Raw genomic sequence first — 72,089 nt, 5'->3', positions numbered from 1 at the left:
GCATTGAGGAGTATATCACCTCAGTCATCAGCTTCATCAATAAGTGCATCGATGACGTCATCCCCACAGTGACCGTACGTACATCTCCCAACCAGAAGCCATGGATTACAGGCAACAACAGCATCGAGCTAAAGGCTAGAGCTGCCCCTTTCAAGGAGCAGGACACTAATCCGGATGCCTATAAGAAATCCTGCTATTCCCTCAGACGAACCATCAAACAAGCAAAGCGTCAATACAGGACTAAGATTGAATCCTACTACACCGGATCTGACGCTCGTCGGATATGGGAGGGCTTGAAAACTATTACGGACTTACAAAGGGAAACCCAGACGCGAGCTGCCCAGTGACACAAGCCTACCAGATGAGCTAAATGCCTTTTATGTTTTCGTCGAGGCAAGCAACACTGAAGCATGTACGAGAGCACAAGCTGTTCTGGATGATTGTGTGATAACGCTCTGAGTAGCCGATGTGAGCAAGACCTTTAAACAAGTCAACATTCACAAAGCCGCAGGGCCAGATGGATTACCAGGACGTGTACTCAAAGCATGAGCGGACCAACTGGCAAGTGTCTTCACTGACATTTTCAACCTCTCCTGGTCTGGGTCTATAATACCTACATGTTTCAAGCTGACCACCATAATCCCTGTGCCCAAGGAAGCGATGGTAACCTGCCTAAATGATTACCGCCCCGTAACACTCAAGTGGGTAGCCATGAAGTGCTTTGAAAGGCTCACATCAACAGCATCCTCCCGGATACCCTAGACCCACTCCAATTTGCATACCACCCCAACAAATCCACAGATGATGCAATATCAATCGCACTCCACACTGCCCTTTCCCACCTGGACAAAAGGAACACCTATGTGAGAATGCTGTTCATTGACCACAGCTCAGCATTCAACACCATAGTGCCCACGAAGCTCATCACTAAGCTAAGGACCCTGGGACTAAACGCCTCCCTCTGCAACTGGATCCTGAACTTTCTGACGGGCCACCCCCAGGTGGTAAGGGTCGGCAACAACACGTCTGCCACGCTGATCCTCAACACTAGGGCCCATCAGGGGTGTGTACTTTGTCCCCTGCTGTACTCCCTGTTCACCCACGACTGCGTGGCCAAACACAACTCCAACACCATCATTAAGTTTTCTGACGACACAACAGTGCTAGGCCTGATCTCCGACAACGATGAGACAGCCTATAGGGAGGAGGTCAGAAAACTGGCAGTGTGGTGCCAGGACAATAACCTTTCCCTCGACGTGAGCAAGACAAAGGATCTGATCGTGGACTACAAGAAAAGGCTGGCCGAACAGGCCCCCATTAACACCAACTGGGCTGTAGTGGAAAGTTTCAAGTTCCTTGGTGTCCACATCATCAACGATCTTTCATGGTCCAAACACACCAAGACAGTCGTGAAGAGGGCACGACAACACCTTTCCCCCCTCAGGATACTGAAAAGATTTGGCATGGGTCCCCAGATCCTCAAAATGTTCTATAGCTGCACCATCGAGAGCATCCTGACCGGTTGCATCATCGCCTGTTATGGCAACAACTCGGCATCTGACTGTATGACGCTACAGAGGGTAGTGCGTATGGCCCAGTACATCACTGGGGACAAGCTTCCTGCCATCCAGGACCTATATAATAGGTGGTGTCAGAGGAAAGCCTATAAAATTGTCAGAGATTCCAGTCACCCAAGTCATAGACTGTTTTCTCTGCTCCCGCACGGCAACCGGTACCAGAGTGCCAAATCTAGGACCAAAAGGCTCCTTAACAGCTTCTACCCCCAAGCCATAAGACTGCTGAACAATTAATCAGATGGCCACCGGACTATTACATTGACCCCGCCCCCCATTTGTTTTGTGCACTGCTGCTACTCGCTGTTTATTATCTATGCATAGTCACTTCACTAGTCACCCTACCTACATGTACAAATTAACTCTAAACTGTACCCCCACACACTGACTCGGTACCGGTACCCCCTGTATATAGCCTCATTATTGTTATGTTACTTTTTATAATTTTTTACTTTAGTTAATTTGGTTAATATTGTCTTAACTCTTCTTGATCTGCACTGTTGGTTAAGGGCTTGTAAGTAAGCATTTCACGGTAAGGTCTACACTTGTTGTATTCGGCGCATGTGACAAATAAAGTTTGATTATATTTGAGTTAGCAAACCAGGCCAAAGACCCCTCAGAGACACCAATACTCCTTAGCCGGCCCACAAGAATAGAATGGTCTACTGTATCAAAAGCTTGGCAAGTCAATTACAGCACAACATTGCTTAGAACCAAGGGCAATGGTGACATAATTTAGGACCTTTAAGATTGCAGTGTCACATCCATAACCTGTGCGGAAACTAGATTGCATACCAGAGAGAATACTATAGACATCAAGAAAGCCAGTCAGTTGTTTATTGACAAGTTTTTCCAACACTTTTGATAAACAGGGCAAAATAGAAATAGGCCTATAACAGTTAGGATCAGCTTGATCTCCCCCTTTAAATAAAGGATGAACTGTGGCTGCCTTCCAATCAATGTGAACCTCCCCAGAGAGGAGAGACAGGTTAAAAAGATCAGAGATGATAGGGGCAGCAACCTTAAAGAAGAAAGGGTCTAAACCATCTGACCCAGATGGTTTTTCGGGGTCAAATTTATCTAGCTGCAGCTTGAGGTCACGTTACTGCAAAACACAACAGGCTATTCTTTGTGGCTTAAAGTTGAGTCTGCCTTTTATTCACAAATCCAACTCTTCCATGAAAAAAAATGATATATGCTGTGTTCAAAATACATATATTATCCAGATTTTTGTAGTTTCTCAGATATGAAATAGTCTGTTTGATTTGTAAAAGATACAGTATCTGCATGTGTTTCAATGCTCTCGAAGTGGCGCAGCAGTCTAAGGCACTGCCTCTCAGTGCTAGAGGCATCACTACAAACCCTGGTTCGATTCCAGGCTGTATCACAACCAGCTGTGATTGGGAGTCCGATTGGTTGGCGCACAATTGGCCCAGCGTCATCTGGGTTAGGGTTTGGCCGGAGGAGGCCGTCATCGTAATAAGAATTTGTACTTAACTGACTTGCATAGTTAAATAAAAGTTAAATAAAGGTTAAATCGCTCTGGATAAGAGCGTCTGCTAAATGACTTAAATGTAAATAAATTTAAAAAATAAGTGACCTATAGCATTCGGGGGTAGATTATACAGTAGGCTACAAGCAATCTTTGAAAGCCCATTCATGTCGCATACCCCTAGAGCATCGAGCCAGCGGGGTGGTGGCACTGGAATCCTCATCTCTCCCAAGTGGACATTCTCTCTTTCTCCCCTGACCCATCTGTCTATCTCCTCATTTGAATTCCATGCTGTCACAGTTACCAGCCCTTTCAAGCTTAACATCCTTATCATTTATCGCCCTCCAGGTTCCCTTGGAGAGTTCATCAATGAGCTTGACGCCTTGATAAGTTCCTTTCCTGAGGATGGCTCACCTCTCACAGTTCTGGGTGACTTTAACCTCCCCACGTCTACCTTTGACTCATTCCTCTCTGCCTCCTTCTTTCCACTCCTCTCCTCTTTTGACCTCACCCTCTCACCTTCCCCCCCTACTCACAAGGCAGGCAATACGCTTGACCTCATCTTTACTAGATGCTGTTCTTCCACTAATCTCATTGCAACTCCCCTCCAAATCTCCGACCACTACCTTGTATCCTTTTCCCTCTCGCTCTCATCCAACACTTCTCACTCTGCCCCTACTCGGATGGTATTGCGCCGTCCCAACCTTCGCTCTCTCTCTCCCGCTACTCTCTCCTCTTCCATCCTATCATCTCTTCCCTCTGCTCAAACCTTCTCCAACCTATCTCCTGATTCTGCCTCCTCAACCCTCCTCTGCTCCCTTTCTGCATCCTTTGATTTTCTCTGTCCCCTATCCTCCAGGCCGGCTCGGTCATCCCCTCCTGCTCCGTGGCTCGACGACTCACTACGAGCTCACAGAACAGGGCTCCGGGCAGCCGAGCGGAAATGGAGGAAAACTCGCCTACCTGCGGACCTGGCATCCTTTCACTCACTCCTCTCTACATTCTCCTCTTCTGTCTCTGCTGCTAAAGCCACTTTCTACCACTCTAAATTCCAAGCATCTGCCTCTAACCCTAGGAAGCTCTTTGCTACCTTCTCCTCCCTCCTGAATCCTCCTCCCCCTCCCCCCCCCCCCTCCTCCCTCTCTGCGGATGACTTCGTCAACCATTTTGAAAAGAAGGTTGACGATATCCGATCCTCGTTTGCTAAGTCAAACGACACCGCTGGTCCTGCTCACACTGCCCTACCCTGTGCTTTGACCTCTTTCTCCCCTCTCTCTCCAGATGAAATCTCGCGTCTTGTGACGGCCGGCCGCCCAACAACCTGCCCACTTGACCCTATCCCCTCCTCTCTTCTCCAGACCATTTCCGGAGACCTTCTCCTCTTCCTCACCTCGCTCATCAACTCATCCTTGACCGCTGGCTACGTCCCTTCCGTCTTCAAGAGAGCGAGAGTTGCACCCCTTCTGAAAAAACCTACACTCGATCCCTCCGATGTCAACAACTACAGACCAGTATCCCTTCTTTCTTTTCTCTCCAAAACTCTTGAACGTGCCGTCCTTGGCCAGCTCTCCTGCTATCTCTCTCAGAATGACCTTCTTGACCCTAATCAGTCAGGTTTCAAGACTGGGCATTCAACTGAGACTGCTCTTCTCTGTGTCACGGAGGCTCTCCGCACTGCTAAAGCTAACTCTCTCTCCTCTGCTCTCATACTTCTAGACCTATCTGCTGCCTTTGATACTGTGAACCATCAGATCCTCTTCTCCACCCTCTCCGAGTTGGGCATCTCCGGCGCGGCCCACGCCCGGATTGCGTCCTACCTGACAGGTCGCTCCTACCAGGTGGCGTGGCGAGAATCTGTCTCCGCACCATGCGCTCTCACCACTGGTGTCCCCCAGGGCTCTGTTCTAGGCCCTCTCCTATTCTCGCTATACACCAAGTCACTTGGCTCTGTCATATCCTCACATGGTCTCTCCTATCATTGCTATGCAGACGACACACAATTAATCTTCTCCTTTCCCCCTTCTGATAACCAGGCGGCGAATCGCATCTCTGCATGTCTGTCAGACATATCAGTGTGGATGACGGATCACCAGCTCAAGCTGAACCTCGGCAAGACGGAGCTGCTCTTCCTCCCGGGGAAGGACTGCCCATTCCATGATCTCGCCATCACGGTTGACAACTCCCTTGTGTCCTCCTCCCAGAGTGCTAAGAACCTTGGCGTGATCCTGGACAACACCCTGTCGTTCTCCACTAACATCAAGGCGGTGACCCGATCCTGTAGGTTCATGCTCTACAACATTCGCAGAGTACGACCCTGCCTCACACAGGAAGCGGCGCAGGTCCTAATCCAGGCACTTGTCATCTCCCGTCTGGATTACTGCAACTCGCTGTTGGCTGGGCTCCCTGCCTGTGCCATTAAACCCCTACAACTCATCCAGAACGCCGCAGCCCGTCTGGTGTTCAACCTTCCCAAGTTCTCTCACGTCACCCCGCTCCTCCGCTCTCTCCACTGGCTTCCAGTTGAAGCTCGCATCCGCTACAAGACCATGGTGATTGCCTACGGAGCTGTGAAGGGAACGGCACCTCCATACCTTCAGGCTCTGATCAGGCCCTACACCCAAACAAGGGCACTGCGTTCATCCACCACTGGCCTGCTGGCCCCCCTACCTCTGAGGAAGCACAGTTCCCGCTCAGCCCAGTCAAAACTGTTCGCTGCTCTGGCACCCCAATGGTGGAACAAGCTCCCTCACGACGCCAGGACAGCGGAGTCAATCACCACCTTCCGGAGACACCTGAAACCCCACCTCTTTAAGGAATACCTAGGATAGGATAAAGTAATCCTTCTAACCCCCCCCTTAAAATATTTAGATGCACTATTGTAAAGTGGTTGTTCCACTGGATATCATAAGGTGAATGCACCATTTTGTAAGTCGCTCTGGATAAGAGCGTCTGCTAAATGACTTAAATGTAAATGTAAATGTAATGTCACACCTTTACCACTACGTTCTAATAGTCACTTAATAGTCATAGGACATATCAATTTTGCAAAGGGCATCAACCTACATAACTCATCATGTGTAACAAGAATCGAAAGTGAGTAGCTGTAGACATAAAGTGTATACACATAAATAAAGTAGGCTAAGTATACAGATGCCAGCACATCCATTGTTTTTTTTTTGTAGAAAATGTTCTTAAAATGACTCTAAAATGAACTTGATGTTTCATGCACATGTATTGTAGCTGAATATCTAAGGTGCATTTGATAATCTATACATGGATAAAGGAAGTGTCTGCATGTTATGAATGGCTGGATGGCTAGTGTCAATGCTTAATTTATTTCCAGGGCTTTTTTCCTTTCCATGGAGATTTGCCACTTAAAAAAAAACAGACTACTTTTCAAATAGCTAGATTACCAAAGCAACCAGGTTTGATGGTTTTCAAAAATTGCAAATCAATGCCCTACTAACCATTTCCATAAATAACATAACAGTTCAAAAAGGAAGAACTTAGTTTTGTTCAGGAGAGTGGAGTGCAGCAAATGTAGCTATAAAATGTCTGTTAAATTTGGTAAATCAATGTGTAAAGTTGTTCAACTAAGATATCGAATGAACGTAAAAGACGCTACTGGTAACTTGGCAACACAAAAACCTCCCTGACCAATCAAGGGCTTCGCTCAGCGTATTAATATCATCAAATAGGAAGCCTAGCTAGTTAGTTGTTTTAAAAATCCAAGGCTGCCAATGCTGTGGTATTTGAAGCACGATTATTGGTAAATATTTTGTATTCTAATTTGTATTGATTCATCTGAAGCTAGCTAGGTTTCTGTGAATAGATAAGGTACATTGTAGTGCGACATTGTCGAGGGCTGTTCAGTCAATTGATCTTCCATTTATAAGAAGGCGTTTCTTTAGTTAATGCGTAGCTACAAGCGCTGAAATTTTAGTTTGACACACGAGGGGATTAATTGAAGTCTCCGCACGAATGCTCAGTTAACATCTTATTCTTGTGCAATTTGAATGCCTTGAGAAGATATTTATAACCGTATGTATATTTTTCATATTAGCTAATTCAGTGTTTGTGTGCTCCCTTTTGCTAGCTAAATCCTTGGTCATCTATATCCTTGCAAACCAAACTGTTTGACGTGCCTGTTTGTGAGATATAACGTTACATTTTAGGCTCGCGAGCAGTTAACTTATTACATGTTTAGTTTATACATTTTACAGGCTGTAGCTGCCTATCTTTTGTATGAAACTATTCTTTTTTTATTCTTTTTTTTTTTACATAGTTTGCTTTTGCTTGAAGTGCTTTTTACTAGATACTTTTACAGTTAGTTGTCTGCCAGGTATAGTATCTGGCTGGCTGGTATGTAGCACGAGCCAGTACTGTCGATTTTCAGATTCAACTACACTGACGCTTGTTGTAAAACAAAAATTAACTAGGCAGTCAATTTGTAATATTGAATTGTTGCTGTTATTCATGGATTCATTCTTTCCCCAAATGTAAATACTTCGCAGATGTATTAGAAATAATCCCACCACCCCGAAATTAAATGTACATTGTTACGTTAGGCTTAACATTGAAAGTATTTCATTGCTTTATTATTTAAAAAAATGGAAACACTATGTTCGCGACATCCAAAATATTGCTCTCGGGAGCACTTTTTCATTTTCCTCTACTACTTAGTTAGCTAGTTCTCGAATGAAAGCATGTTGTCTGACTGTTCTAGAAGTTCAGGGAGGTATTATTTTGTAGATTAACGTGAGTTGCACAATTTTTTACAATTATTTTTTATATGTATCGTGATCATTCTGCATTTCATTACTGCTATTTGTAATCAAGTGTGTCATGAATGACCACCATGCTCATGTCATAATTGGCACACACCATCTATTTGGTTTGACGTAACCGTAATTATTTATATTATTATAGCTAGCCTACATCAGTGATGTATCATGCCCAAGTCATCACAAAGGCAGGAATTCCAGTGCATTCTGTTTTGGCATCTCATCCCAGACAAATACATGTTCCGTGGGTTCAGAAACTACTGTAATTTTCTTGTATCTCAAACTAATTGTGCTTTTTCTTCACCTTTTCTGTCCTAGTTAATTTAAATACACTTAGGAGATGGCTAACAAGGCAGAGTCCACTATGAGCACTAGTGAGAGTGTGTCCCACAGCGTGCTGAGCTGGGACCAGGTGAGCCGTCTTAATGAGGTCCTGACAGAGGTGGTGCCCGTCCATGGCCGAGGGAACTTCCCCACTCTGGAGGTGCGGCTGAAGGACATTGTGCAGATGGTGCGCACCCGGCTGCAGCTAAGGGGGATTAAAGTGAAAGACGTCCGTCTGAACGGCTCTACGGCCAGCCACGTGCTGGTGCAGGACATTGGCTGGAGCTACAAGGACCTGGACGTCATCTTCAGGGTGGACCTGCCCCAGGAGTCAGGGTTCCAGCTGGTCAAAGATGTGGTGCTGGGCACCCTGCTGGACTTCCTCCCTGAGGGGGTGAACAAGGAGAAGATCACCCCCATGACTCTGAAGGAGGCCTATGTTCAGAAGCTGGTCAAGGTGTACACTGAGCAGGACCGCTGGAGCCTCATCTCCCTCTCCAACAACAATGGACGCAATGTGGAGCTCAAATTTGTGGACTCTATCCGCCGGCAGTTTGAGTTCAGCGTGGACTCGTTCCAGATCGTGCTGGACTCACTGCTCACCTACTACGACTTTTCGCCGGAGAACCCCATGTCTCGCCACTTCCACCCCACCGTGGTGGGCGAGAGTGTGTACGGGGACTTTGGCGCGTCTCTGGATCACCTCATGAACAAGCTGATTGCCACCAAGCGGCCAGAGGAGATCCGTGGCGGGGGCCTGCTCAAGTACTGCAACTTGCTGGTAAGAGACTTCCGGCCCACCTCGGAGGAGGAGTTCAAGGGCCTGGAGCGCTACATGTGCTCCCGCTTCTTCATTGACTTCCCCGACATTGGCGAGCAGCAGCGCAAGCTGGAGGCCTACCTGCAGAGTCACTTTGTGGGCGAGGAGAAGAGCAAGTATGACTACCTCATGATCCTGCGGCGTGTGGTCAACGAGAGCACGGTGTGCCTCATGGGCCACGAGAGGCGGCAGACCCTCAACCTCATCTCACTGACAGCCTTCAGGGTGCTGGCTGAGCAGAACGCCATTCCCGACGCCTCTAGCGTCACCTGCTACTACCAGCCGGCACCCTACGTCCGAGACCACAACTTTAGCAACTACTACGTGGCCTCGTGTAACCAGAACATTCCAACATGGCTGCCATGTAACTGAAAAACACACAAGGGAAGACTGCTGCTTTGAGGAAAAAATATGAAAAAAAAATAGATAAATAGGGCCCCCCCCTCCCCATAAACATAAATTGGGCCATACCTGGGATTTCCCTCTGGTCATAAAGGATCTATTTAAATGGATAAGTGGTTTGTTTGTTTTTTGGACTCCCTTCTCATTCCTTATCTACAGAGGTGTCAAGATAATTTGATCCAAAGTGATATTTAAGTGTTATTTGGATTCATGTTATTTTGCCTTTTTTCATATTGCAATGTTTTTGTTCCCCCCCCCTTTTTTCCCTAATCTGAGTTTCGAATTAACGTCCTGATTCAATAATGCGTTGTCCTTGGTGCCTTACTGTCTTTCTTCCCCTGATGTTAAGTATATTTGGTCCATCTTAATAGAAAGGGGGGGGAAATTGTGTATTTGGGTTGTGTGTATTTAAGAAATGTGAAAAAAGACTGGTGGTGCAGAATGTTATTTGTGTAGTGACCAAAAACGAGCATAAAAAAATGTGAAATGATTCCTGAGCTGACATAGATGTTTAGCTTCCTGATGCGCAGTAGGGGTTTGCTCATCAGTGTTTGGGGATTTTTCTATTAGTGAGATGACTGTCTTCATTTCCTTTAGAAGGCATCCAAGGTAAAAGGGAGGCAAAGGAACTGCTCATTTTGTTTTAAATCAAAGGTGTAAATTGGGAAAGTCATATTACCAGCACAGCAGTGTTCTCTAGCGGCCAGAGTGCCTGTGCAGTGTAGACTTTGTAGAGAAGAATGTGTAAATTGTATTTTCCACTGAATGTTGGTGACAGCCTCGGAAATCTGTTTAGACATTCTTTATTTCTTTTTTTTGAACTTTATTCAGTCACGACTGGATTTGAGTGTATACTATGTAGGGTGTAAAGTGGCTTCCTCTCCTTGTGTCCTCTCCTCCATGCAACAGGTCAAATAGAACTGTAGAAAGCCTATCCAAACCTTTCACCTGTTTGTGTTAATGCTTGAAAGGAGACTAGGAGAGGACACCATGAATGAGTATTGACAAGCACCCCCATACAGTGACTGTTTGGGCCTTTATTTGCCCTCCGGTCTGGGCTAATGTATGTTGTGGGGAGTTACTATTTTCTTTTAAACTACTTCCAAATTGTCAGTGTTCATGGTCCACCTGGTGGGTTCTATACTGTAGGCTCATTCAGAGGGCAGGACAGGGCCTTCCTCTCTTCCTGGAATCTAATCTGAGAGGCAGGGAGCTACTGTCCCGTTCCTTAAAAGGAGCCCCACTTGGCAGGGTCTGGAGCCCCTTGCAGGCTTCGCAATGGCTGAAATGGGATCCCAGTCTGGTGCAGGCTACCCAATAGCTTTAACAGCGGTTTATAATTATTGTGGGAGGGTAAGGAAGAGGGTTGTGTGTCACTGCCCCCTTACATGTGCGAGGACTTACTCACTTTCCGCTCCACTCTCCACCACCCTCTAAGGGTTTGCTGGGGGCAGGTGTGAACTGTTTTCTGGTCATGGGAGGACAGGGGAACATGGCTGCTTGCCTAGCACATTCAACTAAATGTAATGTATGAAATTCCGTTTTCAATTTAGACCTCACGCTTTTTGATTTATATGACAGAAGTTGTACTCAATCTACGACAGGCATCCCAGTCCCCCTTCAAACTTTAAACCCCGTTTAGAAATTGCCCCCTACCATGTTCCTTTCGACTGACCTCTCCATTTTAATTTAGTCCAGTAAGCCAACTGTTCTCTAAGTGTTTCTGTCCAACCAAACCCAGGGAATAACTTCTGCAAACCTAATGTGTACTTCCAGAAAAGGGGTAGGATGTGGTTCTGCCCTGTTCACAGGGGTGGGGGTGATTTTGGGGGGTGGTCAGCCAGCATGGTCTTCTCTGGAGCTGTCACACCCCTGGCTCAGGGCACGTTGAGCTGGCTCAGCAGCCCAAAACAAAACGTAGACACTGCTTTTAACCTGGGTTAGCTTTAGCTTAGATTTAGTCACCATGTGGGCACATTCAGTGTGGGCCAAAGTCTGAACCAGCAACTGAAGTGCCTTCATATTTTGGCAGGATTTGTTTTTGGGAGGTGGGGTGAGGGGTAGAAGAGGGAATTGGCTCAGTTTGCAATATTTGCTTTTTTGGGGGGGGTGGGTTTGGTGTCATTTGCATTGGGTAGAAATTGTCATTTATGGGTTTAGACACTGGCATTGAATTACGGCTATAGCCTTTATTATAATTTTTTTGTTACATGAAGTTATTTTTCTTCCTAAACCCAACCCCAAAACATCTGTAATTTGGCTGTCTAGTCATTCCAGTATTTCTTTGTCATGCTGTATGCATTTTAGCCCCCTTACCCCCTTCAATTTATCCAAAGCAACACTGACAGGTAGTGCATGATAACTGAGGTCAAATGACTTGTACACCCCACTCTATGGAAGCACTTTAGAGGCCTTGACTTACTCAACCCAGCTAGCGGAGAGTGTACATGAACATGCGCTCTGAAGGAATCTGAATGTGGGAGGTGAGCTGGTTCTCAGGGAGGTAAAATGTGTTGAAGGGCTGTTTCTATACTTTTTGGGGGGTGGGGTGTGAACTTTCTGAACCTGTTTTTGTATTGTGCCCCCATCTTGGCCACCAGATTCCTATATTTGGTATGACTCCCTCTGGTGTATATTAGAGATCTGTGTCTGTCTTTCTCTCTGTGCTGAGACCATTTTTTTAAAGCTTGTGGCATTTGGAGCAGGTGGTCTTCAAACTTGGTATTGTGTGGGTTTTTTTTGTTTCACGGCATTGCTTAATTGATTAACTTCATTCAGGTGGAAAGTCCCCTTGTCTCGCTTTATTCAGGTGAGACGCCATCTCTAATGGAGAGACGCTCAGTCATTCCCAGATATGTTTACCACCATGCAAAGTGATGAATCAATTAAGCTTTGAGCCAGAACCAGCAGCCCATTAGCGCTACACAACCAGGGCTGAAGACCTACTGATATTGAATGGGTGTAAATCCTGTATCTTTCACTACCTGTCCCTTACCCTGCCTGAATGTGTTATGGTTTAAGTGTCCTTTTCCAAAGAGCAAGTCTAATCTTTTTTGGAATGTGACCGTTGACTATTTTTGCATTGAGTTTTGGAATTTGCAGCAGATACTTTGTTTGTATATGTGGGTTAAGTGAAAGATGAAATTCTTGCTGTGTGTGAGGTCTTGCATTCTGTCTGCTTTGATTGACTGCAATGGTGAGGACGTTGATGATCATACTCATTTCTCAGCACTTTTACCTCACTAGTTTATCCTTTTTGGATCAGAAATGTTTGAAGAGGGGGAAAAAAATAAATAAAGTTTGAACCCCACATCTGTTGTCCTAGTAATGGTGTTACTATTGAGTTCTGTTCATTCTTACCATTTTAAAAGCACAATGCAAAGGTTTTAAAACATTTGGATACACTTTAGTTAATATCAATGGGGACATTGTGTGCATGGCTTTGTAGTAGTGCGCATGAAGGCAATAGCCAAGATTAGTTTTTCTCAACATGAAGTAAATCAATTTGTTGACTGCATCCTTTATATTATCATTATAGGACTAAAGCTTGAGGTTGACCAAGTAGCTTAATTATTATGGCCTCCCACTTGTCAGCACTACTTTCACTGACAGTCACCTTGCTGCACTATTCTGCATGCTCCCTGCCATTATGAATAAACAAATCTGTCTTGACCACAATAAGGAAATGGTTACTAATTCTAACTACATACAGGCTTAGGCCTTATTCCCAACTTTTTTAGAAAAGTTGACCGTCAATATTTTCAAATGGGTGAAACATTGTTTTCCCAACATGCTATATTCGATTACTTCAAAGCATCTGGGCCTATTTAGGGGCTAACTCACTAGACATCAGTATTTACTCAACAGAGAGGTCAGGAGAAAATCTCGTGTTTCAGCTGCAATGGTATTCTAGTGCTTTCATACCCTGAAGTGTGAACCTGATCAATCACACTACCTTTTTGTGAGGTTGGAGTTGAACTGGCTAAAGTGTTTGTTCAAACTATGCATCTGTATGTAATGCTGTTCACACAGACCACTCATTTTCCACTCTGGGTGGAAACTTCAAGCGTAGACACTGAATCACACTGCGCTGCCATTCAGAAGAAGGTGATTTATCTGCTGGGAATTACTCATGGTGTAACCTAAGTGACGCAGCTGTGTCCCCTGCACAATATCTGAACCACTTTTTCCATCTGTCATTGCCGTAAACCGAGGCACTCTGTGTCATGCTGTATAAATCTAATTCTTCCTCTCTGACTAGTGAATTGATCAAATAACCATCTCCCATAAGTCGAGTCGTTCAAGTGTAAATCAGACTCCACTTGCATATGATGAATATCTATCAACATGCTGACGGCATTGTGACATCCCTGCTGTGCTATCTAAACATGAACAAATAGTCTTGAAAGCCCTGTGGTGGACTGGCTCAATCTGTAATATCTTTAAATAGCCTCTACTGAATTGTAAAGCACGCTTTACTCTGTGGTGGTGTCCTCAGTATAAAAGCATGCCTGTCGTGCTCTAAAGGCTTCCTCGACTAGGTGTTAAATCTCTCATTTCCTGTGTGCGTCAGTGGCCACGTAGAGAGAGGTGACAGGTTGCCAGGGGATTGGAGGGGGAGGGTGGACATTCAGGCACACAATGCGTCCCTCCCAGGTCCCTGGGCAGCCCAATAGACAATCGCCATCAGAAACACACAAAAAAATAAACAGGCCAGTGTATGGCCAGGCAAAACAATGCATGATTTCTGGAATACTGCAGATAGAAATATGCAGGGAGAGACAATGAAAAGGCAGCAGCAGCAGAATGCTTAGAGGGTGAGGAAGGGGGCGAGAGACCCCATCAGGACAGGGCCACAATGAACCTGAGTGTCCTCTCTGCTATAAACATTCTCTCATACACACGAGCACGTACACAAACAATGTCATTTATCCTAAAAGCTACAGTATCTCTCTCCCTTCTCTGCTTTACTTATCACCCTTGATCATCAAATTGTCTGAGTATTAATGGGGTGTATACAGTATGTGAGTAACATCAACTTTAATCAGCCACAGAGCTAATTCGTTACCTATGGCCCAGAGACCTCAGATACAAATCCAGTTAGCACCTATCACATCTGTTTTAGAGGGGGCGATGACATGACGGATTGTGTTTGTTGTGCTTGATGCGAACACCACTCCTGGCCTGTCCACGTAGTAGGCTCAAAGTCAGGACAAGTTCAGAAAAGGGGGAATAGATTCAGGTTAACACTGCCACCAGGACTACTTTTGTAGCAGAGGCTATGTAATTCTGGTCTGCATGGAGCAGCGTAAAACACTGATCCAGTGTGCTAGTGTGTGAAAGGGGGAAGAATACAAGTGTTACCCCTTTTATCTTAATCCTGAGTCAGAGTGACTGTGCAACACCCTAAAGCATCCTCCTGACTCCGCAGGCCTGTCGTGTCCTGTGTCACTAACTTCTGAGAACTCTAGCAGCTTGAGCAAACTGTCCCTCCCGTTCAGGAAATGGACAAGCTGCGCAAACATCACCCATTTCCCCACAGCAACAACAGCCCTGAAGCAAGAAGTGCCATTTATAAGAGGAGACATACTGAAGGTCCTGAGAAACAGGTGATGGGTGGAGGAGGAGGGGGAGGGGGGGGGGTGGCCGAAGACAGATGCCACTGTGGCTGAAACAGAGAGAGCAAGTGAGAAAGAGAGAGCGGATTGCATGATCTCTGCATGTTTCCGGTGGAGTAATTTCTCAGAAGCACTCCTATTCTTATTTCACCATATGACCCCCTCCCCTAGCCCCACTCACACTTCCAGATATACACAGAGTGTACAAAACATTAGGAACACCTTCCTAATATTGAGTTTCACCCCCTTTTGCCCTCAGAACAGCCTCAATTCGTCGGGGCATGGACTCCACAAGGTGTTGAAAGCATTCCACAGGGATGCTAGCCCATGTTGAGTCCAATGATTCTCACAGTTGTGTCAAGTTGGCTGGATGTCCTTTGGGTGGTGGACCATTCTTGATACACATGGGAAACTGTTGAGAGTGAAAAACCCAGCAGCGTTGCAGTTCAAACCGGTGCGCCTGGCACCTACTACAGTACCGTAAACTGTTCATAGGCACTTACATTTTGGCACACATGCATCTATAAAATGTCTTAAAAATCCTTGTTTAACCTGTCTCCTCCCCTTCATCTACACTGATTGAAGTGGATTTAACAAGTGCCATCAATAAGGGATCATAGCTTTCACCTGGATTCACCTGGTAAGTCTATGTCAGGGAAAGAGCAAGTGTTCCTATTATTTTGTGCACTCAGTGTATGTGAGTATAGAAAATGCATATGATCTGTGTATTCCTAACAATTACTTTTACATACAGTACCAGTAAAAAGTTTGGACACACCTACTCACTCAAGGGTTTTTCTTTATTTTTACTATTTCCTACATTGTAGAATAAATGATGAAATAACACATATGGAATCATGTAGTAACCAAAAAAGTGTTAAACAAATCCAAATATATTTGAGATTCTTCAAAGTAGCCAGTCCATGATGACAGCTTTGCACACTCTTGGCATTCTCTCAACCAGCTTCATGAGGTAGTCACCTGGAATGCATTTCAATTAACAGGTGTGCCTTATTAAAAGTGAATTTGTGGAATTTCTTTCCTTAATGCGTTTGAGCCAATCAGTTGTGTTGTGACAAGGTAGGGGGGATATACAGAAGATGGTATTTTTCCAAAATAAGTCCATATAATGGCAATAACAGCTCAAATAAGCAAAGACAAACATCAGTCCATCATTACTTTATTACATGAAGGTCAGTCAATACGGAAAATGTCAGGTTTCATCAAGTGCAGTCGCAAAAACCATCAAGCACTATGATGAAACTGGCTCTCATGAGGACCGCCACAGGGAAGGAAGACCCAGAGTTACCTCTGCTGCAGAGGATATGTTCATTAAAGTTACCAGCCTCAAAAATGGGCAAATTAACTGAACCTCAGATTGCATCCCAAATAAATGCTTCACAGAGTTTCAAGTAACAGAAACATCTCAACATCAACTGTTCAGAGGAGACTGCATGAATCAGACCTTCATGGTCGAATTGCTGCAAATAACCCACTACTAAAAGGACACTAATAAGAAGAAGACTGGCTTGTTCCAAGAAACACGAGCAATGGACATTAGACCTGTGGAAATCTGTACTTTGGTCTGATGAGTCCAAATTTTAGATTGTTGGTTCCAACCGCCATGTCTTTGTGGGACGCAGAGTAGGTGAGCGGATGATCTCTGCATGTGTGGTTCCCACTGTGAAGCATGGAGGATGTGTGATGGTATGGGGGTGCTTTGCTGGTGACACTGTCTGTGATTTATTTAGAAAATAAGGCACACTTAACCAGCATGGCTACCACAGTATTCTGCATCAATATGCTCTCCCATCTGGTTTGTGTGGGACTATCATTTGTTTTTCAACAGGACAATGACCCAAGAAGGAGAGTGATGGAGTGCTGCATCAGATGACCTGGCCTCCACAATCACCCGACCTCAACCCTATTGAGATGGTTTGGGATGAATTGGACCACAGAGTGAAGGAAAAGTAGCCAACAAGTGCTCAGCATATGTGGTAACTGTTGGAAAAGCAGTTCAGGTGAAGCTGGTTAAGAGAATGCCAAGAGTGCAAAGCTGCCATCAAGGCAAAGAGTGGCTACTTCGAAGAATCTAAAATATATTCTTTATTTATTTTTATTTAACTCGGCTATTCAGTTAAGAACAAATTCTTATTTACAATGACGGTCTACCAAAAGGCAAAAGACCTGCGGCGACGGGGGCTGGGATTAAAAATAATAATAAAAAATAATAAAAATATAGGACAAAACACACATCACAACAAGAGAGACACCACAACACTACATAAAGACAGACCTAAGACAACAACACATGACAACACAGCATGGTAGCAACACAACATGGTAGCAACACATGGTAGCAGCACAAAACATGGTACAAACATTATTGGGCACAGACAACAGCACAAAGGGCAAGAAGGTAGAGACAACATCACGCATAGCAGCCACAACTGTCAGTAAGAGTGTCCATGATTGAGTCTTTGAATGAAGAGATTGAGATAAAACTGTCCTTTTTGGGTGTTTGTTGCAGCTCGTTCCAGTCGCAGCTCGTTCCAGTCGCAGCTCGTTCCAGTTGCAGCTAGCTGCAGCGAACTGAAAGGACGAGTGAACCAGGGATGTGTGTGCTTTGGGGACCTTTAACAGAATGTGACTGGCAGAACGGGTGTTGTAAGTGGAGGATGAGGGCTGCAGTAGATATCTCAGACAGGGGGGAGTGAGGCCTAAGAGGGTTTATAAATAAGCATCAACCAGTGGGTCTTGCGGCGGGTATACAGAGATGACCAGTTTACAGAGGAGTATAGAGTTGCAGTGATGTGTCCTATAATGAGCATTGGTGGCAAATCTGATGGCCAAATGGTAAAGAACATCTAGCCGCTCGAGAGCACCCTTACCTACCGATCTATAAATTACATCTCCGTAATCTAGCATGGGTAGGATCATCTGAATCAGGATTAGTTTGGCAGCTGGGGTGAAAGAGGAGCGATTACGATAGTTTTGTCTTCACTATTATTATACAATGTAGAAAATAGTAAAAATAAAGAAAAACCCTTGTGTCCAAACTTTTGACTGTGTGTGTGTGAAAGTGTGTGCCTATCTTATATCCCTCTCCTCTGTGAGGGCATGTGATGTTGGATATGAGCGTGGCCACCATACTGTTCATTCTCCAACATCCTGTTCCCATTACCTCTTGGATAGGAGTTTGAAACAGGCTCCTATCAACACGTTTGATGCTCTTCCAGGCAAATAAGAAATATGTTATTTCTCTTTCTCTGCCTCAGACAAACATATTTCTCCAGCATCTACCAGTGCCACGGAGTGATGCTAGATTAAAGAACAGGCCAAGTGGATGGATGTTCGATAACGCAGGCTTGATTCCTGATACTGTGACAATCCTCATATTCTTCTGTCCTTTACCCCGTACTGACTGTGTGTGTGTGTTAAATCCTTAAGAGCAGATACGCACCCATAACATAATAATACAATACCCATCCAAATGAATCAGTTTATTAAGCTAGACATATCTGCTGTTTTTCAGTTTTTTTGCATGAGCCGTCTCTCAATCCACTGCATCCGCCTATGTCAGCCTTTTGAACCTGCGGTGGAAAGTGTCAGAGCTACAGCGCTGTTTGTCAGACCAGGAGACAGTCTTCTAAAACGTCAGTACCATAGAACGGTTTGGCCAACTAGGTAAGGTGTTCTCTGTTTTGCTCTACGACAAAGTTCTTCTGAAAGTAACCTGGTACTGCTTTAAAAGATAAGTTCACAGCCATACGTCATTTTTTTTTAAATACTGGTTGACTTGACCAATACGGTTGCAGACTTAAGACTATCATTATTTTAGGAGATTGAATGAATTATGTATGCATTTGCTGTGCTGCTCCCAGAGAGGCCAATTCCAGGAGATTCCATTCAAAAAGGGTTGATTCTGTACTGGGTAGTTCTCTCTCTGGCCCTCTTTCTTTCTTTACCAGACAATCTTTGATGAATGGGTCGTTAAAGTAACATTAGTCAGTGTTTGTGTGTGTCTCCAACATGAAACAGCGCAGATATTTCAGAAGAGTAATTCTTGGCTGCGCTCATGGACAGAAATGTGCAATGGCGAGCCTTTGACTACATGCTTTACAATCAAGGCCAAGGTCACATCCACTCTGTGTGCTACAGAAGTGTGGTTCGATGGTGATCTGTTCAAAGACTATTCTCCTGAGCGTGTATAACTGTAAGTAATTACTGGTATGGACATTGTGTATATGGGGTCATTGTGAAGTCAGGTTTGGTCTATTCAGTGGAGTCTGTATAAATCCAACATCAAAGATAGTAAGATGTAATGGACTCAGGCACATGGTGATCATTGACAATCCTGATTGCATCCACATAACAGCGTCCATTGGGTCTGAAGTCCTTTACTCAGTGGTCATCAACAGCTACATAGAGAATGGAATGGGCAGCACTTCAAAGGACGAGCTTCGGACCTTAGCCTTCTTCATCCTCCAGTATGGCAAAATCAGTTAAATTGAAAGCCATAAACAGAACACACTTTGTGATCAGAAACTAAAAGAGCGTGTCTGTCTCTTAATCCCTGTTAGTGTAACACTGTAGATCCTGCTGCCTGACCTCTCGCTAACCCCCTCCACTGTGGAGAGCAGAGCGAAAGATGGCCAGGTGTGTGTGTCGCTGTGTCTACCACACCATTGTAGCCAACTAATCCCTCAATCACAGAGGGAGGTCTGTGGATGATGGATTTACCCCCTCTCATCTCTCATCATCCCATCCCCCCCTTCCTCTCTCCATCTTCGCCTCCATCCAAAGCTATAATTCGGCTTTGATTAATAAATGGATAAAAAAAAGATACATGATAAAGGAGGGATGTGGTGAAGGATGGATGGAGAGGGCAGGTAAAAGGACAGGGTGAGAGGAGTGGAGGAGGAGAGGCGAGAGGACAGGTTTTAATCAGAGTGAGACCAACGTCACAGCTTCCTGGGAGAGACAGCTCTTTTCTGTGGAAGACAAGAGAAGTAGAAAAAATGATTCTGTGTGAAACACCTGCTGTTTATCCCGCCACTGCTTATCTGTCACCTTCTCTCTCCATTTATCCCGTTCTTACAGGGTTGTGGGGCCCCAGCAGAGAAGTTTGATAGAACTTATTTTTCAGCATGGACTTGAATAACTGTTAGTCATATATTGAAGTATAGTATGTTCATACATGTTCTCAAACTGAATTACTAGACCCAACAATCCTACACTGAACACAAATATTGACAAAGTATTTTTAATGTTCCTTGTTGTGATTAATCAGAAGTTATTGTGCTGACAGGTTAGGGTGAGACATGGGGAACATAACTGACCCTTGGCTTTATATCAGAAGGAACTGGCTCAACAGTCCAATCAAAGTGCACAAAAACAATGTATGGGTGTATTTCCCAAACGCGCACACCCCCTCACAATATGGATCAACAGCAGATCAAATTTCAAAACATGCAACAAGGACCGCATAAATCAGAATGGTACGACTGTTTATTTTCACGTCTTTACCTGAAAATTAAAAACCTCGACATCTTGGCAAAGAATGTATTGAGACAGAATGTATTGAGACGCAGCTCAAATCTCAGATGACTACATACTTTCTCTATGGACCACTAAAACAAGACTAACTTCAGCTGATACTCAACCATGAACTACTGTATAGCCTATACAATGTGTGGCTCTCAATACAGTCTTTTATTCACTAACATGTCTCAGGAAAGTGTGTGTGTTCAATGACAGAAGAGCAAAGATGGTATACATTGAAATAATAGCACAATATAACAGTGTAGATAAAGGAGAAATCAAGTTAACGTACGTATGAAGAACCTGACTGCATGGCTAACAAAGTTTATTTGGTATTCAGAAAAAAGCAGTAGGTTTGAATGTAGTATAATTATGTTTACGGTATCATTGTGTTTCATGTGAGGCACATTCTAGTTTCCATAAACTTGATAAATGATTTCAACTGTGTGCGTTAAATAAGAAACCGAGTAGATGGAAAGGGATAGTGTGGACACTAGGTTCTGGGACACCTAAAAACAGCTTCACAATTAAGCAGCTTGTGATTGTGAACACATAACCTTCAACCTACCATTTGGTGAAGTTGTGCAAAAATAAAACATTTGAAACATGAGTGATGTCTCGTGCCCGCATTCTCACACACACGTGCAGGATTTTAAGACAGGCCACCAGTGTGTCCTGGGATAGGTTGGCGAGTTCACACAGGCTCCGTCACAGAGAGACCCATTCGTCTGTCCGTCAATCTGTCTGTCATCTGATTGTATCGCACTGCTAATAAAAAACAATCCTAGGTTCATTAGTTTCCAGGCTTCTCAGAGTGTCATTGTCCATCATAATGTCCTTGTGAGGTCCCAGGCAGAGCAAAATCAACTCAAAGTCCACCTAGGCCCACAGGCCCTGGGTGGCTTATAATCTGGTAAAGGAGCTAAACCACAGAGTTACTGCTGGTCAGAACCAGGAAGTGGAGCCAGTTATGTGACTGTAGATGTAGTGAGTCTAAAATAGTCCTTGGGCTTTGATCTCAGTCAGAGTTCTGATTGGTCCATTCATAGGCTGGAGGAGTGGGCGGGGCGGTAAGCCCCATTCACCTAAAATACACAGGGACAACACATACAGTAGATCAAATCAAAAGGGCATTGTCATTATGAGGTTAGACGTTTTTCGATCAGGTTACACACAGCACTGTGTGTGCAGTAGTCAGCCGAAAGCATTTTGACTGCAAAATCCAGAGATGTTACCAAAAAAGGCAATGAAAGCATTATGAAAGATATTAAAGAGCCATAGTATAATTCTCTCATTCATTTGTAGGCCTGGTTTGCCTCTGATTTAGTTAGATAACTGCAGTGACAAATGGAGTTTTGAGTAGAACACAAACCTGAATAAATATACAAACCGGCACATTCCAACTAAATGTCTCTGGATAGGAATGACTACTGAGTAAACAACCCTTCTATATAAAGCAGTGGCGGTTGATGCTGTTCAACATTAGGGAGGATTTTTTTTATGAGCATGGCCTTATTTCTATTACAGCATATTGGATGACTGTCATTCATATTCCATTCACCCAGCTCAATGTAACAGTGGTAGGTTTAGGCTAGTACATTATACTTGAATTTGCCCTATACCCATCATGAGGTTGCTACAACCTAGCCTACAAATGAAAGTTTATAACGTAGGTGCACAGATCGAGACAAATTGGAGTAATTAAGGTGACAAACATTCAATACCACCTTGCACACTCTTGCCTGCATCTAGATGATCTGGTGTGTAATCATTAGTCCAAACAAAACAAGAGTTTATTTTGGACAAATTCAGGTAGGTCCCTCCTCGTTTCATTTTCTTCCATTTAAGAAATATTTTCCAACACAATCAGCGGAATGAATACACCCCTGATCACCCACAGTTCACTTTCATAGCAGCCACATACAGCATTCATCACTCTGCTCATTGTATAATTCCTTCTCGCATCTATGCAGTCTCCTCCTCTCATCGCTTGTGGACTTCAGTACACAACACAACAGCTGTCTGTAAACAGGCACAAAAACATCTCCAAGCAAAACCTTCATACCATAAATGTTAATCGCTACACAGCCTACATCATTGTCACCATATTAACATTAAAGTCAACAAACTGGAATTAACACATTAGTAAACCCACTACCCGATCCATGTGTACAATCACACAGTACAGTGTACAGCAAGCAGTTGCACCGTCAGTCCCAGTGGCAATAAATTAATAAAACTAACAGCGAACCTTAACTTGGAAGAGTTGCGGTGTTGGATAGCCTTAGCCAGCTAGCTAACATAAAAAGCATTCCTCTCCGAGTGAGGTTGTTGAGTTGGGTAAATTAGCTGCATTAGCTACGTATGTGAAATGTAAACTAAGATAAAATATACAACGAAATATAGCTAGCTCTCCCTCTGCTGCTTCACCTGAATTGTTAAACTGTTCAACTATTGTCTTTCTCCCTCAGTCAACAACTCACCACACTTAATGCACTGCAGTGCTAGCTAGCTGTAACTTTTGCTTTCAGTACTAGATTCATTCTCTGATCTTTTGATTGGATGGACATGACGTTAGTTCATACTGCAAGAACTCTGATATGTTGGAAGGAAAATAGCAATCCTCCGGCTACACCATGGTGCTACCCTAGAGGGTGCTGTTTAGACTACTGTAGTGTTTTAATCAGTTATTTGGTGATGTGAATATACACTGAGTATAACCCCCCACCCCTTCTCTCAGAACACCCACAATTTGTCAGGGCATGGACTCTACTAGGTGTCGAAAGCATTCCACAGGGATGCTGGCCCATGTTGACTCCAATGCTTTCCACAGCTGTGTCAAGTTGGCTGGATGTCCTTTGGGTGGTGGACCATTCTTGATACACACGGGAAACTTGAGCGTGAAAAACCCAGCAGCGTTGCAATTCTGGCACCTCTGTCTCGTCCCGACACATTCATTAGTATGGGACAGCTGGAGATCCAATTTCAATGTTGTAAATGTCAGAGACAGACAAAGTTTATACAAATATCCGCTATTGAAAACTAAAGGTTAGTCTAAAAGAAATGTTAGATAACATCTAGATGGTTTTTAGAAATTGCCTAGCTGGGTTGATGAGACAGTGGATTGCGCAGTCAGATGGAAAAGAGTAAATAGCCATTTTAACATCATAGATTTAGCCGGTGGCAACTTGTGGAATAGACACTGGCTGGAATGCGGTTAACCAAATCAGCATTCAGGATTAGATATTTGCGTGGTAGAATCCAATTGCTATAGTTCATTCTTACATGTTCTACATAGTAGCTGCTTTTGAAAGCAAAAGTCGAAGTGAAAATATTTTTGGCATTGTTAAATTCTATTTTCATAATGGCAAGCTAGGACTGATGGTTTGGTTAGCTAATCTAGGTGGTCTGTGTGTTTACCACGACAACTACTGTAGCCATCTAATTATCTTGCTAGATACTCCAGTGGATGCTAACCACATTTCTAGTGGCAAATTTGTTAAATTATAGCCATGGTATAAAAGGGATAATCAACTCGGGGCTCTATGGATTCTCTGGAAAATAATGCAACTCCAGCGTGTGATTGACTATGCCTTACATAGACTGACCAGGTGAAAGCTATGTTATGGAAAGACCAGGTGTTCTTTATGTTTTGTATAAATCAGTATAGTTTTATCTAAAAAGGATAACTTTAATGTTTTACTATTTTTAGGTCCTCCCCTTCCTCTGAGGAGCCTGCACTGATATAAAGTCATTTATGGCAGTGTTCTTCTGGTACATTATTGTAACGGTGGACATCTCACTGTTCCCGTTTTTCTCCCTTAGAAAGTGGTAAACAGGCTGGTGCACAATAATACTCTGTCCACAGCCTTGTGGCTAAATCCAAATGGGACCGACGCTTGGATCATTTGAAGGGCTAACGCCAGCCGCTCTGCAGTTGAAGGCAGATACTGATGCACTCATAGGCCTGGGTAGTGAGGGGAGAGACTGAGCTAGTTACCATAGTTAGCAATAAGAGCCAGAAGAAGTGCAACACCAACTCAACTAATCTACAGTCAGATAGATCCATAATGGAGCCTCCACTTCAAAAAGACATTCCCTACTAAATATAATCTAACCCAGCCGACCCAGGCAAAACAAGGACAATCTAACCCAGCCGACCCAGGCAAAACAAGGACAATCTAACCCAGCCGACCCAGGCAAAACAAGGACAATCTAACCCAGCCGACCCAGGCAAAACAAGGACAATCTAACCCAGCCGACCCAGGCAAAACAAGGACAAGAGAAAGATCAGCATAATCAAGCACTCTAGCTTACAAATTAACCAACAACCAAAAAATACAAAAAAAAGGAATGATAGCATCGTTTCCCCTCTCTCTGGCTTATGTCAACACAAGATCAAATAATAGCCATTGTGTTACTCTCATTCCTTTTCAGTTCTGCTTTCCATCTGATTAAGGTTGATAACTCTGGATGACAAATTGAGTAGAACACACAGACCTGTGTAAATATACTAACAGGAATATCAAGTGTTTACATCCATCTTATATGGATAGACGGCAGGTCAGAGTGGGTGTTGTCTCAATAAAACATCTGGAAAACAATGGGTACAATAATATCCACGTAGCGAGAAAGACAAAATAAACAAGCTACTTAGTTTCATTTTAAGGGCTTCATCTTAAATACAGTACAATATATATTATCTAAGGGCATGCAGTTTACAGGCTATTGTAAAAACAGCCCAGAGGATAGCATACATATTACTCAGGTCAAGGATATAACCATAGAACACAGAGTGGAATGTCCCTAAGCAACATAAACTACTACAACTTCACAGTCCTGGCAATGTGCTGTTTAGGGGAACCCACTTTATGCATTAAAACTTTGACATTAGATAAGGTATGAGAGAGGTCCTCCTCATAGATTCATGACCTTTTGGTCATAGTGCTGTACTTCATTGTCTCACTGTTGGTTGGTCTACCTCTTTTGCTCTACCTCTCGCCCCTGCAGTATAATTAATCAACTGTAGTGTTCCCCATGGTAATTCCCAAAGAGCCGTGTTTCCCGCCTCACGTTTTCAGGGACTATTTTTAGTGAGCAGGCCCAAAGTAACTTCCTATTGCTTTTCAACCACCCTCACTGCTTTTTTAAGAAACAAAAACCTTTATTTAGAAACCATTTAATGACATTTTTGTGATTCTGTGACCAGTAACCTTGGAATAACCCAGGATAAATAATTAAATTAACATTCAACTAAATAACAATTCCTGTTTCATTTCCAGTGATGGATCACACCCATTACAACAAATTGACCAAACTGCCATCACCATTAAGTTCTTTAGACGTCTTGGGTTTACTCAAAAGTATTTGCAGAACAGTTTGCTGTTTCTTTTTGCAGACAATTGGGTATTTTCAACCTGACAAAAATAGTCTGAAGAAGATAAGTTACATTTTAAATCGTAACACACAAGTGCAGCACTTAGGATCTGATACAACGTGGGAATATACAGTGCATTCGGAAGGTATTCTGACCCGTTCCCCTTTTAAACATTTTGTTAAGAATGATGGCGGCCACTGTGTTCTTGGGGACCTTCAATGCTGCAGAAATGTTTCGGTACCCTTCCCCGGATCTGTGCCAATGGACAATTCCTTCGACCTCATGGCTTGGTTTTTGCTCTGGCATGCACCATCAACTGTGAACAGTTTTATATTATCACTTAAGAGAATTTAAACTAATGAATATATGTACATAAAACATATATTTATCTGATGTTGAGTCTAAATGGATCTGAAGTTTCAGTGGTGTGTATTGGTTCAGCTAACTTCCTGTTCTGAGCACAGTATTGTAATATACTTACAGGTGAAAAATGTTTTTATTTTAAATAAAATGACATAGAAAGCGGCACCAGTGCTTTTGACATAACTTAAATGCATTTAGACAGGTGTGTGCCTTTCCAAATCATGTCCAATCAATTGAACTTACCACAGGTGGACTCCAAGTTGTAGAAACAAGTCAAGTCTCATAGCGGAGTGTCTGAATACTTATGTAAATAAGTCGTGTTTTATTTTTTTTATTTTTTTATACATTTGCAAAGATTTCTAAAAACCTATTTTTGCTTTGTCATTATGGGGTTTTATGTGAAGATTGATGAGGACAAAAATTGTATTCATTCATTTTAGAATAAGGCTGTAACGTAACAAAATGTGGAAAAAGTAAAGGGGTCTGAATACTTTCCCGAATGCATTGTACGCACAATTCTGAATGCTTGAGTGAATGCTTCCACGTGTGTGTGCGTGCATGGAGCCCTGCAGATGCACGTCAACAAGGCTAGTAAAGTAGACAGAGTGGTGTTTGTAGGCCCTCACCCGTGCGTCGTACTCCAGGACGAAGGGGGGGATGTCTATCTGTTCAGGCAGAATACAGGTGAAGAGCTGCTGGAGGGTCTCTACATGATGGACCTTCTCTTTCATCCCTGACACACTGAATCTTGTAAAGAACCAGGTGGACACCTGACACACAGAGAAATTAACATGATAAGATACATCGGGAAACACTGGTAATACTGGAAATAGCAACAACAATGTGTGTGTGGTCTTTGTTAGTCCTGTGTCCGGATTGGGAAACCTGCCCTAAAGGCTCAATTGTAATACTGGTTTGTTTACCAAGCATGGATGCGTTTTGGCTGAAGCATTCCTCTGTGTTTAAGTGGTAGTTTATTGAAACTAATTTACGTCTCCCTAAAAATCCACTTATTAGGTTTGATTGAATATCGCCAATAGACTTCCACTCCACTCTTTAGTAGCTCTGCCTCCCATTCCAAACCGTTTAAATCCATTTACCACAATGCCTAGCCCCATCAGTCATACACACAACTCCTCTAAGATCATGGATCCTTAAAAATCGACCAATTATAATATTGCTACACTGTGTGCCTTGTCCCACCTAAAGGGCTGTGGGCGCACGTGTGTGTGGAGTCATACAGTTCTAGGTCAGAAAAGGTTGTGAACTAGACAGAGCATTGAAAACACAGTGGTGTCAAAGCAGCCAAAGAGATTGTTGCATTGTACATACACTGAATACATATACTGCATGTACAAGGTATTGGTACAGTATATACTGGGGTTGGGGTTCCAGTCAATTCTGAAAGTAAACCAAATTCAATTTTTTTTTTTTATGAAATGTATTCACAACTGTAAGTCGCTCTGGATAAGAGCGTCTGCTAAATGACGAAAATGTAAATGTAAAAATGATGTACATATCCCAACAATGCTTTGTAGACACTGTAGTATACAGTGCATTCAGAAAGTATTCAGACCCCTTGATTTTTTCCACATTTTGCTACGTTGCAGCCTTATTCTAAAATGGATTTTTTTTTAAATAAGAAAATCTATCTACACACAATAACCCATAATAACAAAGCAAAAACTGGTTTAGAAATCTTAGCAAATGTATTAAAAATGAAAAACATAAATACCTTATTTACATAAGTATTCAGACCCTTTGCTATGAGACTTGAAATTGAGCTCAGGTGCATCCTGTTTCCTTTGATCATCGTTGAGATGTTTCTACAACTTGATTGGAATCTACCTGTAAATTCAATTGATTTGGACATGATTTGAAAAGGCACGCACCCATCTATATAAAGGTCCCACAGTTGCCAGTGCATGTCAGAGCAATAACCAAGCCATGAGGTCGAAGGAATTGTCTGTAGAGCTCCGAGACAGGATCGTGTCGAGGCACAGATCTGGGGAAGACTACCAAAACATTTCTGCAGCATTGAAGGTCCCCAAGAACACCGTGGCCTCCCTCAGTCTTAAATGGAAGAAGTTTGGAACCACCAAGACTCGGCCGCCCAGCCAAACTGAGAAATCGGAGGAGAAGGGCCTTGGTCAGAGAGGTGACCATGAACCCGATGGTCACTGACAGAGTTCCTCTGTGAAGATTGGAGAACCTTCCAGAAGGACAACCATCTCTGCAGCACTCCACCAATCAGGCCTTTATGGTAGAGTGGCCAGACGGAAGCCACTCCTCAGTAGGGCACATGACAGCCCGCTTGGAGTTTGCCAAAAGGCACCTAAAGGACTCTCAGACCATGAGAAGCAAGATTCTCTGGTCTGATGAAACCAAGATTGAACTCTTTGGCCTCAATGCCAAGCGTCACGTCTGGAAGAAACCTGGGACCATACCTACGATGAAGCACGGCGGTGGCAGCATCATGCTGTGGGGATGTTTTCAGTGGCAGGGACTGGGAGACCAGTCAGGATCGAGGGAAAGATGAAAAGAGCAAAGTACAGAGAGATCCGTGATGAAAACCTGCTCCAGAGTGCTCAGGACCTCAGACTGGGGCAAAGGTTCACCTCCCAACAGGACAGCAACCCTAAGCACACAGCCAAGACAACGCAGAAGTTACTTCGGGACAAGTCTCTGAATGTCCTTGAGTGGCCCAGCCAAAGCCCGGACTTGAACCCGATCGAACATCTCTGGAGACCTGAAAATAACTGTGCAGAGACTCACCCCATCTAACCTGACAGAGCTTGAGAGGATCAGCAGAGAACAATGGGAGAAACTCCCCAAATACACGTGTGCCAAGCTTGTAGAGTCATATCCAAAAAGACTTGAGGCTGTAATCACTGCCAACGGTACTTCAACAAAGTACTGAGTATAGGGTCTGAATACTTAAGCAAATGTGATATTTCAGGTTAAAGAAATATATACGTTTGCAAACAATTCTAAAAATCTGTTTTGCTTTGTCATTATGGGGCATTGTGTAGATTGATGAGGAAAAAAACTATTCAACACATTTTAGAATAAGGCTGTAACGTAACAAAATGTGGAAAAAGTCAAGGGGTCTGAATACTTTCCGAATGCACTGTAAATACATTTTACAGCAATGCCTTGAACACACAGTAGTATAAATACATATAACAGAGTTTGGGGAAGCAGAAAAAGGGAGGTACTGTACTTTACCTTGGAGCGAAATGAGGGGTGTACAAAGTAGAAAGCCCTCAAGTTCTTCTTAAACCTAGAATATAAAACAAAGCAAAAAACATCAACTACATCAAATTTTATTTTTCACATACACATGGTTAGCAGATGTTAATGCGAGTGTAGCGAAATGCTTGTGCGTCTAGTTCCGACAGTGAAGGAATATCTAACAATTCCACAACAAATACCTAACACACACAAATCTAAAGGGATGGAGTAAGAATATGAACATATAAATATATGGATGAGCGATGACCGATGGGCATAGGCAAGATGCAATAGAATACAGTATATACATATGAGATGAGAATGCAAGATATGTAGGCATTATTAAAGTGACTAGTGATTCATTTAATAAAGTGGCCAATGACTTCGAGTCTGTATGTAGGCAGCCCCTCTGTGTCAGGGATGGCTGTTTAACAGTCTGATGGCCTTGAGATAGAAGCTGTTTTTCCAGTCTCTCGGTCCCAGCTTTGATGCACCTGTACTGACCTCTAATTCTGGATGGTAGCGGGGTGAACAGGCAGTGGCTCGGGTGGTTGTTGTCCTTGATGATCTTTTTGGCCTTCCTATGACATCGGATGCTGTAGGTGTCCTGGAGGGCAGGTAGTTTACCTACGGTGATGCGTTGTCATACCAGGTGGTATTGCAGCACAAAGGATGCTCTCAATTGTGCATCTGAAAAAGTTTGTGAGGACTTTAGGTGACAAGCCAAATTTCTTCAGCATCCTGAGATTGAAGAGGCGCTGTTGCGCCTTCTTCACCACACTGTCTGTGCGGGTAGACCATTTCAGTTTGTCAGTGACGTGTACGCCGAGGAACTTAAAACTTTCCACCTTCTCCACTACTGTCCCGTCGATGTGTATAGGGGGGGGGGGGGGGGTTCTCCCTCTGCTGTTTCCTGAAGTCCACAATTATCTCCTTTGTTTTGTTGACATTGAGGAGCGAGAGGTTGTTTTCCTGACACCACACTCCGAGTGCTCTCACCTCCTTCCCGTAGGCTGTCTCGTCGTTGTTGGTAATCAAGCCCACTACTGTTGTGTCATCTGCAAACTTGATGATTGGGTTGGAGGTGTGCATGGCCACGCAGTCATGGGTGAACAGGGAGTACAGGAGGGGGCTGAGCATGCAACCTTGTGGGGCCCCAGTGTTGAGGATCAGCGAAGTGGAGGTGTTTCCTACCTTCATCACTTGGGGGCCACCAGTCAGAAAGTCCAGGACCCAATTGCACACGGCGGTGTTGACCCAGGGCCTCAAGCTTAATGATGAGCTTGGAGGGTACTATGGTGTTGAATGGTGAGGTGTAGTCTATGAACATCAGGTGGAGGTGATATGATCCTTGACTAGTCTCTCAAAGCACTTCATGATGACAGAAGTGAGTGCTACGGGGCGATAGTCATTTAGTTCAGTTAGCTTGCCTTCTTTGGTACAGGAACAATGGTGGCCATCTTGAAGCATGTGGCGACAGCAGACTGGGATAGGGAGAGATTGAATTTGTCCGTAAACACACCAGCCAGCTGGTCTGCGCATGCTCTGAGGACGCAGCTAGGGATGCCGTCTGGGCCAGCAGTCTTGCGAGGGTTTACACGTCTTACTTACGTCGACCACGCAGTCCTTGCTAGCAGGCCGCGTTGGTGGCACTGTATTATCCTCAAAAGCGGGCAAAGAAGGTGTTTCGTTTGTCTAGAAGCAAGACGTCAGTGTCCGTGATGTGGCTGGTTTTCTTTTTGTGGTCCTTCATTTTCTGTAGACCCTGCCACATACGTCTCGTGTCTGAGCCATTGAATTTTGACTCCACTTTGTCCCTATACTGACATTTTGCTTGTTTGATTGCCTTGTGGAGGGAATAACTACACTGTTTATATTCGGCCATATTCCCAGTCATCTTTCCATGGTTAAATGCAGTGGTTCGCGCTTTCAGTTTTGCGCGAATGCCGCCATCTATCCAGGGTTTCTGGTTAGGGTAGGTTTTAATAGTCACAGTGGGTACAACATATCCAATGCACTTCCTTATAAACTCACTCACCGAATCCACGTATAAATTGATGTTATTCTCAGAGGCTGCCCGGAACTACAGAATTAATAATTCACTGACACATCCCTATTAGCTAGCATGTTACATAGTTGTCATTATTATTGTAATGATTACTTATATTTGTGCTTATTGAGAAAAAAAAACAGCAACATAAATTTAAATATGTCCGGAAAGAAAAGAGTGCAATTTTATAAAACAGACAAACGTCCATGAAACTGCTGGAAATGTAGCAGTTCTCTCAGACCAAGGCACATGGTACTCCCCCCAAAAGAAAAATTGCCCCAAGGTCATCCAAGAGCACAGAAACCTGCACACACAGAAACACAAACACACAACCCTCTACCCTTTCCCACGCCATAGACTACCGATGTACTTGCAATATCAATACACTAAACCTGCCTATGTAAACTCCCATGTAATTACATGGTTTTAGTCCCATTTTATATAATGTGGAACAAACCCATCATCTTTTGGAAGTACATTGTGTTCATAGTAACCACCCACAGCCAGTACAGGCTTATAGGGCACTTGAGAAAACCGCCCCAAGCAAATAACCATTTAACCAGTTTCATCAGTGTTCTGGGAGACCTAGAAGACACCACAGGAAGGTAGAATATGGCCTTGTTTGGGCCTGGGACAATCCTTAAAGGCCAAATTCTGACCTATCTGTCTCCATAGAGGAACAGCCTCTCACTCCTTCATCTCCCCTGCCAGACAGGTTCTTGAGGTTCTCTTCTTGGGTCTAGGCCTAGGGAAAGAATAGTCATTTCCAAAACACGTCTCTGCTAAGTCAAAAAGCCAACTCTAAAGAACTGACCAAAACAGAGTTCCTAATGTAGTCTGTACTTTTTATACAGTAGGGTTTCCCCAAACTCGGTCCTGGTGTTCCCCCTGAGTGCACATTTAGTTTTTTGCCCTAACACTACACAGCTGATTCAAATGACCAACTCATCATCAAGCATTGACTATTTCAAATCAGCTGTGTAGTGCTAGGACAAAACCAAAACTTGCACCCGGGGGGGGGGGCAGGACAAAATTTGGGAAACCCTGGTCTAGAGCATTCCCTTATGGGGGCCGCAGGGATTCTCTCATGGGGATCACAGCTTGCTCATCACAATGCTTGGGAAAAGAAGTAAGCGGTGCCAAGAGTTAACAAACATGTTATTATTGGTGTAAACTCAGTTGATCTACTAATAAGTGAGATTACTTTCCGTTAGATCATAGGAACACTAGATCAAACCCCCAACAGATTTTTCAATGACTACAAAAACTAGCTTCAAAGACTGGAATCTCCGTTGTCACAAAAGAAGAAGTTATGTGGTATGTCCAGAGGCTGACAGTCAATATCTCCCTCTATATTTCTCAGAATGACTGGGTGAAACTGCCCACTGCTGAGGAGATAGTGTGGGTGGTGCTGCCTTATCTACGGCTGTAGGGTTGAGGGTGAGAAGCCATCTGGTATTCATTGGCAGTATGTGGTTTTCAGCTCCAGTCCAGTGTGATGGTGTGAGTAGACAAAGAAAAACTGTTTAGTGGTTGACTCAAATAGAGGCACGCAAGGTCAGGGTTGTATAGTGTTGACATTGGTACTGCTCAGTGTATGGTGCTTTTCTTAGTCTTGACAGAGATGAAGGGAGATTTATTTTAAGTCACACAGAACCTGATGCCGTTTTCTTCAATTGCACATGAAGTTCAGTCATGGCTGATTGCTGTCTGCAACAGGCTGTTTGTTCAGTGAAGGTTGTAGCGCTGGCAGGAAATGCTAATGCTTTCGTAATGTTAGCGTCTCTGATTTGGGGCGCCTCACTGCCAAGGCTTTCTGGGAACCTTCTCCGAGCTCCTTGGCAGTGTGAACAATATATTTGGATGCTATACAAAAAGGTGATAAACCAGCACTGGTCAATGAAACGAAACGAAACTCAGGTCTTACTGGAGGATGAGCCAACTGTACTCGCTAAAGAACAAACTACAACTGACAGCTCATAGAGCCCATAACAATTTCATGGTAAAGCCTCATTCATGGAAAGGACTTGCTGAAGACCAACTTCATCTTACGCGTTCAGATTTGATTCGCACATCGTATCTGGTAACAAACAGTCTAATTGTCTCTATAGCCTTCAGTTAATCTAGCTCTCTCTCGCCTCACTAAATCAATAAAACGCATGGTGTATGTGTCTTACTTGGCATCAACAATCTCGTAGAGCTTCTTAAGGAATTCAGGGTCCAGATGGTTATGTTCTCCGGTCAGAGTGTGGAAGTAAACCATTGCATACTCCTTCACTGTGATGTGGTCCATGACATGGATGAAGTACAGCAGGGCCTGCAGTGGAGACACATGGTGGAGCGGTCACGGCTTTCACACAGAGCAACAACATTCACCTGTATTCTATTGCACCACTAAAACTGTAACGTTCGTGATCTTTCCTGCGAATGAGGCCTGGTACCTTTTCCATGTCGATGAGGGTCACAGGAATATTTCTGCCAACAAGAACCATCACCGTCCTGCCACACATGTCAACACCTGTAGGAACACACACACACACACAATCACAGATTCTGGCCCAGTGGCCTGCCAGTGTTACTACACTGCCTCCTAGAGCAGACATGGGACAATTACACTCACTGAAACAGGAGGGTGTTATGAGCCCTACTTTATAATATCGCTATCGCTGAAAAATAAATACAAATGAATGAACCAAAGAACTAAATGAAACCGTGGGAACAGAGAGAATGAGGCAAGAGACAGTAAGAGAAAGAGGGAGAGCAGGAGATCCTGAGTGGTGCAGTGGTCTAAGGAACTGCATAGGGTTGGTCCTGGTCAGTCCTTGGATGGGAGACCAGATGCTGCTGGAGGGCCAGTAGGAGGCACTCTTTCCTCTGGTCTAAAAAATATCCCAATGCCCCAGGGCAGTGGCCCAGGGCAACCTACACACTGCCCTGTGTAGGGTGCCGTCTTTCGGATGGGACGTTAAACGGGTGTCCTGACTCTCTGAGGTCATTAAAGATCCCATTGCACTTATCGTAAGAGTAGGGATGTTAACCCCGGTGTCCTGGCTAAAATCCCAATCTGGCCCGCATACCATCACGGTCACCTGATCATCCCCAGCTTACAATTGGCTCATTCATCCCCCTCCTCTCCCCTGTAACTATTCCCCAGGTCGATGCTGTAAATGAGAACGTGTTCTCAGTCAACATACCTGGGGGAAAAAAATATATATATATAAAAATCTCAGTGATAGAGGCGTCACTACAGACCCTGGTTCGATCCCAGGCTGTATCAAAACTGGCCGAGATTGGGAGTGCCATACAGCGGCGCACAATTCTCCCAGTGTCATCCGGGTTTGGCCGGGGTAGGCCGTCATTGTAAATAAGAATTTGTTCTTAACTGACTTGCCTAGTTAAATAAAGGTTAAAATAAATATGAGAATGAGAGTGAAAGTAACATCCTGTCATGACCACAGAGGCCATTTCATTACTGGCCATTTTTAATCCTGATAAAGAAAAATGAGAAAACGAATGATCTCCCCCTTGATGAGCTGGAAAAAGGATTTCCATCTCCAACACACACAAACAAAACACGCACGAACACACACTCTCTCGACTCACCAGTTTGATATAAGGCTTTCAGTGCTGCTATGTCAGACAAGTCTTCTGCCCTGGCTCGACATAACCAGCGGTTATAACTGCGACAACAGCAGAGGTTAACACATTATGTCAACACTCAGTATTGTACTGGCTTAGGGTGTACTGTAAATGTTGGTAAAACTAGGGTATAGGATGCATACCCTAAAGACCAATGTCACAAAATAAAATAAGATACTTTTTCAAAGTATTGTATTTAATTAAAATACATTTGCAAGTAGCTGGCTGAACAGAAACAACATTCTCTAACAGTTACAGAAACGTCTTACTTGCTATGACTGTGATATGTTGGTGTTCATCTACCTTCGTTAAATGCACTGTCACTCTGGATAAGAGTGTCTGCTAAATTCCCAAAATGTAAATGTGAAAATTAACAACTGCAAAGCACACTGGGTATTGGCATTGGCCTTGTTTCGGGGCAGAGCTCATTAGAATTATACTCAGCATACTTGGCAATTGTTCATTTTTACATATACATTTTGTTAATTTAGCAGACACTCGTATTACACCAGTGCCATCAGACTTTTGATACCAATGTAGGGTGAAAGGGGGCCATACAATTGTGAACCACTAAAAAATAAAATGGTATAGAATTGTATTTTGAAAATACAAATTACAGCTTTCGAAAGTATCTTGTTACATAATACATTGGAGTGTAGTTCAGCTCAGTGAAATAAAACATATAAAACACTCAGAAGTAATTCAAATACGTAACAGAAATACTGCCCATCTCTGTACACAAGATGTGTTAAGCTCACTTTCTCTGATGCTGTTTGTGGATGGTTGCGTCAGACAGCTGGCCCTGCAGGATGAGTTTGCGCTGTTTGTCCACATCTCCCTCCATCCGGGCAAACGCATGATTCCCCACCTGGCCCAGGTCTGAGTCCAGAGTCTCCTCCTCACAGTCATCTACCCAGTACACATCATTCTATGAAAACTACTTCCAACTCTAAAATACATACAGTGGGGGGAAAAAAGTATTTGATCCCCTGCTGATTTTGTACGTTTGCCCACGGACAAAGAAATGATCAGTCTATAATTTTAATGGTAGGTTTATTTGAACAGTGAGAGACAGAATAACAACAAAGATATCCAGAAAAACACATGTCAAAAAAGTTATAAATTGATTTGCATTTTAATGAGGGAAATAAGTATTTGACCCCCTTTCAATCAGAAAGATTTCTGGCTCCCAGGTGTCTTTTATACAGGTAACGAGCTGAGATTAGGAGCACACTCTTAAAGGGAGTGCTCCTAATCTCAGCTTGTTACCTGTATAAAAGACACCTGTCCACAGAAGCAATCAATCAATCACTCAGATTCCAAACACTCCACCATGGCCAAGACCAAAGAGCTCTCCAAGGATGTCAGGGAAAAGATTGTAGACCTACACAAGGCTGGAATGGGCTACAAGACCATCGCCAAGCAGCTTGGTGAGAAGGTGACAACATTTGGTGCGATTATTCGCAAATGGAAGAAACACAAAAGAACTGTCCATATCCCTCGGCCTGGGGCTCCATGCAAGATCTCACCTCATGGGGTTGCAATGATCATGAGAACGGTGAGGAATCAGCCCAGAACTACACGGGAGGATCTTGTCAATGATCTGAAGGCAGCTGGGACCATAGTCCCCAAGAAAACAATTGGTAACACACTACGCCGTGAAGGACTGAAATCCTGCAGCGCCCGCAAGGTCCCCCTGCTCAAGAATACATATACATGCCCGTCTGAAGTTTGCCAATGAACAGCTGAATGATTCAGAGGACAACTGGGTGAAAGTGTTGTGGTCAGATGAGACCAAAATGGAGCTCTTTGGCATCAACTCAACTTGCCGTGTTTGGAGGAGGAGGAATGCTGACTATGACCCCAAGAACACCATCCCTACCGTCAAACATGGAGGTGGAAACATTAAGCTAAGGGGGTGTTTTTCTGCTAAGGGGACAGGACAACTTCACCGCATCAAAGGGACGATGGACAGGGCCATGTACAGTCAAATCTTAGGTGAGAACATCCTTCCCTCAGCCAGGGCATTGAAAATGGGTCGTGGATGGGTATTCCAGCACGACAATGACCCAAAACACACGGCCAAGGCAACAAAGGAGTGGCTCAAGAAGAAGCACATTAAGGTCCTGGAGTGGCCTAGCCAGTCTCCAGACCTTAATCCCATAGAAAATCTGTGGAGGGAGCTGAAGGTTCGAGTTGCCAAACGTCAGCCTCGAAACCTTAATGACTTGGAGAAGATCTGCAAAGAGGAGTGGGACAAAATCCCTCCTGAGATGTGTGCAAACCTGGTGGCCAACTACAAGAAACATCTGACCTCTGATTGCCAACAAGGGTTTTGCCACTAAGTACTAAGTCATGTTTTACAGAGGGGTCAAATACTTATTTCCCTCATTAAAATGCAAATCATTTTATAACATTTTTGACATGCGTTTTTCTGGATTTTTTTGTTGTTATTCTGTCTCTCACTGTTCAAATAAACCTACCATTAAAATTATAGACTGATCATGTCTTTGTAACTGGGCAAACGTACAAATTCAGCAGGGGATCAAATACTTTTTCCCCCCCACTGTAACATACTCTCAATGTTGTATCAACAAATATAATTTTTCAAAGCACTGCTGTGAAAAGCCACACAAACACACAAAATAAGCATGAAACATCACACTTCACATGTTCACTGGTTGTGAAACCGGGCCGGTCTCTCCGGTGTGTTTATTTAAATTGTCTAGTGTCTAGACCTTGGGCTGTCCTTTCCAGTCCTGAGTCATCCAGCCCAAGGCAAGAGAAACAGCTCATCCATGGCCCCTCTGGATTAGGCGGAATATGTGTGTGTGTGTGTTGATTCCAGTGTTTGTCATTGGGCCAGACTCACACACAGCCTGTTTGTCTTGGATCAACACCTCTGGGCCTGGAGCCCCATATGAACAACAGTCATCAAAAAAGAGGTACACACAATCTTGATACTAACACAAACATACACATGGCTAAAATGAACACAAGTGGCTAAAGTACACCAGTTCAGTACTATAGTTCAGTCCACAAACGCATAAAAAAAACAAAAAAAAACACCCTTACTGAAAGAGAAACATATTCAATACCCCAAAAAACAAGAGGGAGGCCATCTTGGATTCCTTTATTGAAGACATAGTGCCTTTTGTTATGTTCCAGCCTTATTCTAAAATGTATTAAATTGTTTTTTCCCCCTCATCAATCTACACACAATACCCCATAATGACAAAGCAAAAAACAGTTTAGACATTTTTGCTAAATTTATAAACATACCTGTATTTGTGGAGTTTTTCCCATTGTTCTCTGCAGATCCTCTCAAGCTCTGTAAGGTTGGATGGGGAGCGTTGCTGCACAGCTATTTTCAGGTCTCTCCAGATATTTTCGTTCGGGTTCAAGTCCGGGCTCTGGCTGGGCCACTCAAGACATTGAGACTTGTTCCGAAGCCACTCATGTGTTGTCTTGGCTGTGTGCTTATGGTTGTTGTCTTGTTGGAGGGTGAACCTTCGCTCCCAGTCTGAGGTCCTGAGCAGGTTCATCTTTCCCTTGATCCTGACTATTCTCCCAGTCCCTGCCGCTGGAAAACATCCCCACAGCATGATGCTGCCACCACCACCATGCTTCACCGTAGGGATGGTGCCAGGTTTCCTCCAGACGAGACGCTTGGCATTCAGGCCAAAGAGTTCAATCTTGGTTTTCATCAGACCAGAGAATCTTGTTTCTCATGGTCTGAGAGTCTTTAAGTGCCTTTTGGCTTCAGTCTGGCCACTCTACCATAAAGGCCTGATTGGTGGAGTTCTGCAGAGATGGTTGTCCTTCTGGAAGGTTCTCCCATCTCCACAGCAACTCTGGAACTCTGACAGAGTGACCATCGGAATCTTGGTCACCTCCCTGACCTAGAACCTTCTCCCCCGATTGCTCAGTTTGTCCGGATGGCCAGCTCCAGGAAGAGTCTTGGTGGTTTCAAACTTCTTCCATTTAAGAATGAGGGAAGCCACTATGTTCTTAGGGACCTTCAATGCTGCAGAAATGTTGTCATACCCTTCCCCAGATCCTTCGACCTCATGGCTTGGTTTTTGCTCTGACATGCACTGTCAACCGTGGAACCTTAGACAGGTGTGTGCCTTTCCAAATCATGTCCAATCAATTGAATTTACCACAGGTGGATTCCAATCAAGTTATAGAAACATCTCAAGGATGATCAACGAAAACAGGATGCACCTGAGCTCAACTTTGAGTCTCATAGCAAAGGGTCTGAATACTTAACCTACATAAGGTATTTCATTTATTTTATTTTGAATATATTTGATAACATTTCTTACAACCTGTTTTCACTTTGTCATTATGGGGTAGTGTGTGTATATTGCTGAGGAAAATGTTGTATTTAATGCATTTTAGAATAAGGCTGTAACAATGTGGAAAAAGTCAAGGGGTCTGAATACATTCCGAAGGCACTGTATGTCCTCCTTTCTGCAGTTACTGCACCTGCTCATTGGAAAATATTAAATCAACAGGAAGACATGCTTAATTTAACAATTTGATGGCTCCTAATGCCTTCCAATCTGACGTAAGATCCCTCACTCGGTATGTGTGCGCGCGCGCTTGTCGAGGATATGACTGAGATGTTCCACTGACTCGACTATGACAGATCATCCTCCATTCTTCTCCTATGTCCACTGAGTGTTTCTCCATGGACACAGAACCTAAACTAGGCAGCACTAGCTAGTTCTGTTCAGACTCCAGGAACTACAGCTGCTGCACAGGACTGCTGGTGGTAGCCGGTCTATTATCACCATTTGATATTTGAGATACTTCAAAGTAACCACCCTTGGCCTTGATAGCATCTTTGCATTCTCTCAACCAGCTTCATAGAAAGCATTTCAATTAACAGGTGTGCCTTGTTAAAAGTACATTTGTGGAATTTATTTCCATCTTAATGCATTTGAGCCAATCAGTTGTGTTGTGACAAGGTAGGGGTGGTATACAGAAGATAGCCCTATTTGGTAAAAGACCAAGTCCATATTATGTCAAGAACAGCTCAAACAAGCAAAGAAACGACAGTCCATCATTACTTTAAGACATGAAGGTCAGTCAATCCAGAAAACGTCAAGAACTTTCAAAGTTTGTTCAAGTGCTGTCCCAAAAACCATCAAGCACTATGATGAAACTGGGTCTCATCAGGACCGCCATAGGACAGGAAGACCCAGAGTTACCTCTGCTGCAGACGAAAAGTTAATTAGAGTTACCAGCCTCAGAAATTGCAGCCCAAATAAATGCTTCAGAGTTCAAGTAACAGACACATCTCAACATCAACTGTTCAGAGGCTGCGTGAATCAGGCCTTCATGGTCGAATTCCTGCAAAGAAACCACTACTAAAGAAAGAAGAGACTTGCTTGGGCCAAGAAACACGAGCAATAGAGATTACACTGGTGGAAATCTGTCCTTTGGTCTGATGAGTCCAAATTGGAGATTTTATGTTCCAACCGCCGTGTCTTTGTGAGACGCAGAGTAGGTGAACAGATGATCTCCACATGTGTGGTTCCCACCGTGAAGCATGGAGGAGGAGTTGTGATTGTGTGGGAGTGCTTTGCTGGTGACACGGTCTGTGATACATTTACAATTCAAGGCACACTTTACCAGCATGTCGACCACAGCATTCTGCAGCGATACGCCTCCCATATGGTTTGCGCTTAGTGGGACTATCATTTGTTTTTCAACAGGACAATAACCTAACACACCTCCAGACTGTGCAAGGGCTATTTGACCAAGAAGGAGAGTGATGAGTGCTGCATCAGATGACCTGGACTCCACAATTACCCGACCTCAACCCAATTGAGATGGTTTGGGATGAGGTGGACCGCAGAGTGAAGGAAAAGCAAGTGCTCAGCAACACTTTTTTGGTAACTACATGATTCCATATGTGTAATTTCATAGTTTTGATGTCGTCACTATTATTCTACAATGTAGAAAATAGTAAAATAAAGAAAAACCCTTGAATAAGTAGGTGTGTCCAAACTTTTGATTGGTACTGTACATGGAATGGAAGAGGTTACTATGTACTATGATAAACATATTGAAACCATATTCAGTTTTACAGCTAGGAGATTAGTTGCACCTAGTGGGTTGTGGGAAATGTAGTCTTACCTTCCAGACTGCCTGGTTTCTCAGCGATGCGGATCTGTCTCTCTGGGACTACAGGCTCACCCTCCGAGTTGCCAATGTCGGCAGGGATTAGGGGCAGGCTGGCGCGCTCCTCTTCCTCAGAACGAGGGTAGTAGAGAGGAAGCAGCTTCCTGTATGTAGGCTAAGACACATATACAAAAACGAATGTTAAACACACATATATAAAATAATGCCACACACCCGCACATGCTTTCTAACACAAAAACCCTCAGTTTCCCCAGACTGATATAAAAATAATAAACGTACTCTCCTTATCAATAAAATAGTTGGTCTGTTGTGTCTGCCATCTTTTGACATGAATAATTACCTCATACTGGAACACTCATGTCATCTTTGAAATATTTTACGTTCTCTACGAATAACAAATTAGTGAATAATCACAATAAACCATGGAAACATGGCCTTTGAAACACATGCTCCAAACATTACCTTGAGTTCAGTTACACTCCAGAAAATGTTGGTTGCCCTAAGAATAAGCCAGTACATTTACGTGCACATAAACCTAGGAATGTGTAAAACATGGAAGGTATGTGCAGAAGAATATAAGAACACACCTCTTCCATATCCGTCACAGCGAACACCACCATCTCTATGCTCTTTCCATGGTTCTCGAGAAACCGGCGAACCGTTCCTGCAAAAAAAAAAAAAAAAAAATGTTACACACTCCAGACACAGTCATATGTTTCACATAGGTCAGGGGTCATGGATGAGTTATGAAACATCATGCCAGTATGAATAGTTGCAAGGCTGGAAAGTGTTGATTGTTTGAAATATCTGGGATTAAGTATTGATTCTGAATCTTTTGGAAAGCATATTTATTATATTAGAAAAACAGTTAACTATAAGCTTTGTTTACTACACAGATCTAATAATTGTTTTACTATATCCATTTAAAAGGCCTTAGTAACCTGAATGCAGCATCCTATCATAGACTATGGTGACATCATCTACCAAAACACAACCAAGACCTTACGAATTAGATGTAATTTATAACAAATCTTTGCCGATTCATTATTGGATGCAATTATAAGACACATCATTAAACAATGTATGAATCACTTACTCAAACAGAAGACAACTGCATTGGTACCAATTTATTTTGAAATCTATCAACTTAAAAATGGCCCTGTTTATATATTAAGGAACACCTAACGATACAAGACTCACAGTACTGCTTTCGACACTTCATGAGATTGGCATAAGATCTTTCAGATACAAACTGACTGGAATCAATTACCTATAGAAATCAGTACATTAATAATCACTAAATTAATATAAGAAAGCCCTTTTTTAAATGCGAAGAACAAACTGTTTTTAGCTAACAAAAACATCACCATGTGGAGATTTTTGTAAATATATATACACACACACATATATACAGAACAAAAATACAAAACGCAACATGCAACAATTTCAACTATTTTTTCCAACGAGTTCATATAAGGAAAATCAGTCAAATTAAATAAACAGAAATACTCCTCAGTTTCGTTAGCTGTCCGGGAGGCTGGTATCAGACGATCCCACAGGTGAAGATGCTGGATGTGGAGATCCTGGGCTGGCGTGGTTACATGTGGTCTGCGGTTGTGAGCCGGGTGGACGTACTGCCAAATTCTCTTAAAAACGATGTTGGAGGCGGCTTATGGTAGAGAAATGAACATTAAATTCTCTGGCAACAGCTCTGGTGGACATTCCTGCAGTCAGCATGCCAATTGCACACACCCTCAAAACGTGAGACAGCTGTTGCATTGTGTTGTGTGACAAAACTGCACATTTTAGAGCGGCCTTTTTATTTTCCCCAGCACAAGGTGCACCTGTGTAATGATCATGCTGTTTAATCAGATTCTTGATATGCCACACCTGTCAGGTGGATGGAGTATCTGGGCAAAGGAGAAATGCTCACTAACAGGGATGTAAACAAATTTGTGCACAACATTTGAGAGAAATAAACGTTTTGTGCTAATGGAACATTTATTGGATCTTTTATTTCAGCTCATGAAATATGGGACCAACACTTTACATGTTGCGTTTATATTTTTGGTCAGTATTTGTATGCATGCATATATACATATCAGGGATGGGAAACTGGCAGCCAATTTCCAAAGACTAAAAATAAATATATATACACCCAGTATATTTTTCTCTCCACCCCATGGCAAAATGAGTAGAATTGCATGAAATGTGTTATAAAAATGCAAAATGTCCTCTACACCCCTTGGGGGGGGTTGTATTGGTAGTTGTAGCAGTAGTTGTATTGGTAGTTTAATTGATATTTGTAGCAGTAGTTGTATTAGTTATATTGGTAGTTGTAGCAGTAGTTGTATTGGTAGTTTAATTGATATTTGTAGCAGTAGTTGTATTAGTTACATTGGTAGTTGTAGCAGTAGTTGTATTGGTAGTTTAATTGATATTTGTAGCAGTAGTTGTATTAGTTATATTGGTAGTTGTAGCAGTAGTTGTATTGGTAGTTTAATTGATATTTGTAGCAGTAGTTGTATTGGTAGTTTAATTGATATTTGTAGCAGTAGTTGTATTAGTTATATTGGTAGTTGTAGCAGTAGTTGTATTGGTAGTTTAATTGGTAGTTGTAGCAGTAGTTGTATTGGTAGTTTAATTGATATTTGTAGCAGTAGTTGTATTGGTAGTTTAATTGATATTTGTAGCACTAGTTGTATTGGTAGTTTAATTGATATTTGTAGCAGTAGTTGTATTAGTTATATTGGTAGTTGTAGCAGTAGTTGTATTAGTTATATTGGTAGTTGTAGCAGTAGTTGTATTAGTTATATTGGTAGTTGTAGCAGTAGTTGTATTGGTTATATTGGTAGTTGTAGCAGTAGTTGTATTGGTTATATTGGTAGTTGTAGCAGTAGTTGTATTGGTTATATTGGTAGTTGTAGCAGTAGTTGTATTGGTTATATTGGTAGTTGTAGCAGTAGTTGTATTGGTAGTTTAATTGGTAGTTGTAGCAGTAGTTGTATTAGTTATATTGGTAGTTGTAGCAGTAGTTGTATTGGTAGTTTAATTGATATTTGTAGCAGTAGTTGTATTGGTAGTTTAATTGATATTTGTAGCAGTAGTTGTATTAGTTATATTGGTAGTTGTAGCAGTAGTTGTATTGGTTATATTGGTAGTTGTAGCACTAGTTGTATTGGTAGTTTAATTGATATTTGTAGCAGTAGTTGTATTAGTTATATTGGTAGTTGTAGCAGTAGTTGTATTAGTTATATTGGTAGTTGTAGCAGTAGTTGTATTGGTAGTTTAATTGATATTTGTAGCAGTAGTTGTATTAGTTATATTGGTAGTTGTAGCAGTAGTTGTATTAGTTATATTGGTAGTTGTAGCAGTAGTTGTATTGGTAGTTTAATTGATATTTGTAGCAGTAGTTGTATTAGTTATATTGGTAGTTGTAGCAGTAGTTGTATTGGTAGTTTAATTGATATTTGTAGCAGTAGTTGTATTAGTTATATTGGTAGTTGTAGCAGTAGTTGTATTGGTAGTTTAATTGATATTTGTAGCAGTAGTTTTTATTAGTTGTATTTGTAGATCAACAACTTTTAATTTGCTGTTAATGTAAGTTTTTGTTTTAAAATATTATTACTTAATTGTTAGTAGTTGCCATATTATTATTTTTTCTAAGTATTGTTTGTTTGAGTTTATTTCATATGGATACTCTTGAAAACGAGATGATGCATCTCAAGAGATCGCATCCTGCAAAATTTCTAACAAATAAATAATAGTTGACAGCCACATATGAGCTACTTAAAATGATGTGACATGGTGTACTGTACGCTACTGTATGAGAGATCATTATTAGTGAATGTGTGCTGTGTGTGTGTGTGTGTGTGTGCGCGTCTTACTGAAGGCGATGTGTGTGGCGTCCTCTAGTGCGTATCCTCTCTTAGTTGTGCTTACCACACAGAAGGCCACAGATGCCATGGCCTGCTCTCTGCAGAGACACAAACATCAGCTCTCACACAACTCCACATACTAACAGTACACACCACAAACCCCCATTCAATTGACAGTACAGTACACACCACAAACACAGTAAATAGCTTTTACGAAAAACATGAGGTTAATGGGCAGTAAGGGAGCACCTCATGCTCCACACAGACGTGTTATGTGGGGAGTAAACACTTGTGTGTGTGAACAAGCTGTGATGTAATCAACAGGCCTGCTGTCCCAGTCACACCTAGCGGAATGCAGCTAGCCAAATGAACACGAGGTGGAACACAGAACAATGTGATGTACTTATGCAATACAGTCAACTTCATGTAGACTAATGATGAGTTAATGTCTTACTTGGCGAGCTGCATGACGTTCCTATAGCAGCTGTACAGTGAGCTCTCAGCAGCTGTCCTGTACTTGGCTTTGTACTTGGGGCCCACCGTGTGGATAATAAAGCGTGCCGCCAGGTTAAAGCCTTTGGTCATTTTCGCCTCGCCTGTCCGACATCCTGTGGATAAGCTCATATACATGAATACACACATACAGGTAATACAGGAGTATATCCCACACAAAACACACAAATATAACATTCTTCACCATGAACAAAGGGATTTGCATAGCAACACACACAGCAACAAGACCCAATCTAACACTTTTTTTCCTGTTTGAATATTAGCAAGTGGTATAAAAAGCTGACAGTAATGTGTTTGTCTCCAGTGCTCACATTATGTTAACACATTACATTCATTTTGACAGCATAACACAAGGTCATGTTCAGTAGACACAAACCAATAGGAGAAGTTGGACAACGAAAATAAGCATTCTGATTGATCAAGTTGATATAGTACCTCATCCATGTCAAAATATTTTCTCTTGTTTTGTGCCGACTAAGTGCAACCCAGGCATGTTGTCCTTGACCTGATAACTCAGTGGTGCCCCCTACCGTTCAGTTTGAGCAGCTCATCTCGAAGCTCAGGCCCAGCGTGTAAGAGGATGCTCTCAGAGATGGGGTTTTTGTCCGTCAGAGTCTCGTTACTCGTGTTGACAATCGCTGTGCAGTTCAGCAGGGCCACATCGCCATTACTTGAGAGGAGACAGCAGAAAGAAAGAGGGTTAGATATTTTAAGTCTGTATTGGTCGTAGAGTATGAGGTTGGAGCTTGCGTATCTCGCTTTGACATTTATGGATGATTAACACAACAGTTTAAGTTTGACTACAGGTGTGTTTACTGAGTTAAAATCCTGCCAACAGGGCTTAGCAGGGCTCTACAGTGCGACCATTTTGCTCGCTTATGCGCCTAAATATTTTACTGTGCAACCTGGAATTTGTATTTAGGTGCACCAGTGTGCCTAGAAAAATGAAGGATTCTAGCTTTAACACCTCAAATATTTGTCATTGTGCTCCTAAATTGCTTTCTGTGCGCTTCCATTTTTCAACTTAGACGCACACGTGCTCCTTGTAAAAAAGGTCAGCGGATAGCCCTGCTTTGTCAAACTCTAAAAGGGGAACTACTCAAGCAGTTAAGTTGGTACTGAGTCATGACATCCTTAGGCTTATTTCTCAATGACTGAAGACTATGACAACCTTGACACGGGTTGTGCAGATCAGTAGACAGCCGAGCTACTGAAATAACAAAGAAGACGCACGATCAGGTTTACAGTGATGTTTCACTTCACTTAAATGCTGGAGCTAGCAAACAGCCAATGGACAAGTCATAATGATTTATTCCTCACTACATCGGCATAATCACAGCAGTACGACCTCAAAAAGGTTGGCTGTGAACAAGCTAAGTATTGTAGGCCTTGTTGTACACACCTGCAGGGGTTAAAGCAAAAATAAACCCCATGAATGAAACTTAAGTCGAGCTCAGATAGATTGTCTGCGGGGCCAAGTTAAACACCCCTTTCATGTAAAAAAAAAAGTAATGACCATCATACCTTTAGGGAAAAAATATCATTTTGTACATGTATTAAACAGAGTTTGACCAATTCCAGTCCTTTTCAATTGAAAATATACATAGATCCTAAAAATAAATAAAAAAATCTTCCCAAAAAAATCCATATGACAAAAATCCATCACAGTGACGGAGAACTTTAACCTCTGCACTTGGGGTTATCGTTGTTGATCCTTGCGCAAAGGGAGTGCAAGTCAATCAAGACACTGTGTCAAGTCCTGAAAAATCAGTAACAGAAAAGTGATTTTCCTAAGACCTGTGTAAAAAGGCCTAAGTTCAGTCGTCTGTTCCTTTAACAACAGCAGGAATGTGAAGAGGGCTTGAGGCCACCTGGGTACAAAGGTCTTACTGAGAGAATCCTACTAGTGGAACCTCTGGACACATCATGTGCTCAGCCTCGCTCCACAAAGAGGATTTATGAGGTAGGGTCTAGAATGCCCATGTGGAGAGAGTGAGAGAGTGGTGCATGGAGCAATAACAGAATCACAAGGCACAAGAAGCCAGGGATTCAACTTGAGAGAGCTTATTGCTGTCAACAAAGGCATTTGTTAAGAGTTTTGCGATTATGAATGTATGAGAAAATGAGAGACCAAATGATAGAGAAGTGGTATTAGAGATAGAGGTCCAGTCAGTGTGCGTACTCACTAGAGCACTATCTTCCTGTTGATGTCCTCTCTGTAGGGAAAAGGGGAGGGGAAGGCCTCCTGGCTGACCAGGCTGTCAGTGTACTCCTTCTCTGTCTCCTCTCCCTCAGGGTCTGGCTGCCGCTCCCAGGTGGACAGAGTCTGTACCTCCACAAACTGAGAGCGTGCTCCCAGAGGATCCATTCCTGCACTTCGCTGGCCTACACCTCAATGCTCCCCACTGCAAACAAAGCCAGAGAAAGACATTAAAGTGCATATATCAGTGTCCACTGTCCAAGATCCAAATAGGAGCAGCTATGACAAGGACCAGCAGACAGTCACAAGTGGTGAATACATGTGTGTTTACAAATGGTCTGGTGGTTTCAGTGTTCATCATTCAGTAGGTTAAAAGTAGCAATAACAACCCATTTTGTAGAGCAAAAGCATTTTAACACAATCAAAGAAAGGCTTTGTTCTGACAGCTTAAAAATACACTGAACAAAATCAAAATGCAGCATTTTCAAAGATTTTACTGAGTTACAGTTCATATAAGGAAATCAGTTTATTTCAATAAATTCATTAGGCTCTAATCTATGGATTTCACATGACTGGGAATACAGTTATGCATCTGTTGGTCACAGAAGTAGGGGCGTGGATAGGGTTGCACATTTTGCGGAATATTCAGAGGTGGAAACTTTCCACAGGAATATATCAGAATTAATATTAATACCATTTAAAATGTAGATGTTTATTGCATTGGATATATTTACCATATCATATGGAGACAGAAACATAAACATACCTTATAAGTAGACGTAATTGCAAATGATTAAATCCTTCCAAAATCAATAAATAAAACAATTCAGTTTTGAATTGAAATTTTATTAAATGAGTTGACTCTTCACTGAACAAAAGAAAGGGAATATTGAATGATCCCCAATGATCCATCGCATCTCCCAAAAACGTTTTCAACATACATCTGTAAAATTATAGTCTAGAAACTAAAGCTTTGGTTGTCTTCCTCTCAGGCTTCCATGTCTTCTCCCTGGACCTCTTCAATGTCCACCTCTTGAACATCAGACTGAGGCCTCATCTTCACTGTCACTTTCCAACCTTGTTGAGGATGGCTCGTTGTCAGGTTCAAAAATCCTCAAATTTGCCCGGATGGCCACCAATTTTTCAACCCTTGTATTGGTCAGCCTGTTGTGAGCTTTGGTGTGTGTGTTCCCAAACAAGGACCAGCTGCGCTCTGAGGTGGCTGATGGTGGGATTTGGAGGATGATGTAGGCAACAGGGGAAAGATCCTCAGATCCACAAAGTCCCTTCCACCAGGTGGCTGATGAGATATGTTGGCACGACTGTCATACTGTATCTCCATCCCAAAGCCCTTGCTTGGAAGTGTACTTCGCCAGACTGCCAAGAACCTCGCCCTCATCCAGGCCAAGGTGGCGAGACACGGTAGTGATGACACCATAGGCCTTGTTGATCTCTGCACCAGACAGGATGCTCTTGCCAGCATACTTGGGGTCCAACATGTAAGCTGCGGCATGTATGGGCTTCAGGCAGAAGTCTTCACGCTTTTTGATGCATTTCAGAACTGCTTGGAGCAACAGTGAAGTGGGCAGGGCAGTACAGATTTCTTCTCTTACATCTGCAAGCAGAGTCTGAACATCAGACAGGATGGCATTGTCTCCATCAATCAGTGCAATGGCTACTGCTATAGGTTTCAGGAGTTTCAGGCTGCTTACCACTTTCTCCCAAAATACATCATCCAGGAGGATCCTCTTGATGGGGCTGTCCATATCGGCAGACTGTGATACAGCCATTTCTTGGAGAGACTCCTTCCCCTCCAGGAGACTGTCAAACATGATGACAACACCACCCCAATGGGTGTTGCTGGGCAGCTTCAATGTGGTGCTCTGATTCTTCTCACTTTGCTTGGTGACGTAGATTGCTGTTGTAACTTGATGACCCTTCACATACCTAGCCATTTCCTTGGCTCTTTTGTAGAGTGTATCCATTGTTCAGTGCCACAATGTCCTTGAGAAGCAGATTCAATGCATGAGTAGCACAGCAAATGGATGTGATGTGAGGGTAGGACTCCTCCACTTTAGACCAAGCAGACTTCGTGTTCGCATCATTGTCTGTCACCACCAGTGCAAATACCTCCTGTGGTCCAAGGTCATTGATGACTGCCTTCAGCTCACCTGAAATGTAGAGACCGGTGTGTCTGTTGTCCCTTGTCTGTGCTCTTGTAGAATACTGGTTGAGGGGTGGAGATGATGTAGTTAATTATTTCTTGCCCACAAACATTCGACCACGCATAAGAGAGGATTACAATACAGTCTGCTTTCTCTATGATTTGCTTGACCTTCAATTGAACTCTGTTGAACTCTGCATCCAACAAATTAGTAGATAAAGCATGTCTGGTTGGAAGGGTGTAGGCTGGGTGAAGAACATTTAGAAATCTCTTCCAATGCACATTGCCTGTGAGCATCAGAGATGAACCAGTTGCATGCACAACTCGAGCAAGACATTCATCAGCATTTCTCTGACTACGTTCCTCCATGGAGTCAAAAAAACTTCTAATTCCAGGAGGACCATGAGCAGTTGCTATTGATAAGGTGTCTGATACATCATTTTCACCTCGAATAGAAGTAGAGGGACTTTTGCCAGAGGTTGCTTGTTGTGAGCGCCGAGGGAACTTTATGCACTTGGCCAGATGATTCTGTATCTCTGCCGGGGCGGCAGGTAGCCTAGTGGTTAGACCGTTGGACTAGTAAACGAAAGGTTGCAAGATCGAATCCCTGAGCTGACAAGGTAAAAATCTGTCATTCTGCCCCTGAAAAAGGCAGTTAACCCACTGTTCCTAGGCCGTCATTGAAAATAAGAATTTGTTCTTAACTGACTTGCCTAGTTAAATAAAGGTAAAATAAATAAATAAATAAATATATATATATATATATGGCACAGTATTTGCAAATGTACACAGCTTTTCCTTCTACATTAGCTGCAGTGAAATGTCTCCACACATCAGATAGTACCCGTGGTATTTTCCTGTAAAGATTAGAAAAAACGAGTAAAAATAAAAAAATACAACTCCATGTACAGATAAATAGTTAGGCAGTTAGATTAAACAACTCCTTTGTATGATGAATGTTTCAAAATGAAACATGTATGGCAACAGGTGAATTAACACTCCTCAATTAGCAGGCTCAAGCAAGCTAAAACCCACATGGTAGCAAAAACTAACTAGCAGAAATTGTTAACAAGTTAGAAATGATTTAAAAACACACTTTGCTGTAGGCTACTATTTACTAGTTAACAAAAAAAATCATGTATGTCATATAAAATATATTCACCCCACCCAGTATTGTAATCAAAACTTAACAGAAAGCATGTAGTCCTTGGCTCAGACAGTGTAGTAGTGTGGGCTCAAAAGCATCTCATTAGAGTGCATGATCTTCAGAATCAGCTGTACATGTGATGGAAGAATGCACTGCACATGTGATGGAAGAATGCACTGTGCATGCAGAGGGTTGCAATTCCATTGAATTGGGGATAGTTTAACCAAAATATGCCACAAGACCTAGAAATGCCTTATGTGTATCCGACAAAAAAAAGGTTAACTGTTACATGCTAAGGTTTTTTGATGAATTTAAGCAAAATTCCCCAAATTCCAGGGCTTAACTTAATTTAATGGAAAGTTTCTGACCCTTTGCAACCCTAGCCGTCTATCAGAAAACCAGTCAGTATCTGACGTGACCACCATTTGCCTCATGCAGCGCGACATCTCCTTCGCATAGTGTTTATCAGGCTGTTGATTGTGGCCTGTGGAATGTTGTCCCACTCCTCTTTAATGGCTGTGTGAAGTTGCTGGATCTTTTATTTCAGCTCATGGAACCAACACTTTACGTGTTGCGGTTACATTTTTCTTCAGTGTAGTTCTAGACAGTAATAAATTAACCAGTTTTAAGGACTTCTGTAACCTCTAGTCTACAACCTGACAAATAAAGCCTATCACCTAAATAGCATATGACACATTTGTCAGTAGACATTTTATTATGTTTGGAATATTCTGATTGCATTTTTGGTAGGTTAGGTGGCAGTTAGAGCAAACTGGGTGAGTATGGCAAGCAAGGTCTGACTCATTACTGTTACGTCAGTACACCTAAACAGACAGGGAATTTGAATTGACCATAAGGACTCGATGAAATGCAGAATGAAGATAAAGATATACTAGTTCATTTTCATAACTTGAAAAAAGTCTATATTTGTGTTTACTGAAGCATGGTCAAACATTTCCTCGTGTTTTTGCTTGTGCCATTACTCATATGTTATTACCATTTGAACGATTAAATTGGCCCCATTTATAGGGAAAACATCAAATGAGAACATAAAATGTGTCGTCATCACCAACCATGGAGCTCGAGTTCAGCAGACCATCACATATATTACCAGTGCAGCATTTGCTTTCGTTTTACTTTGATTCGCAAATAACCTGCTAGCACGACAGCAAATAGTAGCATGTCGAAAAGGGGAAGGAAATTCAATATTTATCTAGCTAACGTTAGGTAATCAGAAGAAACATTTACACCTACCCGTTTTCCTTCGTCCACGAATATGTTTTCTCCGAGCAGGACTGAATTACAAAAAGCATCGAATGCAGGGAGTCTTCATGATTTTGTTATGATCACAAACATGGCAAAACTTGATTTGATCAAGCCAATTCCCATCGCGCAGTCACGTTTACTATAGTTTGGTGAGTTCCTGATCAGCTGATTCACTAGGAAGAACCCAAACACTCATAACAATCCCTTCCGGAATAATGCCCAGGGACGTACAATAAATCCCAACATTTGTGTAAAACGCATAGTACAGCACTCAGAGGACCTATTAGAATTGCAGCTACCGGTAAGTAAATCCTCGAGAGCATTTTCTATATTGTAGGTAAATGTATGCATTTAGATATATGGTCAAATATATGGCATAGAGCAGAGATATTTTTTTATAAAATAAACAACAACACAAGAAGCAACCCCATAAAACAGACTAATGTAATAAATACAAACACTACTTAATGTGACTGATCGATAGTTCAATTGCTATTGAACAAGATTATAAGTACAATAATCATAACAAAATATTTAAAATATACGTATTTTCTGCCTCTCTGTGTCTATGTGTTTCTGTATTTTTTTTATTTTTTAAATCAGTCTATGTGTTCGACTACAATGTGTGTTTGATTAGTAGGGTCTTCCTCGTGTGCCCAGAAGACAGAACGGGTTTCCACTAGTTACCATAGCCCCCCAAAATATATATGGATATATCGTAAAAATTCATGAAAACACAAATACGTTTTTTGGTCTTAATTTAAGGTTAGGGTTAAGCTTTCTGAAGGCTTCGGAGCTTTCACAAAATTGTGCTAAAAAACGGTTAATTACTTGGAGCTTCATTATCGGTTCACGGTGCACATTAGGGACATCTGCTGGTCAACAATAAACAGCAGTGTATGATTATGAAATATACATTTTTTTCTCTGTACTGTTTTCATCAAAACTCCGTGGCTCAGCGGTAAATCGTTGACTTTGGTAGGGCCAGTTGGAACACCAGCAGGTTTACATAATGCTTCCATGTTTTGCTTTCAGGAGGACTATTTTTCTAAAACCCAATCTATGGCAATATTTCGGATGCTTAAGACATAAGCGATACTATACTAAATAAAACGATTTATTTGAACAACAATGCAGAAAGTGTGGTTTCACATACATTTATTTTAAATAGAGTGCCTTCAACAGTATTCGACCACATTACCCTCACGTCCCTGAATGTTTCATTGTTCCCTATTCTACCTGCTAAACTACCAATTAGGTGAAATTATATTTACAAAATCTTTGTAAGTACAGTGTCCAATAGAGGTCGGTGTTTGGTTTATTGTCATGCATTTCTCGGATCGCTAGCATGATGTGTATTCTTCCTCTCTCTGATCTTTCCTACTTTTCCCCATCCCTCTCTTTCGTCAGGGCTCTGACACGGTGCTGGAGGTGTTCAGTGTGTTGCCGAGGACGAGGTGGAGAGGGTGATGGCCAAGAAGCTGAAGAGAGCCAAGAAGAAGGCCAGGTAAGTCGCAGTGGTTTTTGTGACAGCCACGGCAAAAACCAGTCTGCAGATGTAGTTCAAGTTGGGACATTCGTCAAATATGTGTGGAATCTAATTCCAATCAAACTAAATACTTCAAATATTTATATATACAGTTATGTTGATTACATTTGTGAAATATAAAGGTGAGGTGCTGCTGCCCCCTCATGTGCAGGATGCAGAGGAGGAGGACACCCCAGAGCCTGTGGTGGAGAGGAAACTGGCAAATGAGATTGTGAGACTGACCAACATCAAGGCCTCTGCCAAGATTAGGTACACTCACACACTCAATCAACCAACCAACATTTTGTGTCACTTTATATCCTAGATGGGTGGACTGCCTGCTGTGTGCGGGTGGGGAGTTGAAGGTAGCCATGCTGCTCCAGAACAACACAGTGGAGACTTACAGCCTCAAGACGACTGACAAGAACCCCACGGGCACTAAGACCTCCAGGATCACCATGGGGGACCAGGGTGCCCACACATTGGCCTTCAGCTCAGACAACATTGCTGTCCTTTCCGCCTCTCCGGGGACACTGTCAAAGTCTGGAACAGGTGGAAACATCAGGTCACACAGCACTAGGATTGACCTGACCATGGGGTTTCACTGTATAAGTTAAATCTAGTTAATTAAAGCTTTAGGCTTTCCAGCATCTTTAAAAGTTTACATATATTATGACACCTAGACACATATTATAAGATGTTTTCTTCATTCTGATTGGGTGTCGTAACAGGAAGTTCCTCTCTGTCGCAGGTCTACCCTGCAGGTAATTCGCACCATGGCGTGTGAGTACGCCCTCTGCTCCCTGTTCGTCCCTGGAGACATGCAGATCATCCTAGGAACCAAGGTAACACACATGCATGCACACACTAACATACACCAAACTACTGCAGATGTGCATTATCCAGTATTGGACTATTGTGTGGAACTCAGGTTTACCGAGAGAGGACTCTAGTGCCCAAGCCTGTTTTATAATGAGCAGTGCCATTGAGGACTTTTGCCATGTTGGCGCTGCCCATGCTCTCACAGACGCCATAGTGGGACAGATACAATGATGTAATGTCTATGGGCTAACCTAGTCTGTCTCTCTCCTCTCCTGTCAGAGTGGTAAGATTCAGATCTTTTACTTGGCATCAGGAACCCTCCTGGAGACTGTCGATGCCCATAACGGAGCTCTGTGGTCCCTCTGTCTGTCTCCTGATCAGGTACTGTCTGTGTGTCAGGATCTGCCTGTCCATGTTCAACATCATCTACAATACATGTAGAGCATTCATGGATCTCATCTTCTAAAGTGCCAATCTCCATTACAACTCCAAAGGTCCCCTTATATGTAGACAAAAGCCCATGGACAAGTCCACATTTACAGAGTGATGCTGAGACTCACTTTAAAATGTACAGTAATGTCAAACAAAAACCAATGATTTAAAAGTTAAACAAACCATACAACTCTATGCACAATGATTACTTTGAACAATCTCCACATATTTTTTTTTACAAAAGCACATTTACTTGAAGAACAGTATGGAGATGCAAAGTTTGGATACAGAATGACATTACCAAACTTTGCATCTGCACTTTGTTTGACATACATTTTAAAGTCTCAGCATCACTCCGTTATCGTGGAAATGCCCCCATACAATACAATCATTCCCATTTGCTCTGTAATTATGTTATTTCCTCAGAGGGGGATAGTGACGGCGGAGTTTCAGCTGATTAAGGATGGAGAGGCTGCACAGAAGTAAGCCAAGCTTTATTCCTTCTGTTTCACATACTGTCAATAACACAATAATGCTGTTTTCTACTAGAGGCAAAGAAGTTCTGTTGTCCAGGCAGGTACTAGTGATCCCAGGCTGCATGGTGTTATTCAGGTGAGCTTCTATGGAGTGAGCCCTTGACTGGAGTTTGTGTTGACCCTAATCTAAGTGTGTGTGTGTTGCAGGAGGCTGACGGTGAAACACATGCGTACACTGCAGCTGGATGAGGATGTGTTGCGTCTGTGAAATATTCTCCTGACCAGAGATTGTTGGCTGTCTCCCTGCTGGACTGTACCGTCAAGGTTTTCTACACTGACACACTCAAGTTCTTCTCTCTCTGTATGGACACAAGCTCCCTGTGCTCTGCCTGGACATCTCTCATGTGAGTACCAGTACTCAATCTGGCAACCAATCTTAAACTAAAAACGAATGTAATGTGGGATGCTAGATGAATATAGAATGTGCATGGTTAAAGTTGCTGTGTGTTATGTGTGTTTAATCTGTCTTGACTCTGAATGTTACTTCTTCTCCACCTCTCAGGACAGTGCCATGATAGCAACCGGTTCTGCAGACAGAAACGTCAAGATCTGGAGTTTGGGAACTGTCACCGATCTATGTTTGCCCACGATGACAGGTACAGAAAATGTATAACCTAATGTTAATATGAATATATAATATACTGCCAGAACACATCGTCCTAAGCCGTCAGACATATGGTCAGTGTAAATGGCTTAATGTGGACGCTTTACCAACGATCTCAAATGATATCATTTAATATACGTTGGCTTCCCTCTCCCCATTTCCAGTAAAATATTTAATTTAATCTCCAGTTTCATAAACACTGTCCTAGTTAGCCACCTCTGACCGATGACATCACCCCATCTGCTCTTTCATGTCGCCGTTTTGTCATTTCTCATCTGCTTTCCTTTTCCTTCTCATTCTTTCTTTTCTCAGCGTCATGTACCTTCAGTTTGTTCCCAAAACCATCTGTTCTTCACAGCGGGGAAGGAAAAGAAGATAAAACAATGGGATGCAGTCAAGTTTGAGCACATCCAGACTCCAGAGGTGACATTCACTCCCATGCTGTTACATTTCCCATATGGAGATGAGGCCTAGAGTTCCATTATTAAAAATATTGATGATTGGCAAGCAATTATGTGACCTAAATGCGCCCTTTCCCATCTGAGTGACTTAATTTATTATTATTTATTTCAAACAGTGGAAGTATAAATGTGTGTTTTCTCTGTGTCGTTTCTCTCTCACTGACGTCTCGTGTCTCTCACAGATTCCTGGAGAGACCAAAAGCAGCACAAGTGGCGAAGAAGAACATAGAGACAGTCAAAGCTGTGTCATGACTTTACTTTCATTAATCTGATTATTGTTATTTATTTAATCATCTAACTATGTTTAATTGTTACCCAATTTAAATGAATCATGTAACAATTAACTAATTAGGATTTGGGGCACCACGGAAGAGGTTGTTTAACCTCTCTAGGGTATGTGGGACGAAATCGTCCCACTTAGTCAACAGCCAGTGGAATCGAGTGGCGCGATATTCAAATACCTTAGACATGCTATTACTTCAATTTCTCAAACATATGACTATTTTACACCATTTTAAAGACAAGACTCTCATTAATCTAACCACATTGTCCGATTTCAAAAAGGCTTTACAACGAAAGAAAAACATTAGATTATGTCAGGAGAGTACCCAGCCAGAAATAATCACACACCCATTTTTCAAGCTAGCATATAATGTCACAAAAACCAAAACCACAGCTAAATGCAGCACTAACCTTTGATGATCTTCATCAGATGACACTCCTAGGACATTATGTTATACAATACATGCATGTTTTGTTCAATCAAGTTCATATTTATATCAAAAACCAGCTTTTTACATTAGCATGTGACGTTCAGAACTAGCAAACATACCGAAAACTTCCGGTGAATTTACTAAATTACTCATGATAAACGTTCACAAAAAACATAACAATTATTTAAAGAATTATAGATACAGAACTCCTTTATGCAATCGCGGTGTCAGATTTTAAAATAGCTTTTCGGCAAAAGCACATTTTGCAATATTCTGAGTAGATAGCTCGCCATCATGGGCTAGCTAATTTGACACCCACCAAGTTTCGCACTCACCAAACTCAGATTTACTATAAGAAAAATTGGATTACCTTTGCTGTTCTTCGTCAGAATGCACTCCCAGGACTTCTACTTCATCCACAAATGTTGTTTTGGTTCAAAATAATCCATAGTTATGTTCAAATATCCTCTGTTTTGTTCTTGCGTTCAAGACACTATCCGAACGGTGACGTGCGGACGCGTATCGTGACAAAAAATTTCCAAATATTCCATTACCCTACTTCGAAGCATGTCAAACGCTGTTTAAAATCTATTTTTATGCGATTTTTCTCGTAAAATAGCGATAATATTCCGACCGGGAGACTGAAAATGTAAAATGGCCTCTTCACGTCTCATTGTTCTCAGATCGACCACTATCCAAATGCGCTACTGTTTTTCAGCCATGGGCTGTAAAGTCATCCTTCAACGTTCTGGCGCCTTCTGAGAGCCTACGGGAGCCTTAGAAAGTGTCACGTTACAGCAGAGATCCTCTGTTTTCGATAAAGAGAGTGTAGAAGGCCAAGAAATGGTCAGAGAGGGCACTTCCTGTACAGAATCTTCTCAGGTTTTGGCCTGCCATATGAGTTCTGTTATACTCACAGACACCATTCAAACAGTTTTAGAAACTTTAGGGTGTTTTCTATCCAAAGCCAATAATTATATGCATATTCTAGTTTCTGGGCAGTGGTAATAACCAGATTAAATCGGGTACGTTTTTATCCGGATGTGAAAATACTGCCCCCTACCCTAGAGAGGTTAAAGAGTTACCATCTCCCGAGTTAAACTCTATAAGGTATATATCTATTACATCAATAAACAGTCATCTTATTAATCATTACCTCATATCATCATTCTGAACAGTCGTAAACTCAAGCATCTGCAAAAACTCCAGCCTTGCTCATGATTCAGTGCTACACAAATTGGTTTAATTATTTATTTACTAGCTAACTAAATAATTACACAGAAAAAACATACACACTTGCTACATGAGACAAAGGTCCCTAGCGGACTTTCACAATATGGCTTTTTATCCAACGACATGGAGAGAGAGAGAAAAAGACACTTATCGTCAATACATTTCAGGACTTTTCTCACATTAATCATATAGTTTGCACACGAATGGGCGGCAGAAATCATTCATGTATTTACGTATGGGTGTCTTTGTCCGGCATGTAGTCCTGAACAGAACTACAGAGTTCACTCTGTTCCATTCGATCCTGAAGCTGCTTATTTGAAGATAAGCCAGCCGTGCCGATGGTTCCAGTCAGGTGATGAGAGTAGCGTACTACAATGATTTGACAAGGGTAGTAGGATGGTTTGAAGAGTTCAAGATATTTTAGTCAGGACAGCTAATCAGCTGTACCAGTGATTGTCTGAGAGGGTGTGTTGTCCTCTTCCTCCTTGTGTTGATAGTCAGGATTTGACCCACGATGAACATGAGCTGCAGCTTGCCGTCTCTCTGGTCTAAAGGAAGGTGAGTTTATTTCTTCACCTCGTGTTGAGGTTCAAAGTACCAACCATTTCAAATGTGTAGCTACCCGACTCACGTTTCCTGGTCAATTGTTCATTTCGTTACCAAGGCTCGAGGGGACAGCTCCGTCTGTCTGACACGCTCTCCGACCTCACTCGGGGCATGGCTACCTACTTATGCACAGTTTATAGGAGATAGATTCTCTTATACCTCCTAAAATCACATTCCTATCTTAACAACAATACTTTAAACATTTTTCATATTACATGTGTAACCGATGTGAAATGGCTAGTTAGTTAGCGGTGGTGCGCGCTATTAGCGGTTCAATCGGTGACGTCACTCGCTCTGAGACCTGAAGTTGTTGTTCCCCTTGCGTTGCAAGGGCCGCGGCTTTTGTGGCGTGATGGGTAACGATGCTTCGTGGGTGTCAGTTGTTGATGTGTGCAAGGGTCCCTGGTTCGAGCCCAGGTTGGGGCGAAGAAAGGGACGGAACCTACACTGTTACACATGCACAACTTATTGGATGGAAACTTGACAGATAAAGGGGATATACTTTCCAAGTTACAGTGATTTGTTCATACAGTTTTTAATGACATCACAAAATGAAAAGCAATATTACATTCATTTTCCATAGCTCCCCACTGACCACTCCCTACGTCACATTATGTTAGAAATATTGTTTCAGTATTCACGTTTGACCGAATTAGAGTTTTGTTGGGAAAAGTCTGTGAAACAGAGATTCCTTTGTTCATACTGGAGGGGAATAAAGAAAGTATTCTACTTAAATTTATGACAGGGCGTGGAGGTGTCAAAACCCCCACACCAGATCCCTCCTCCACTCTGCGGGTGAGAGAAGGTCTGGTTATTGTCAGCCATTTCCAAGCTGATCTGACCCATTGTGATCCTCACAGGACAGTCATGACAGCTGTGAGTCTCCATGTCAAGTAACTAGACTGCAGAGATGGAGAGGTTGCGTGTGCGTGTGCGTGTGTGTGTCTTCAGGCTGAGCTTGTCATGGAGGCTCTGGAGCTGTACAGCTCAGAGAAAAGGAAAATGGAGGAGCATCAGCCTGCCAGTCAGCCAGCAAACAGTTGCCTCCACCTAAAGTCAATCTTATCCTTGCGGCCTTTGGAAACTTGTCTGTAAGTTTTTAATTCCACCTGAAATGATGATACGTGCATAGCCCAGGGTACTAGTTCCGTTCCTCACTAATCGATCATGTAACCATTGTAACTACATCCTCTTCTGCCTCCCTTGCAGCCGTCTTGCTATGTCATTGACGTGATGAAGAAGGCCCATTCCAGTGAGCTGGAGGTGTCTCTGCTGGTCCTGCCGTTCCCCTACGTCCCAGACCTGCTGTCTCTCTTCAACCGCTATGTCCAGGATGGCCTGGAGGTCGAGCTAGTGTGCCACTTCTTTCTGCTCAGGTATGCTAGCCTCCAACGCAGGCTTCTCAAGTGGTGCGATAACCTGGGGAAGTTCTCCCTTTAGGATGATTATATAAATGGGTGGAGTCTAGAGTCTAGATGCCCTCAATCTCACACAAATTATCAAGGAAACCACCAGGTACAACCCTAAATCCGTAAACATGGGCACCCTCATAGATATTATCCTGACCAACTTGCCCTCCAAATACACCTCTGCTGTTTTCAATCAGGATCTCAGCGGTCACTACCTCATTGCCTGCATCCGCTATGGGTCCGCGGTCAAACGACCACCCCTCATCACTGTCAAACGCTCCCTAAAACACTTCTGCAAGCAGGCCTTTCTAATCAACCTGGCCCAGGTATCCTGGAAGGATATTGACCTCATCCCATCAGTCGAGGATGCCTGGTCGTTCTTTAAAAGTAATTTCCTCACCATCTTAAATAAGCATGCCCCTTTCAAAAAATGTAAAACTAAGAACAGATATAGCCCTTGGTTCACTCCAGACCTGACTGCCCTTGACCAGCACAAAAACATCCTGTGGCGGACTGCAATAGCATTGAATAGTCCCTGCGATATGCAACTGTTCAGGGATGTCAGGAACCAATACACACAGTCAGTCAGGAAAGCAAAGGCTAGCTTTTTCAAACAGAAATTTGCATCTAACTCCAAAAGGTTTTGGGACACTGTAAAGTCCATGGAGAACAAGAGCACCTCCTCCCAGCTGCCCACTGCACTAAGGCTAGGCGACACGGTCACCACCGATAAATCCATAATAATCGAACATTTCAATAAGTATTTCTCTACGACTGGCCATGCTTTCCTCCTGGCTACCCCAACCCCGGCCAACAGCTCCGCAACCCTCGCAGCTACTTGCCCGAGCCTCCCCAGCTTCTCCTTCACCCAAATCCAGATCGCAGATGTTCTGAAAGAGCTGCAAAACCTGGGCCCGTACAAATCAGCTGGACTAGACAATCTGGACCCTCTCTTTCTAAAATTATCTGCCGCCATTGTTGCAACCCCTATTACCAGTCTGATTAACCCTAAAGATTGGAAAGCTGCCGCAGTCACCCCCCTCTTCAAATGGTGTGACACTCTAGACCCAAACTGTTACAGACATATATACATCCTGCCCTGCCTTTCTAAAGTCTTTGAAAGCCAAGTTAATAAACAGATCACTGACCATTTCGAATCCCACCGTACCTTCTCCGCTGTGCAATCCGGTTTCCGAGCTGGTCACGGGTGCACCTCAGCCACGCTCAAGGTACTAAACGCTATCATAACCGCCATCGATAAAAGACAGTACTGTGCAGCCGTCTTCATCGACCTGGCCAAGACTTTCGACTCTGTCAATCACCACATTCTTGTCGGCAGACTCAACAGCCTTGGTTTCTCAAATGACTGCCTCGCCTGGTTCACCAACTACTTCGCAGACAGAGTTCAGTGTGTAAAATCTGGGGTCCTGTTGTCCGGACCTCTGGCAGTCTCTATGGGGGTACCACAGAGTTCAATTCTCAAGCCGACTCTTTTCTCTGTATATATCAACGATGTCGCTCTTGCTGCGGGTGATTCCCTGATCCACTTCTATGCAGATGACACCATTCTGTATACATCTGGCCCTTCATTGGACACTGTGTTAACTAACCTCCAAATTAACTTCAATGCCATACAACACTCCTTCTGTGGCCTCCAAGTGCTCTTAAACGCTAGCAAAACCAAATACATGCTTTTCAACCGTTTGCTGTCCGCACCCGCCCGCCCGACCAGCATCACTACTCTGGACGGTTCTGACCTAGAATATGTGGACAACTACAAATACCTAGGTATCTGGATAGACTGTACACTCTCCTTCCAGACTCATATCAAACATCTCCAATCCAAAATCAAATCTAGAATCGGCTTTCTATTTCACAACAAAGCCTCCTTCACTCACGCCGCCAAACTTACCCTAGTAAAACTGACCATCCTACCGATCCTCGACTTCGGCGACGTCATCGACAAAATAGCTTCCAATACTCTACTCAGCAAATTGGATGGTCTATCATAGTGCCATCCGTTTTGTTACCAAAGCGCCTTATGCCACCCACCACTGCGACCTGTATGCTCTAGCATGCTGGCCCTTGCTACATATTCATCGCCAGACCCACTGGCTCCAGGTCATCTATAAGTCTATGCTACTCAGCTCACTGGTCACGATAACAACACCCACCCGTAGCACGCGCTCCAACAGGTATATCTCACTGGTCATCCCCAAAGCTAACATCTCCTTTTGGCCGCCTTTCCTTCCAGTTCTCTGTTGCCAGTGACTGGAACGAATTGCAAAAATTGCTGAAGCTGGAGACTTACATTTCCCTCACTAACTTTAAACATCAGCTATCTGAGCAGCTAACCGATCGCTGCAGCTGTACATAGTCCATCTGTAAATAGCCCACCCAATCTACCTACCTCATCCCCATATTGTTTTTATTTACTTTGCTGCTCTTTTGCACATCAGTATCACTATTTACACACCATCATCTGCTCATCATCATCTGCTCATCTATCACTCCAGTGTTAATCTGCTAAATTGTATTTACTTTGCTACTATGGCCTATTTATTGCCTTACCCACTCATGCCATTTGCACACACTGTATATAGACTTCCTTTTTTTATATTGTGTTATTGACTGTACGCTTGTTTATTCCATGTGTAACTCTGTGTTGTTGTTTCTGTCGCACTGCTTTGCTTTATCTTGGCCAGGTCGGAGTTGTAAATGAGAACTTGTTCTCAACTCGCTTACCTGGTTAAATAAAGGTGGGAAAAAGAAATTCAAACTAGTTATGTGTTGCTATTTTGCATGGGTGGAGCTCCAAACAGAGGTGGTGTTTCCGAAAACGAATTCTGACTTGAAACAAGCTAGGTATCATAAGATAATGCTGCATAATCTACTAAAACTTTGTCCGACACACAGTAGGAAAAGAGGCACGGACAAAACAAGGAAAAACAAAATGGGAAAAACAAGGAAATTCCTCTCCTGAAGGAAAATGACATTTCTACTTACGGCCAATAAAATGCGAACGTTAACAGCCGGCGCTTCCATTGAAACGCACGATCCAATGCTATAGTTTTCCAGACTTCCACTAGTCGAGTCAACGACACTATATTTGGAAGGATGACCTCTCGAGACGATGGACATGCTAACAAACAACATTACACTAATCATAAGTGTTTGTCAGTCAGTTGTTTGTGCATTTCTCTCACATAATTTCTGATGAAAACCTTGTAACTCCATTTTTGCTAATTTTTCTATTATATATATATATATACACTGCTCAAAAAAATAAAGGGAACACTAAAATAACACATCCTAGATCTGAATGAATGAAATAATCTTATTAAATACTTTTATCTTTACATAGTTGAATGTGCTGACAACAAAATCACACAAAAATAATCAATGGAAATCCAATTTATCAACCCATGGAGGTCTGGATTTGGAGTCACACTCAAAATTAAAGTGGAAAACCATACTACAGGCTGATCCAACTTTGATGTAATGTCCTTAAAACAAGTCAAAATGAGGCTCAGTAGTGTGTGTGGCCTCCACGTGCCTGTATGACCTCCCTACAACGCCTTGGCATGCTCCTGATGAGGTGGCAGATGGTCTCCTAAGGGATCTCCTCCCAGACCTGGACTAAAGCATCCGCCAACTCCTGGACAGTCTGTGGTGCAACGTGGCGTTGGTGGATGGAGCGAGACATTATGTCCCAGATGTGCTCAATTGGATTCAGGTCTGGGGAACGGGCGGGCCAGTCCATAGCATCAATGCCTTCCTCTTGCAGGAACTGCTGACACACTCCAGCCACATGAGGTCTAGCATTGTCTTGCATTAGGAGGAACCCATGGCCAACCGCACCAGCATATGGTCTCACAAGGGGTCTGAGGATCTCATCTTGGTACCTAATGGCAGTCAGGCTACCTCTGGCGAGCACATGGAGGGCTGTGCGGCCCCCCCAAAGAAATGCCACCCCACACCATGACTGACCCACCGCCAAACCGGTCATGCTGGAGGATGTTGCAGGCAGCAGAACGTTCTCCACGGCGTCTCCAGACTGTCACGTCTGTCACATGTCCTCAGTGTGAACCTGCTTTCATCTGTGAAGAGCACAGGGCGCCAGTGGCGAATTTGCCAATCTTGGTGTTCTCTGGCAAATGCCAAACGTCCTGCACGGTGTTGGGCTGTAAGCACAACCCCCACCTGTGGACGTCGGGCCCTCATACCACCCTCATGGAGTCTGTTTCTGACCGTTTGAGCAGACACATGCACATTTGTAGCCTGCTGGAGGTCATTTTGCAGGGTTCTGGCAGTGCTCCTCCTGCTCCTCCTTGCACAAAGGCGTAGGTAGCGGTCCTGCTGCTGGGTTGTTGCCCTCCTACGGCCTCCTCCACGTCTCCTGATGTACTGGCCTGTCTCCTGGTAGCGCCTCCATGCTCTGGACACTACGCTGACAGACACAGCAAACCTTCTTGCCACAGCTCGCATTGATGTGCCATCCTGGATGAGCTGCACTACCTGAGCCACTTGTGTGGGTTGTAGACTCCGTCTCATGCTACCACTAGAGTGAAAGCACCACCAGCATTCAAAAGTGACCAAAACATGAGCCAGGAAGCATAGGAACTGAGAAGTGGTCTGTGTTCACCACCTGCAGAACCACTCCTTTATTGGGGGTGTCTTGCTTATTGCCTATAATTTCCACCTGTTGTCTATTCCATTTGCACAACAGCATGTGAAATTTATTGTCAATCAGTGTTGCTTCCTAAGTGGACAGTTTGATTTCACAGAAGTGTGATTGACTTGGAGTTACTTTGTGTTGTTTAAGTGTTTATTTTTTTGAGCAGTATATATATATATATATATATATATATATATATATATATATATATATATATATATATATATATATATATATATATATATATATATATATATATATATATATATATGAAAGCTATGTACTCTGAACATTTCATGACTAAGACCAAGAAAATGTATTCACAATAGCTTCTGAAGTTTCATAATTGTATGTTTGTTAATGGGGAGAATATGGTAATTTGTTCAATTTCCTGAGAAGTTTCTGTTGTGGAGATAAGATGTTTACATCAGACACAACGATATGCAAATAACCTCACGCAGGTGTGTGTGTCTGGTGTCTCTGTGGTACTTGCGAGTAGATGAGCCTCATGTCTGTCTGTGTCTGTCCTCACTGTGCTGGTCCTTATCTTTCCAGGGTCCACTTTGGCCAGATCTCCAGTAACCGGATGCTGCCAACCGTCATAGACGAGCTAAGAAGCAACACCATCTCTAAAGTCTGAGAGTTCAGGGTAAGTCCAATCAAAGAATATAGAAACATTTAATTTAACGGCTGATGATCCACAAGTCTTATCAAACTGTTTCTCGCCTTCTGCTCCTGGATGTTCTGGGGTTCAACAGTGCTGGTTGCCAGTTTCTCCAGAGGGAGGTCGAGAGCAAAGAGGACATCATGTTCTTTGCCGATGCCGCCTCGATGAGAAGCGAGGGAGAGAAGAGAGCTATACTCACCATCGCCTGAATCACTCTCTCTCTCTCTAGAGGCTGGTGGGAGGACCTATAGGAGGACGGGCTCATTGTAATTGCTGGAATGGAATTAATGGAACAGAGTCAAACATGTCATTTCCATATGTTTGTTTGATACCATTCCATTCCAACCATGACAATGAGCCCGTCCTTCTATAGCTCCTCGCACCAGCTTCTTTAGATATCTACCCCAAATCATGACTAGTAGGCTACTGCAGGCAAGGCCTTTAGCAGAGATTTACACTGTTAGTTTTATATTTCAACTGTTATAGGATCCTGATAGAGCATAACACTGTTGTTCAATGACATGCTTCATTTCCCAAATAAACTGTGTCTGAGTTACTCATGTCAAGCCTCGCTTCCTCAGGTTTTACAGAACGACTGTGAATTAATAAATCCACTGTGCCCTAACTCGAGTCAAAAGGAAGTAGTGTATGTATACACAGCAGATCCCTATGCAACCACAGTCTCGTATAAAACACATCAAACTCCATCTTAAATAGATACAATTCATGTTGGACTTTTCCCTCCCTGGTCGGTCTTAGCTTCCCGTCACATGTGGGTTTGACAGGTATGATTTAGGCCTGTTTCTCTGGGTTTTCCTGTATCACAGCTTAGGGGAGTGATTCGGGGCTGGATCAGGGCCAAACCGGACCGACGTGGGCTTCAGGGGGATAGAGAGTGGTGTCCGATTTGTCACAGACCACCAGTCTCTCAGACCACCAAGACTGCCACTCCCAAAGAGCTCACAATACAGAACCAGATTCAGTCAGCTACAGGGGAGCCCCTCCTATCTCTCCAGCCTGGTCTCATAGACTAGATGTAACATAGTATAAATCCTGCATACTCAAATTACAATGGTACGTTTGTCACAGATAAGTTCGATGATTACTTAATGCAAAAACAAAAGTAGAGTAGTTGGTTGGAGTGGATGGGTGGGCGTCTAATGCAAACATCTAGTAACCCAAAGGTTGTGAGTTTGAATCTCATCACAGACAACTTCAGAATTTTTGCTAATTACCAGATTTTCAACTACTTACTACTTTTTAGCTACTTTGAAACTACTTAGCATGTTAGCTAAGCCTTCCCTAAACCTTAACCCTTTTAGCTAACCCTTCAACTAGCTAGCTAACGTTAGCCACCTAGCTAGAATTTGTAACATATCTTATGTTTTGCAAATTCGTAACATGTCATATGAATGGGTGATGGACATTCACAAATGAATACATACCATACGAAACGTAACATATACTAAATGGAGCGTCTCAGATTTACATACAGAATAATATGAAATGCTCTGAGACCAGGTTGCCCTCTCCTTTCACCACTGTTATTCTATACTGCCATCAGTGGGAGACAGATTCAGCTTGACTTCACTGCTCTGTAACCCAGGCTGAATTTATGGTTACTATACCTCGTGTATGTTGACAACATATTTCACCCAAGAGTAGAGTATAGGACCCACATCTCTCCCATCTCAGTTTTCAGTACCATATTTTGCTGAAATATAGACTACTTGCATTTTTTCCACAACCCTGAACTTTAACCACTTAACATTGGCAATGTTCCACCCACATCAAGCACGTAATGTTCCACAAGTGTGTTTATATCCTGACCGCAGGGCGCTGTGAATTAACACCTTAAAACACCTTTTCCCTTTGTTCGCTTTTTAATCTTGCAGCAGACAAAAATCAAATTAACTCTGTATTTATAAGGCTGTAAAAAAGGGCCAGAAATTCTTTATGAGGCTGAATTTGGCTCTTTAAGCTATAAATGTCACATCTACCTAAATTAAAAATTCTTCAGAAAAAAACTGAAACACACACACACACAGTTACAACACACCAGCAATGGATTACAGACTAATCTCAACTCGAAATGGCATTAGAATGCATAATTTATTTTCAAAACAGTATGAAACATTTTTAGATAGCCTATGTAGCAAACAAAGTTTGACCTGAAATGACCCCCAACATTTAAGTTACCTTTCAGTAAAACTATGAACTCAATTTAAAAAGCAGCTGCCCCATTAAAAGTAACTTCTCATTTAAAAAACTGCTTACGTGGCATCGTTTAGTGTGACTTGTGTTCGTGACTGTATCACAACATAAATTAATGTTGAGTTTGTTTCAATCCTGCCCACAGCTGACAACACACAAGTAATCATCAGTTTGGAACACAACTGCATGGGACCCAGTCGTAATGCCTGTGGTACATTTTTGTTGACTTTGGTTATCCCTATGGGGTTAGTTAGGGACCATCGGTAAATTACACAATGTAAATGGGACAATATGTTAAAATTCCTATAACTCAAAATTTCAATGACTTAAAAATGTCAAACCAACTATAAATTGTAGAAATACATTTTGGGGAATTTAATGAGAAATTTAAAAGGTGTGCCATGTGAAAATATTGTCTAATTTAAATTGTGTCATTTATGGATGGGCCCTAACTAGCCCTGAGCTAGGCTATCCAAAGTTAAATACATTTTGCCACGTTCGCAGACCAGCCAATGAAGCTAATTGGTGAAATAATTTGGCTAACTCTTCCCACCTGCGAACACACACAAGACACCCACATCAAACCAGGACACTGAAACCAACTTGCGTTTGAATTCAGCCATGGCCGCTAGCATTTCTTAAAGAACCAAATCTAAAACAAGTCCAAATCAGGAAGTGCAGTTGCCCTTTAACCTTGTCTTATTCAATATAGCACACTTTTCCAGTTTTACATGTGTAATCTCGTTCTCTGCCCCAAACAATATCTAAAAGTGCGAGATTTTTTTACTGGTGTTTATGTCAACCTGTTATATTCTGCACTGTTACAGAACACTCATAACAGCCATGGCACACAGAGTGTGAGTGAAATGTTTGAAGTTTCCTCCCTCCATCTCAGTCATATGTATTGTGGCTACAGCTACACAAGGACCCCAAGTTTATTATTAATTTTAGCTTTATGGCTTTTCACATACAACAGGCTAGTGTACCTGGGAGGAAAAATGGGTCTGGTTGGTTCCATAGCTGTGACTTATCCAGAAAAATGACCCACTGCTTTCTCAAACTAACTCCTGGCTCTTCAGATGAGTAAACAGAGAGAATTGTAGAATAAGCGCTTATCCGTAGTAGTTATATGTGGGTGTAACTGGATACATTTCAATGGATTGACATGAATCTCATGTGCCCTGTTTCAAGACTATACAGACAGTGTTATAATCAAATCAATCAAATGTATTTATAAATCCATTTTTACATCAGCAGATGTCACAAAGTGCTTATACAGAAACCAAGACTAAAACCCCAAACAGCAAGCAAATGCAGATGCAGAAGCATGGTGGCTAGGAAAAACTCTCTAGAAAAGGCAGGAACCTAGGAAGAAAACTAGAAAGGAACCAGGCTCTGAGGGGTGGCCGGGTGGAGATTATAAGAGTACATGACCATTAAGGCCAGATTGTTCTTCAAGATGTTCAAATGTTCATAGATGACCAGCAGGGTCAAATAATAATCACAGTGGTTGTAGAGGGTGCAACTGGTCAGCACCTCAGGAGTAAATGTCAGTTGGCTTTTCAAAGCCGAGCATTCAGAGGTCAAGACAGCAGGTGTGGTAGAGAGGGAGAGAGAGGGTTGAAAATGGCAGGTCTGGGACAAGGTAGCACGTTCGGTGAATAGGTCAGGGTTCCATAGCCGCAGGCAGAACAGTTGAAACTGGAGCAGAAGCACGACAAGGAAATACACGTCTGGTGAACAGGTCAGGGTTCCGTAGACACAGGCAAAACAGCAGGAACTGGATCAGCAGCACGAGAGTATGGATTGACTATCAATAAGTAGGTCAACCACACAGGTCAGGTAGAAAGCAGATATGTATCTATTGTATTTGCTGCATTCATGCAGAGGACCTCTCCTATATGTACACAAGTCTTAAGAATCTGTGTAGAGAATATGAGTGTTTTCCAAAATAGTCAGCAGTGGCCCACTAAAGGATTGAAGAGAGAGAGAAAAAGAAGGGGTTTAGACAGTACACTACTGAACATGACCACTGGGTTGCAGTCTTACCTTTCCCAAAACTCTTGGCAGTAGCCACCTGCGGAGTCCATGTGAATCCAAAGCCCCCTATCCAAACCTGTGTCAGTAGATTACAGCCCTAGCACCTGCTCTGTTGTTTAGCTCATAATGGTTAAGGTTAGGACTGGGTCCAACACAGTCGTCACTAGCTTCTATACCCTCAAAGTCATAAACCCAACCATTTCTACAATTGATCTTCTTACATTTTTTTTAACCCTAACCTTAACCACACTGGTAACCTTATGCCTAACCCTAACATTAAATTAAGACAAAAAAGCTAATTTCTATAGCCATTTTTTACTTTGTGGCTGTAGAGTCTGACTTTGTGGCTGTGGAAGCAAGTGGAAACCGTCCAACACTGACAGACCACTGATCCCAACTGCCCATCAATACAGAATCGCCATCACATTAGTGGCATACCACAGCATGGAGGTGACACTGCAAATAATCCATTATCTATCATTTCCAAGTTCAAACAGTTCATGACCGATATCTTTCACATAGATTAAAATTACTTCTTGTATTACAGTGTCATTGTGGTATTTCTTTGGCTCTTCTGGGAGGCTTTTGCCTAGCAACCACAAACAACTGCAAATAAGTCTGAGAAGTTGTTCAGATGAGGTATGAGCAACACCTGCTAAAAGTAGACAGTAAACAGTAAATTAACAATTAGTCAGTGAGTCAGTTAGTTAGTCAGTCAGTGAGGGAATCGGTCCACAAGTCATTCTTGCTGAACTAGAGGACTTTCCAAACTAATTATGTTCAACTTTCCGAATGGATTGAAACTTGAAAACGTGAACAAATGAACAGGAAGTTAACAATTAGTCAGTGAGTCAGTCCACCATTCATTATTTCAGTGGGCCATGTGTTAGGTTAAATCTGCATCCAGCACTCTATTTTTTTTACTTTTAAATGTAACCTTTATTCAAATAGGCAAGTCAGTTAAGAACAAATTGTTATTTACAATGACGGCCTACCCCGACCAAACCTAGACAATGCTGGGCCAATTATGCACTGTCCTATGGGACTCCCAATCACAGCCAGATGGGATGCAGCCTGGATTCAAACCAGGTACTGCAATAACACCTCTTGCACTGAGATGCAGTGTCTTAGACCACTGCGCTACTCTGAGTAAATAAGCCTGTAACTACCTGAGTAAGATATGGCGGATTGGTCTGAGAAGACCCTGAGTCGTAACCTGGCTCCTATGAGAATTGGGCAAGAAACGGCTAGAGATTGGTGGTCTTCCAGTCAGGGTCTGAGTGATGAGGTGACAGAACACTCAGTCATGCCCAAAGCTGACCACCTCTCTCTGGAGTAGTTACCATGTGAACGCTCCCTTTGTCTGCCTCTGCCATTCAACTCTGTCTGTCTAACCTTCTTCTTAATTTCTTTCCTTCTTGCGTTTTTATTGTCTTCTTCATATTTGAATTTTAAATTCACTGTGGCATTATTTATGTGAATATGGTTAGTATTCCCTGCGTACTTCTGCTATACCTCCTACCACATTCATAAAGCTACAGCAGTTGTGAGGATAAACCATGATTTTTATTTTAGGCTATCCCTCCATTCTCATCTCAACT

The 72,089-nt window shown here is 42.7% G+C and overlaps 3 protein-coding genes across 7 annotated transcripts; 2 read left to right on the top strand and 1 right to left on the bottom strand.

The window, feature by feature from the left end:
- Positions 1 to 6,626: 6,626 nt before the first annotated feature.
- tent5c (terminal nucleotidyltransferase 5C) lies at positions 6,627 to 12,706 on the top strand. 2 transcript variants are annotated; one of them, XM_014174070.3, is made up of 2 exons: positions 6,627 to 6,835; positions 8,169 to 12,706. In XM_014174070.3, the coding sequence occupies exon 2, from the start codon at positions 8,191 to 8,193 to the stop codon at positions 9,364 to 9,366; it is 1,176 nt and encodes a 391-aa protein (XP_014029545.1). In that variant the 5' UTR covers positions 6,627 to 6,835; positions 8,169 to 8,190; the 3' UTR covers positions 9,367 to 12,706. The 2 variants fall into 2 exon arrangements, with proteins under 2 accessions (XP_014029545.1, XP_014029546.1); XM_014174071.3 differs by lacking the exon at positions 6,627 to 6,835 and adding an exon at positions 6,888 to 7,107.
- A 7,801-nt stretch (positions 12,707 to 20,507) lies between these two features.
- On the bottom strand, positions 20,508 to 52,759 carry gdap2 (ganglioside induced differentiation associated protein 2). 4 transcript variants are annotated; one of them, XM_014174067.3, is made up of 14 exons: positions 52,534 to 52,758; positions 47,955 to 48,173; positions 46,299 to 46,438; positions 45,710 to 45,863; positions 45,265 to 45,353; positions 41,965 to 42,041; positions 41,372 to 41,531; positions 35,980 to 36,130; positions 35,186 to 35,262; positions 34,024 to 34,100; positions 33,760 to 33,899; positions 29,527 to 29,581; positions 26,925 to 27,068; positions 20,508 to 21,643 (listed from the first exon to the last, which is right to left on the bottom strand). In XM_014174067.3, the coding sequence occupies exons 2-14, from the start codon at positions 48,134 to 48,136 to the stop codon at positions 21,602 to 21,604; spliced, it is 1,488 nt and encodes a 495-aa protein (XP_014029542.1). In that variant the 5' UTR covers positions 48,137 to 48,173; positions 52,534 to 52,758; the 3' UTR covers positions 20,508 to 21,601. The 4 variants fall into 4 exon arrangements, with proteins under 4 accessions (XP_014029542.1, XP_014029543.1, XP_014029544.1 ...); XM_045707863.2 differs by lacking the exon at positions 20,508 to 21,643 and adding an exon at positions 25,722 to 26,251 and having other exon boundaries at positions 52,534 to 52,759; XM_014174068.3 differs by lacking the exon at positions 26,925 to 27,068 and having other exon boundaries at positions 52,534 to 52,759.
- Positions 52,583 to 66,794, top strand: LOC106586554 (WD repeat-containing protein 3). The gene is given in 20 exon segments (XM_082969234.1): positions 52,583 to 52,846; positions 53,956 to 54,052; positions 54,246 to 54,305; positions 54,399 to 54,594; positions 54,597 to 54,625; positions 54,825 to 54,918; positions 55,175 to 55,333; positions 55,754 to 55,809; positions 56,011 to 56,062; positions 56,065 to 56,155; positions 56,158 to 56,207; positions 56,366 to 56,414; positions 56,417 to 56,459; positions 56,780 to 56,805; positions 56,808 to 56,938; positions 60,378 to 60,492; positions 60,495 to 60,571; positions 60,690 to 60,856; positions 66,123 to 66,216; positions 66,326 to 66,794. Coding segments are annotated over 18 exon segments (1,518 nt in total). The 5' UTR covers positions 52,583 to 52,846; positions 53,956 to 54,014; the 3' UTR covers positions 66,208 to 66,216; positions 66,326 to 66,794.
- Positions 66,795 to 72,089: the final 5,295 nt, after the last annotated feature.

This window comes from Salmo salar, chromosome 25 (genome assembly GCF_965601325.2).
Source record: "Salmo salar chromosome 25, fSalSal1, whole genome shotgun sequence".
NCBI classification, from domain to species: domain Eukaryota; kingdom Metazoa; phylum Chordata; class Actinopteri; order Salmoniformes; family Salmonidae; genus Salmo; species Salmo salar.
This window is presented reverse-complemented; position numbering and strand designations above follow the sequence as displayed.

Bases quoted from the DNA above. Each gene is read 5' to 3' on its own strand.
- tent5c (XM_014174070.3), top strand. From the start codon at position 8,191: ATGGCTAACAAGGCAGAGTCCACTATGAGCACTAGTGAGAGTGTGTCC.
- gdap2 (XM_014174067.3), bottom strand. From the start codon at position 48,136: ATGGATCCTCTGGGAGCACGCTCTCAGTTTGTGGAGGTACAGACTCTG. The intron at 36,131-41,371 runs GTAAGACTACAT...TGTACTGGGTAG, and splicing joins GAAACCAGGCAGTCTGGAAG to ATGACTGTGAGGAGGAGACT. The intron at 35,263-35,979 runs GTGAGCTTAACA...CTGTTGTCGCAG, and splicing joins CACAAACAGCATCAGAGAAA to TTATAACCGCTGGTTATGTC.